This window comes from Crotalus tigris, unplaced genomic scaffold (genome assembly GCF_016545835.1).
Source record: "Crotalus tigris isolate CLP2741 ecotype Arizona unplaced genomic scaffold, ASM1654583v1 scf7180000019154.1569036, whole genome shotgun sequence".
Lineage (NCBI taxonomy): Eukaryota > Metazoa > Chordata > Lepidosauria > Squamata > Viperidae > Crotalus > Crotalus tigris.
The window spans coordinates 685390-754467 of NW_024097404.1; the positions used below are offsets into that span (position 1 = coordinate 685390).

Here is a 69078-nt window from a genome sequence, read left to right on the forward strand (position 1 = left end):
GCTCTGCCTTCATTCTTCTTATCAGTATGGCTACTAAAAACCAAAGTGTACTGGCCTTGTCTTGACTTCAAAAGCTAAAGAGGATCTCATCTAATTAGTATATGAGTGGGAAGTATAAGACTGAGAAGTTGAAATATGTAATAGAATACGCAGTGGCAAATCACTTTGATACTGCCTAGTACAGTAAGACAGGGACATCTCCATGAAGTCACCAGAAGCTGAATTTGATTTAGTGGAGACGTTTCATTAAATATGCCACTCAAATCTTAATTATTGTTGCCATCCAAAGGTGCCATCCAAAGCATTCCACATTGAGTAAAGTGGCTGCATTGGCAAATAATGCAACTTATAATAATGACTTATAGCGTTAGCTGATTTTTTAGAGATTGCATAGCACACTGAACCAAAAATTTGCCATATAGTTTGTGTGTCTGTGATTTGTGGTTCTGTGACTCAGGAATGCAAATTGAGCCAACAAGGCATTTGAGTCAATACCCCTAGAACTGTACTGACTTGCATGAAAAACAGGGTATTTCAATTATTACAAAAACTGGCTGCCAGATTTTTAACTGGCTTAGTCACAGGTGGAGTCATACTTCTTTATACTGGCTGCAGATTTGCTTCCAAGCTCAAGTTCAGGCATTTGCACTACATTTAAAATGCAGATGATCCAATGTTTGCTTGTGGTTTTGCCTCAATACATTCTTGTGTTTGGAAGAGTTGGAAGAAATTCTAAGAAAGTGGCCATCAAATCTTCATTCCCTTTTATTGTCTCAACCATTGTTCCCAAGCTGAGAAGATTAATTAAATATTTAAACCCCAAGACAACTTTAGCATCTGACTATTGACCTATTTTTAGGATGGGTCAACATTGCTTCAGATAAAGATTTAGTATCTATTTCTATGTGGATTGGGCAGCTGAAACTAACTCAGCAGCATTGTTTAGTATTTTTACTATGAATGAATGCTAGAGTATAAAAAAACCCTAATCTCTCACATTTATTAATAGCAGCCATCTGAAGGATATATGTTTTCCAGAAAATTGTAGTAAGAAACAAATACTTTGGTCAAGAGTTAGTGCCCTTCCCCGTACAATTTTATTTTATTTTTTTATTTTATTTTATTCCCTGCTTTTGTAGTTTTCACATATTTTATCATTTTTCTCTGTTTTATTGTTATAAACTGCCCAGAATAGCCTTAGATTGAGATGGGTGGCAAATAAATTTAACAAATGAATAAATAATAAATAACTTTCTTACACCTTTGTCTTTGCCTAATCCTGGTTCTTCTGTCCTGGTTCTTCTGTCCTGTAAATGTTTCAACTAATCCTTTAAATACAATCATATTTTCTTCATTGTTGTACTTTTATATTAGAGAAATTCTGTGCCCACTGCATTTCTGTAGCAACAGTTAACATACAGGTGTACTAGTTTCATATAAGAAAGGGGTGTGACTCAAGATGTTCATAATTCACTCTTAATCAATCAGATTAATCTTATTTATTGACAAGAAGAAAGCCAGTTTTGGTTTAGTGGTTAAGGTATGAGGCTAGAAACCAGGAGATTTATGAATCTAGTCCCTTCTGGGGCATGAAGCTAATGGGGTGAGCTTGGGCTAGCTAGTCAGTCATTGTCAGCCCTAGGAAGCAAGCAGTGGCAAACTACTGAAATTTTGCCAAGAAAACTGCATGGACTAATCCAGGTAGTCATCAGGAGAACATTGACTCAAAGGTGTGAACCCCCCCCCCTATTTCAGATGGGATTGAAGAGTAGAGGAAGATCCAGTTGGTTATTCAATAATACATTTTTCTGAAAGCAGTATGCTCAATATTAACTTTTTCTCTTGGACATAAGTTCACACAAGGTTCTATAAAGTATAGCCTAGGCTCAGGAATTCTGGGAGTTGAAGTCCATGAGTCATAAAAGAGCCGAGGTTGCCTACCCCTGGCCTAGGTGCTATTGAGTTAAACAAGTCATTAGCTCCCAAGGTACTTTCTTCAGGCTGGACTTAAAGCCATCATTTCATTTTTCCTCCTGTGTTTCAAATAGGTATTTAACCCATAGCTTTCTCTGGAACAAAGCTCACAGCTGGCATGATTTGCTAGCTGAGAAGGATACAGAAATATCGTCATGGAATATCTATTGCAGTGTTTTGGGAAGGTGAGATCCACACATCTTAAAGCTGCTGAGATTGAGAAAGTGATCTAGAAACCTTGAATGAGTTCAAATATGCAGGTTCAGGAATTTGATAACAGTCTGGCACAGCCTTTATATATTGTTTGAGCAATCCTGCAAAACAGTTGAACTGAAGGAAGTGAAATCCACAAAAAAAAAGAAAGAAAGAAAAAAGGAGAAAGAATGATTCAGAAATCTATAGATGAGCCAGGTGGACATTGGCACTTGGAAAGATTCTAGAGATGATTATAAAGTGATGAACTATTGATCACTTTGAAAATAATGGCATAATTAATACAAGTCAGCCATAGGTTTGTCAAGAATAATTCCTGTAAGACTGATTTTATTTCATTTTTTTTTGAATGGACAGTTTCCTCAAGAGATTAGGGGACTACTGAAGCATAATATATGCCATGTTTGTGAAGTGAAGGGTCAGGAACTAGAAAAGATTGTTTTTCCAGCACGAGTCTTGTAGTCCCTTCAGAAGCTAAAGTGTTCCTACTTAGTGGTAGCCTTCCAGAATGCAGTAAAAACTGTAGTCTTTAGGAAGATCTTTGAGGAGTGGATTTAATTTGTTAATTAATTGACATTTTTAATATACAGTATTTTATTTTTATTTGCTGGTACTGTGTTATTGTAAGCTTCTATCAGTTGATTATGTCATGGTACATGTAAGTCTAACAATCTTGACTTCAACAAAATATTCAACAAAATATGGCATTCTGATTAATAAACTATAATCTTATGGGCTGGGTGGCATATTCTCAGAGATATATTTTGGATTTAAAAGGAGGAAAATATTTCAAAGTGCCTACAGTTATATGTGTAACAGCAGTCAGCAACTTCTTCCACAAAATACATTTTCCCTGGATTATGCTGGATATTTACCTGAAAATGATACACCTGGTTTAACAAGTATGTAGTGCTTACTGTGAGAGGAGAAATTTTATGCAAGGTTTGGGCCTAGGTGGCAAAGTATTGAACCAAAGTTTGTGCTGTAGCCAATTTCACAATTCAAAGGAAATATTTGCAATCTAAGCTGTAACTATCTTTTATTCAATATGCCTTTGCAGTGTTGCCTGTTTTATGTGCAGTGCTTTTTTTGTAAAAAAAAAAAAAAAAAAAAGGTGCTGGAACTCAGGCACAGCTCCAGTGGACTGGCAGAAACTTCTAGCATGCAGCATCTGGCTCCAGTCAAAAGCCCTTTACGGGGGGGGGGGGACTGCTTTAGGGAGTTCCAAGGTGCAGATCACATGAGGAACATCAGCTGACGGACACCATTGCTGCGGCTTTTGAGAGGGCTCTTGTTCGGAGCTGGGATGTCTTCTGCCGCCTTGTCCTCCTCCACATCTGATGACACAGAGGCTTCCTCCAGAACCAGAGTGACCAAGGTGGTGGCAGCGCTGCTGCTTTGGGAGCGCCCCTGGTCCCTCGAAGAGATTTGCTCCAGGAGCCAGTCCTGGGCCCTGGCATCCAACACGGGAGTCAGGACAGGTGGTGGCAGCGGGGGGAACCCCGTGAACCAAGGCAGAGAAGAGGGTCTGCTTTCAGAGCCGTGGAAGTATGTCTGCGTCTACCTTTGTTGCCCCTGATTCCCTGGGCAGCTTCCTTTCACCGAACCAGAGCTTGACTCGCACTGGTAGCTTAGAAGGAGCTGGTTCTTCCCTTCAAAAAAAGGTGCCAGAACATTGTTCCAGTGCGTTCTATGACAAAAAAGCATTGTTTATGTGTATAGTTAGAATATACATGGTGAATTTGTGGGAAATAGGGAAGTGATGCTATCAGATGCGAATTTTAGATGTACACGGGTATGTGGAAAGTAGTGATCAGCAGAAAAGTACAAGGAACTGATTCCTTGATATTGCGAGATTAGCAGCCATCTATGGTTTTAAGAAGAGTTAAGGTATAAAAGATTGAGTCTGGACAGAACTCGGGGCCACTTGGCCACTAGCCGTCACTGTTATGACTGCTAGTCCAAAGCTGGTCTTCATTGCAATGAGTTGAAATGTAAGTACTGAATTTGTGTGTTAAATTTAAATAAATCTCTGGATCCTAAAGTGAGACTATTATTGTGTGTTGTCTGTTGTTTCATCTGAACAAGTTTTCCCCTGACACATAACACTCGCATGAGTTCCAGAGGACTTTTCATATGTCCAACTCAGTGAAATCTTTGAAATAAATTCTCTAAAGGAGTTGGGACTTGGGTTGCTTGCAAGCAGCATAGCTCGGTAAACAGAATAGAACAAGACCAAAACTGATGGGAGGAGGAGAAGCCAACAAAGAAAGATCAGGTATAATATGGGCAGTATTCTGGCAAGTCATTGTGAAGCAAAAAAAATCTAGGAAAAAAAAATCCTCAGTGTGTTCTTTTGGAAGGGGAAGTTAGCCAGGAGCTTGGACTGCTGCTAAATGTTTCATTCTTAAGTCTGCTTCTTTTCTACTCACATGGCACAAAACAACTCTACTGTTAAGAGGTTGGAAGGATTCCAGAAATAAGGTGTCTGTGTGTTTTCTGTATCTCATTTGCTTTCACATTTGTTACAGATTCCTAATATCCATAAAATGTGTCCATAGCCAACCTGAACATCAATTCAAAAGTCCTCATCAACAGTCTCTATCAAGCTGGAGTAAGGCATTTGCTGTGGTGCTGCTGCAGGCAATTGGGCAGTTAAAGGAGTGGAAGAAATATCAAATTTGAAAGAAATAAATGTAAAGCCAATATTGAAGTAAAATTCAAAATAATATTGATAGAATATATAAGTAGGCCTAATTAACAGAAATTTAACAGAGATATGTTTTTTTTATTTCATAATTCTTGGAAAAACCTGGCATGATAATAGTGTCTGAAAAAGATGATGGAATTTCAAAATCAGTCAAAAACTGAATATTTCTCAGCCATGTAATGGGACTGCTAAAAGTACTGCTGTAGTGCTGTCTGTAACAACAGAAGTATTATTTTCAATCATGGGAAAAGTTCCCCCATATTCTACGGTCAACAGAATAGGTCAAATCCTATTTAAACTACTAATTCTAATTCTAGGACTCACAGATTCAAAGAGAATAAAATGGGAACAAAGATAGAAGAAGATCAAAAAAAGAAAACAAAGTCTTGAACAGAATTGGGCATATCTAGCCTTGGTAAAAGGTGACTGAAAGGAGAAAATGATAACACTTTCTAAGTATTTAAAGGGGAGTCACACAGAAGGAAGTCAGTGTCCTTAGCTACCATCCCACATGGAAACAGAGAAGTCTTAGTTACAGATTCCAGTTGAATGTTAACCAAAACTTTCTAAATTTAGGATTGACTCAACAGTAAAATGAGGCACCAAAGATGATGATGAGCTTCCTTTTGTTATATTATGTTGATATGTTGAAATAGAGCTTGGAAACTTTAATTTGGATTCTTGCACTGAATATAATTAGATTAAAAGTTCATTTCCAACTCTGTAACTTTATCAAGTATGACACAGTTCTTAGGTTTATGCTAGGCTATAAAACCATAATTTACAAACTGCAGTGGCAGGGTTCAGACAAAATTTAATCAAAACATATCATATTAAGACTGTTTGCAGAACTTCGTAATCTTTAATTTATGGTTTACAAATAGTGGCTAAACTAGGACCAAATGAGACCACTGCATTACACCTTAATATGATTGATATGGTTTATATAGTTTGGCTTTACATGTTATAGGAGCATAGCCACTGCGCTTTGTTAACCATGGTTTTAATATCTGTGTATGAAATTATGAGAACATATTTGTATGTGCACTTATAGGAGAGGATGGGACAGGATGAAGGTTTTCATTATTGTTTACTTTTCTGAGTGGGTACAGTGTTAAGATATAATGGAAGAAATGCTGGGAAATTAGTCTGGGTCTTCTCTTTAGAGAATATGAGAGAGCTCTCTCCTCCTGTTCCCTAGGAGAGAGAGCTCTCTCCTCCCTGTTCAAAGAAATAGCTTAGTTTATTTCCAGTAGAATGGGAGGGTGGAAATTTCAATTTTAGCAATATTGGAGGCATAGTCCAAGAGATCTTCAGGGACTTATTTAAAAGTGTCTCGTGAGAGTTGGTATGAATGTGAATATTGAACCCATTTGTCAATTTAGGGCAAGTAAACAAAAATGCCATTAAAAGAAATCCTCAGTTATGCACTTTATGACCTGTGGAAATCAAAGAAGTTTATTCTCAGCCTGCTGAACTACAGATCACATCACACTGGAGTGTAGAGATTGTGCATAGTGGTATTTGTGATTTGTGATCCACATACCTGGAATGTACCAGATTAGAAAAGGCTGAAAAATCTGACCTCCCCCATCAGTAAATGTTTTGCTTGTAATTATTTATGGTGCTCATTTGCTTGGAGGAATCTAATTACTCTTGGGATTTGGGGAGAATCAACCTGTGTTCACTTGGGAAAAAGAAAAATATATAACTCTACTTTGCTCAGGATCTTAAAATAGTGTATCCATTATTTTTATTACTACAAATTAGGCCATGGTTCTGATCTCTGTTTATGTCAGAAGAGAAAAGCACAGAAGGGTTATTTAAGCATTGCTTTCCTCTCTGTAATAACCTTGTTGTGCTGGCTTCTTACTCAAATTCTTCAGGTTAATCACACACTGGGGCAAAACACGTTGTTAATAGTTACAGATTAACCACCAAGGTCAGTGGCTACAGGAAACAAGCTGCTGTGGCAAAGCAGAAAATGTTAATGGACCTTGACAGGACATTTTGGAAGCATACCCTTCCCAGCAATGGAATGTGACTATGAAGTATGTGTGTTTTGCTCAGGGCACCAGTGATTCCCATCTCTGCCAGCTTGGTGGAATCTGCCTCACCCTTCTTTAGAGTTGCCATGTGCACACAAATCCTTCTCTTGTTAAAGTCACTATATTTGCTCTAAAGCACCCAGGTAATTACCTAGGCCTTCTGGACAGAACTCAAAAAACCAACCTGTGCCCTGATTCGCCAAAGTAGGTGTAGCAATCAGACAAAGAGAGATCAAAGCCTGGCAGAATTCAGACAGTGGTTCTTATGTCCCTGTTGCACCATATCCCTTATCAAGACTGTCAAAGTGTTTCTGAAAGCTGCTGTTGTGTTAGCATACATATATGGCTTATTTTTTAACTTTTCCCTTTACATTATATTTCCCCTAATTATATTTTAGGAAGTATAGAGAGTAACCAGTGTTGTATACTTCGTTCACTTGCGAATGATGAAGACACATGGCGATGCACACATGCAGTTGCTCATTGAAATGTGCTAAAACAGCATTAGAAGTGAACAAGGCTTTTTTCATGGACTTTAGTCCACTGCCAAGGAGCCTGCTTGTCTAAGAGCCTGTATAATGGCTCTGCTACTGCAGCTTTATGTGGGAGAAATGCATGGTAAAAATTTAATAGCCCCAAGAAGGTTTGCAGCTCACTCTTAGACTTAGGTCTTGGGGCCTGCTGAATAGCTTGCAATTTAGTTTCAGCAGTGTGAATACCTTGAGCATCAATCCTGAATCCTAGGAAGTCAGTAGAAGTGACTCCTATCTTACATTTATCTTTCTTTAGTTTAAGGCCTGCTTTTCGAAAACGAAGCAAGACAGCCCTTAGCTTTTCTGCTAAATTTTGAGATGACTCCCCAGCAATGAGGACATCATCAAAATAGGGACAGACCCCCGGAATACCTCGAAGTGTGCTCTCCATGACACTCTGGAATATGCCAGGGGCTACATTTATCTCAAATTTCAGTCTTTTGACCTTGAAGGCCCCCCTGTGAGTTACAATAGTCTGGGCCTCTGCAGCTGCCTCATCAACAGGTAGCTGTTGATAGGCCTGTGTCAGGTCAAGCTTCGCAAAGATGTGCTCTCCTTTGAGGGAAACCAGAATGTGACTTACCACAGGCACTGGATAAGCGTGCTATTGCAGCGCCTTATTCAGTGTGCATTTGTAGTCTGCACATATACGTATGTCCCCATTAGCCTTTAGAGTGTTACTATGGGGGTTTCCCATGGACTTGAATCCACAGCTTCTAGAATGTCTTGCTGGAGCAATTTGTCCAGCTCAGCATCAATCTTACCTTTGAGGGCAAAAGGTACCCTCCTAGGTTTAACCCTGATGGGCGTGATAGTTGGGTCTAACCATAGCAAAATGGGAGGCCCCTTGTAGGATCCTAGCTCTGAACTAAACACATTTGCAAACTCCTTGCAGACTTCTGCAAGGCTCAACATTTGCAAATGGTGCAGCTCAGTTACCTGGATTCCCAGAGCCTTGAACCAATTGAGTCCAATAAGATTCATATGTTCACCCCCAAAAACCCACCACATGTAGGGGACCTTCAAAATCCTTATGTTGTACTCTAAGGGTGGCCTCCCCTTTAACACACACCATGGAATTCTGAAAATCTGTAAATATTAGATTTGATGGCCTGAGTTTAACTCGAAGGCCACTGCTGCTACATATCCTTTTGAATGTGTTAATAGAAATAATGGAGAGAGCAGACCCAGTGTCCAACTCCATTGATAAGGGAACCCCTTGCAGCCTTACGTTAAGGGAAAGCTTCTTTTTAAGGGGCTTATGTGTCCCTGTCCTCAAAATAGTCCTGTGTGATGCTCAGAAACCCACCCTATGTTGGCTGGGGATGCAATTCTTCACGAGGTTGGACATTCTGGCAACCCAAACAGATGGATGCAATGTGGCCTTGACTGCCACATGCTCTGCAAATGGCGGAGCAGAATCTGCATTCAGCTCACTTGTGGCATCCTCCGCACCCTTCTGCCTCCTTTCAGCTGGCTGGTGAAGTCTATCCACCTCTTCTTCAGGATCCGCTTCCGATCCTTCTCGAGTGTTCTCTTGATGGACTGTAGCTGTCTCTGGATGGCTTCTGGTGGGCCATTAAGGCCTTCACAGCCCAGCCAGCCACTTCCTCAGCTGTCACCTTTCGTAGCGCATCTTGGAAAGAGACATCTTCTTTAGCAAAAATCTTCTGCTGTAAGTCTCTGTTCCTTAAACTGCATACGAAGCAATCTCGCAGCCTCTCTTCCAGATCCTTGAACTCACAAGGTCTGGCTGCTCGCCTTAAGGCTGCAATAAAATCTGTAGCAGATTCACCCGGCCTCTGGTCTCTCTGCTCGAACACGTGCCTCCAAGCAATAACAGATAACTTTGGTTGGAAATGTTCCTTCAGCAGTTTCTTCAAGTCAGTATATGTTACTGACTCCAGAGATGCAGAGGCCACCAAATTCTCTGCAATTTCAAAAGCTTCCTGTCCACAGACACACAAAAGAGTTGCAGCCTTCAAGCCATCTTCTCTGACCTGATTTACTCTGAAGTAATTCTCAACCCTTGCTACGTAGGAATTCCATCTCTCTGGGTGTGAGACATCAAAATCAGACAAACAGCCAATCTTTGCCATCATACTATTACGACCTTCATCACTCACTCCTCTGCAGCTGCTGTTGGAGAAAGGGTCCTTTAGCCAAGCTCACCTTCCAGCGATGCTATACTGGCAGGCTGGGACGCTGATTCAGATGCCATCTTCCCTCTTCAGGACTTCCTGGGTAAGTCCTTAAAACTTTCTCTTCAGCTTGCAAAGGATCCCATCTTCATCGCCAGTGTTATATACTTCATTTGCTTGCGAATGATGAAAACACATGGCGATGCTGAACAAACTCTTTATTTCCTCTTCTATACTACCGAGCAAAAATAAAAGGCAAGCAGGCCTCTTTATATGGCCAGAAACCTGGACAATGTCAGCCAATGCGAACAGAGCATTTTCGCACCTTGCACATGCACACAAGGCTGGCGCCGCTCTGTCTGGTCCCGGGCAGCTTTTGGAATGCCCGGGGCCAATGCAACATCCAGAGCCTGCTTTTGCAGGCTCGGGACACAACAACCAGCATGGCATGATTGTTCACACCAGAATTAAAGGCAGCCTTCTGGATTTGTATTTTATTGTACTTCTTGCTAGGTTTGTTATTCTAAAACACAGAAATCTAAGTACATCTTTCTTTGAGCTGTGTTATTTAAAATTATAGGACACTGTTTTGACCAAAAAAAATCTGCCTCACAAATAAAGTGCTTTGAAAAAGCAACAGTTAAAAATAGCTGTATTAATTTCAGTTATATTATTTTTCCCAACAGATCTTTTTAAAATTATAAACTTTATAAAAAAATACTGAACATGGATGTTTTAAATAGCTGTACATTTCTTCCAGATCACATCTGTACCCATAGATATATGTTTCTGTGAGTACGAATATAAAGATAAATGGAGACATGTATGTATACTCTTAAAGCAGACACCAGCCAGAGCATAGAAAAACTCAAAGAAATACTACAAGATTGGAAGATGTGGAGAGACCCGGCCCATAAAATGGCCAAGAGTCAGAAATGTCTGGATGGATAACATCACCACCACCACCACCATCACCACCATCATCACTACCACCCCCACCACCATCATCATCTATGGTCTTAAGTTTCTCAATTTGCTTTTTTTAATTCTGTGTTTTTGGTTTTTGATTTGTAGGTTTGTTTATTCATTAAAAATGAATAATACATGTAATATTAATCAGAACAAAAAAAGAAAATAGAATGAAGCATATCAAATATAAATATATATGAAATTGAATTTTCAAACATTGGTGGGTCTTGTTTCATGTTCTGGTAATTTTGACTTATATAGTGTGCTCAGCTACAATCTGGACTGTGTCTTTTTGACTTAACAAGTTTTGTGAACTAATTGTGATACAGTTAATCAATGAGGGTTAAGTATACTATGGAGAAGAGCAATATAAAAAAATCCAACTTTGTCCAGTATTTCATGTTCCAGGCAATCTTCAATAAGGAAAGAATGAAATCATAGTTCAGCAAATGTTGCATTAATGGTTTTCTAATCTATTATTTAGATATGCTGATTGCTTCAAAGGTTCACTTGCTCCCCTGCAGTTTTTTTAGAATAAACATTTAGCATTACAGCTGTTATTAACAATTAATACATTATTGTGTAAAACTATGATAGAACCTATGACAAGACTGACAAATAGAATTAGGTGAACCTATTACATTATTATGTTATCTATGATATCAAAAATAATGACTAGTTGAGCAGGTGAAGTCCAACAAGTATGGAAAAGAAAGTGGTTCACCCTATTACCTGTAAAGTCTACCTTCTTAACGTAGTAACTTCCAGATGTGTTAGGCTAGCTGCATTCAAAAATTCCCATCTGGCTGAGTGATATCTGGAGAACTGGAAATTGGGGATGTAGCCTTGTGTTGAAGAAAACGTAAAAGACACAGCAGAACCAATACAGCAATAAGACCAATGTCTTTAGCATACCTGGTAATTCTATCCCAGAGATCTTGAAACTGGTTAATGCTACTTTATATGAGACAGTTCATAAAATCTTGCAGTGAGTCAATATATTGACAATGATGACATAATCCTAGAACTTAGTATGTACCTGTTCCACTTAGAAAATGCAGAAATAAGCTGATGGGAAAAATCCAGTGGTATGCTGGGATTATCCATAGAGTCATTAAGACTCTTGCCCAATGAAATGATTAGGAGATTGGAGGAATATTTATTCCAGTAGTGTATCTTTAATCTGACTGTTTAATGGTATGCTGCTCAAGTTGATGTTGACTCTTATCAGCCACATAGATTTTTTCTTACAGCTACCTAATTTATTCTATCTTTTTTCCTAGCACAATCATAGAAAGTTCCCATACATCTTCCAACATTCCAGCCTTGTACACCTTTTGTTATGATAGTGCCATGTTTGATTTTCTGAGTAGTCACACTAGACCACTTTACATTTTTTTCCTTAACCAGCAAGGCAAAGGCTCCATCCATACAGGGAACAAGAGAACCAATCCCATGCTTCCCAAAGTCACTTGATAAGGGAGTAGCTACTGAGAAATAAAGAGAAAATATTTGTGCGAAACAGGAAGTCTCCAGATGCATATAACAATTTTTAAAAAGCCCCAAGGAAGCAAAATCCCAAAGCAACACTCAGGTCTGAACAAGCACAACAGCTGTTGAAAAATAAAGCTTGGAAAGTAGAATTTGGGGTAAGGGATAGGCAGACTATGATGCCATCTGAACATCTGACAGTTTTTCCCAGTCTGAAGTCCTCAGATGCTCTTGCATGATCCTAAATTTTAGACTTAATGGAACTGCACTGAGCATATGTGAATATCATCAGATTGTGAAGCTCTCTATCTTATTAGAGTCTCTGCAGAGAAACAGGATGGATTCACTGGCTGACTCAGGGCTATGAAAACATTCAGGCAAAGACCAGTCTTAACTAGGAGATGCTAATGCCTTTCAACATTTCTTGCCTATTTTAGCTTTGAGCACTCTTTAGTCATTTTTGCATTACAATGATCTCTTATTCTGGTCTGTATCACATTAAATGATACATTAAATGCCCTCTCCCATAATCAGAGGCATATTGTTATTTATTTTTATTTTCTATTGCCTTTCTATTGCCTTTATTTTCTATTGCCTTTCTAAATGCCTTTCAACATTTTCTTGCCTATTTTAGCTTTGAGCACTCTTTAGTCATTCTTGCATTACAATGATCTCTTATTCTGGTCTGTATCACATTAAATGATACATTAAATGCCCTCTCCCATAATCAGAGGTATATTGTTATTTATTTTTATTTTCTATTTTCTTAAATTGGACTCTGTGAGTGTGTGTGTGTGGCTTTGAGTCATTATTGACTCCTGTAGACTATCATTGACAGCTTCCTAGGGCTGAGTGACTGGCCCTAAGGTGGAATCAGAACTGGCCCTCTCCCAGTTTCCAACTGGTGCCTTAATCATTACACCAAATTAGTGCAAAAATTGCACTTGTTCATCTTAACAATTTGTTTAGTTTAGCATTAAATAAGCGATGTTTCATTAGATTCCTGAAGTATAGCTCTATGATACCTCCTAAAGATGTTACTGAATTGTAACTTAATAGAAAGAAGGATAAAATGATTAAATAAAGGATTAGAGGATAATAATATGATTATCTATATTAATTATTTCAATTCTGTTCCAATGTAAATAAATTGGAATCTAAGTTTTGTCTGAGGTCCACCTATTATTTTTGGTGCAATGCAATCAAACATCAAGTGTCAGTCTTGAAAATTAAAGCCTTAGTTCCAAATCAGAGATCTGCTGTTCCTTTTTTTCCCTCCTCTATAATAATATGGAGGAAACTGAAGTAATCATTTATGATGACATCTGAAATAAGAACTGTGATTAATTCAGCTATAGTGTTCTTCCCTGTTTGATATCTTTTATATCTTGGACTATAACTTTTCTAAGCAGCAGCAGAAGGGGACTAGCTGAAGATTTTTAAAAACTAAATGTAATTGCTTTGGTTCCATATAAAAACCACAAGATGCAATTGTCTTAAAACAACAGAAGAGAGGCTTGTGTAACAGTAATTGATATGTTTGCATTATATAATCTCCTGCCCCCCCCCAAGTAATTTATTTTTTATTCTTCAAACAAGTAGACTATTGCTCATAAGTACAATTTCCAGAAGCTGTCAAGTGCAAAAGCCTTAATCATACTTAATCATAAGTGAGAATAAATATTTTAAAATGTGATTCCACAATGCACATTTGAGCCTAATAGGTGTCCCTCTTTAAGTGATATATGAAGGTGCTGTTGGTAAATAAATCAGATAGGTTTTACATTTCTATCAGTGATGAACTCAAGAAATGTCAGTTAGATACATGAAAATAGATATTTTTTAGGAAGTCACCTCATTTAAAAGATACTTTAATATTTTTCTTAATCCATATTATTGGAAGTACTTTCATCAGCCTTGCTACTGGTGTCTGTAACCAGCATACTTCTTTTCTTCAAGTATCTTCCCACCCCACCTCATTCCCAAACATGCACAGACACAGAGTAATATTGTGAATGTTTAAAAAGGAAGTCATGTAAAAGCATATTACGTGATAACTGATGCAGTATGTAAACTCTCATGCTGACTAATATCATATAGTATGTTAACAAATATTTCTTTCCTCCCAAAATTTTCCAGAGTTTGGAGTTAGTGCCAGACATTTGAAGCTTAAAATCATTTTAATCTTACCAATTGCATTATAATAATAAACTGTTACATCATCTTCAATTCATTCAATTTTCAAATACTAATACTAACATATAATATCTTTATCCCACTTTGGAACAGGATTACATTATTTTTACATATTTTCTGAGAAAATAAATTAAAATGAAAAATAATAATTTAAAGGTTGTATTTTCCCCACATATACTGTTCAAGGGCAGAATCCTTTTATTCATTCAGACTTCTTTTTACAAGTTAAATTAAATCTATTAAATTAAATCTATATTTTCTGTCAATTGAAATCCCTTATGCTTTTGACACGATTTTCATCCTCTTGTGATAGCTCTTTCTCTAATACTTTCTCTAGTAGTGGAGTATTTAATAACTACAGCTACACTTATTTTCTTATTTAAGACATAAGAAGGAAAAGGAGCAGGAGGAAGAGGAGGAGTTGGATCAGATGAAAAACATCCTCAAGCACAGGTTCCATTTACCTTTAGATAATTCAAGGGAATCCATACAGCTCATCCTTTTGCTTAATTTTGATTCTAGAACCCATTCTGCTATTGGTTATGGCCCCCTGCGGTATTTCATCCATTATAGCTGTTAATAGAGTTGTCATCAGTGAGCTTTTCTATACTTTCTACAAATTACCCAAACCATGGCCTTTATTGCAAGATACTTTATTGCAAGATAGCAAATTAATCCTTTCATTAAAGTACTATATAAAGGAGTTCTATTTTTTTTCCACTCTGCAATTTGTTTTGTTTGCAGTAATCCATTAACCTTTTTGACTTACCTTTTCTTTTTAACCTAAAAAATGAATGGGTGTTGTTCCAAACACACATTCTTTGAGATGCTCTATTAAAAGCCTTTCCTGGAACAAAGCAAGGCTATATATCATCATACATCAAATGGCACAGGATAATGGCAGCATAAGTAAGGGTTGTGAAGGAAATGCACATTTTGGATATCAATCTGTCCCAATGTAGGTTGATAATGACAAGTGATGTTCAACACATCCGGAAGACAAAGAATTTAGGGTGCTGAAACCCCAATATTTTCTGCCCTTTTTAAATGTTTCTGTTCCCCCAATTAAACTTTGTCCTGTACTGGTTATCTTGTCTAGCTGCCCATTTACAGGGGTTCTTAAAGGTTTGTGAATCAATCTGAATTTTCAAAATTGCTGTATAAATATGATCTAAAATATGATCCAAATTCTGAAACCAGTTAAATAGAACCTTATTAAATGAGTAAAAAATATACTTGTTCACTTGTCAAGGAAAATGATATAAAATACGTTATCACATGTTAAGTGATATTTTAGGCAGAAATATTGAACATTCAGAAGGGTTCACGAAACACCAGTGTATCTTCAGACAGGACAATCCGTGCTAATGAATGACAAGTATTTTTCTAGTGCTGTTTTGAAAACTTCCACTAAACTATAATTGTATAACCAATATTTAAACTTTAAACTGAAAAGGTGATTTTCTGTCTCAAATGTAAGTAAAATTTATATTTCTGGTGTTTGAGTTAATTTTTCTTATTACAGTCCCTAAAATGAAATCAAAATTACTGAGGACTCATGATTACATTAAGACTTGGAATGAAGGACCTTTGTCAAAATGTATGTATGGCTCACATCCCTACCAGGCCTGGATTCCCATAAGGTGTGTAGACAGGGGCAACAAGTAATCCAGAACCTATCATTTTAAATTTTTCACATAGCTTTTGGTTGTCTGAGATGGTACTAGTGACATTAGGCTGACTGAAGTACTAGCACTGTTCAAGAGTGTTGAATAGTTATGCTGAGTCTGCATAAGGCCAGCCAGAATTCCAGCTAATGCCACCAGTTGGGACTCTCTCTAGAATTTTGGTGTTTTCAATGATGCAGTAGGAATTTTAAATAGAAAGTGTACAGATGTGCAACTTGCATTGTCTGTTAGTACCAAGGATGAGATGTACAGAATATCAAACCTCTAACTCCTGGAGTTTGCATAAAAATCACCAGTCTTCATTTTTAAAGATTTGCCAATGTGTTATAAGAAATAGTCTCTTATTTTAATCTCATTTGACTAAGATTATTCAGGAAGTAACAGCTATCCCTGGTAGTTACTTTTTCTCAGAGTAAATGGGCAAATATCCCCCTACTCCCACAGAACACACAATTTCTAATGGAAAATGTGGATAAGGTTTTGAAGACTATAAAGAAGCCTTGATACGCAAGGTTGCTATAAATGAACTGGAAAACAGTTACAGGTAGTCCACAACTAACAACAATTGAGCCTAGAACTTTCGTTGTAAGTTGTTGAGGTCACTAAATGGGCCACATGTGACCTAATGTGATCTATGGTCACCAGGCTATCATCATGGTGGTTAAGCAAACCATGTGGTCAAATCCAGGATATCCGAGGGAAGGTTTCTGCTGGAAAAGAGCAAAAAGAAAACCTTGCAAATTGTGGTCACGTGACTTGGGACACAACAATCAGTGAGTGAGTTGCCAAGTGCCTGAAATGAAGTCATTTTGACCACAGAAGGTGTTTGTATGCAGTCGTAATTTACTTATACTATTTATGAGGACGGATTGTAAACTTTGAGTACAACTTTGAATGGTAGCTATATGACCGATTGTTAGCTTGTCAATAGGTAAGAGTATCAAGAGCAAACATCAGATGGGAAAGGGCTGCACCTTAGGGGTAATAATCATAATAACCATTTATTAAACCTGTATGTACAAGTGTTTCAACAGGGGTAATTTCAAGACAAACCCACCCCAATTGCTTTTGGGTACTTTAGCATCCTTGCATCCTCCATTCACAAATGTGCATTGCATAGTAAAACATAGTCTCAGTCTTATTAAACAATACTTTTATTAAAATATTGTTATACCAAGTGGAATGCTACAGCAATCTCGGTATAGGGCGGCATAAGGAACAGTCAGGTTTACATTTAAATATTTAAGATAACTTAAAATGCACCAAAAACAAAACAAAAACACCCCTCACTGTCTGGCAGGAAAAAAAAGTTCACAGCACAAAAATATTTTAAAAGGAATACCAAATATTAATATGAAATATATTAAGCTGTGCTTCTCTCTCATAACTCTTTGTTTGCTGTTTTTCACTTTGTAAACAACACACAATAGCCACATACCGTTTTTACACATTTATGGAGGGATTTTTTTTTCTTTTTTTCAATGCAGTTGTCCAGCAAATGCATATGTTTAAGTAGGAAGCAGAGGAGGGGATGAAAGTGTATGATGGTGAAATCAAACAAAAGGTTTGACGGAGTTAAGTAATGCACTCATTTGAGAGTTGACTACTGTCAGAAGCCAGCTGTCAGTAGGTAGGAGAGAGCAAAGAAGGCTGAATGCAGATTTTGGAGTGATTCCAAAGAAAAGAAAGGATGTGCCTTTAACAAATATTTTCTCCAGATTCTTTTGAAAAACACAAATTTGGGACACAACGTTGTTTTCCATCCCCATGTTCAAACACACATCATTCCCACAAATGCCATTTAATTAATTATAAAATTATCGCTGTCAGCCACTTCAAAACATCACCAATTTAACCCAAACCTCTGCACTCATACTCCGCCTTGTCTCTCAATGCAGTTTTGATTCACTTTTCCATTTTTTTACAAATAGAATAACATCCATTCTTATTACTAAGAGATCCAATTGTAATCTTGCTTTAGACCCAGATGGAATTCTCCATCAAAGCCCTTCATCCCCCATACAGCTGTGCTGATCTACACCACACAGAGATGTATCCAGCTTAGAAGAGGATAATTTGGCAATGGCAAGATAGAAACAGAAACAACTGGTTCCTGGCTGCCGCTCAAACAAAGACTAGGGAAATTCCAGTCTAAAGCATCATGGGAAATGGCTTCAAAGGAAAGGGAATCTGAAGGACTGCAAAGGCGGATATTTAACTCACGACAAACAGGATATGAAATTGGAAGAAAAAGGGGGGGGAAGCAAATATTGAAGAAATCTGACAACAAAACAAAATAGTTCTGTGATATAAGCAGATCTACTGCAAATATTAGAACAGAACAGAAAGAGCCACAACAGAGGGACTGTGGCTTATAGAAGATATTTACAAAATAGCGGCATTGTTTTGTTATCTCCCTTCCCCTCAAGATCTATGATAGGTCGTTTTCCAGATCATCACTTGGACTTCCCAATATTTGCAGCAGTTCCTCTGCTTCTGAACTGAACAGTGGACTGAGTTGGGGGAAGAGTACGGCAAATAGAGTCTAGCCATACCAGCACCAGACACCCCTGCTTTTAGTTTATACTTCAGGTTTGGGCATCTGCCAAAAGCCTTGTGTATTATGTATATCACCTCTTCCAGTGCCAAACTTCAACATGCCACCACATCTAGGGCCTTACCCAGGCAGCATAAAAATCCCACTTGACTTCCCAGTTGTATTCCCATCTTTTGGGAAAAACCAGCAGCAGAGGAAAAAGTGGAACAGCTGCCTTGATGTAAGCATTAACCTCAATTCATAGCCCCTGAGTTGTTGTTCGGGTACTGCAGAACAATTTTCCTAGAAGGCACTATCCAAACTTGGGTATCTCCCACAGTTGGAGATTCTCACCCTCAAATCAACTATCTGGTTGCTGATCTCTTCCAGCTCGTCTTGTAAAGTCTTTAGTACTGCTTTCCACAGAGCATCCTAATTGGTGAAGGGCTCCTCAGGCTTCGTGCGCTTAGTCCGCTACTGTCTCCTGAGAAGGCAGAAATCCACTAAGGCAGAAAAGAGCACCTGGGTCTGGTCCATAGAGGAGCTCCTGCACCTCAGATGAGAATCTCCACCATGTCTGACAGGTCGAAAATTTTAGCAGCTGGCATCTCTGCAAAGAAAAACAGGCCATGTTACTACAGACATTTGGAGGAAATACAAAGCTGCAAGCTACATTTGGCTTAGGTGCAAGACAAACCACTTGTAGCCCTAGTGTTTGTCATAGCAAAACTTTTCATTTTGGTGCCACAAGCTAAACTTAAATCAGTCTTACAGACAAGATTTGAAAAGTAGATTTTGTAGCTGTAACAATCCCAAAGGCTGCAGTTATAAACTGGATTAAAGTATGTTGCTTATCCATGAATACCAAATTCATATATCCTAAACCAGAATTCATGACCTGCAAATCAGTGTTGGGTGTTCAGACATTACACTAATCAAAACCTGAATTGGTTGAAAGATAGGCGGCTATATAAATGTTTTTAATAAAAAATAAAACCAAGAAAATCTTTGTGTTCTGCCTAATATGAAGCAGACATATGGGAAATACATCCAAACTTGATTGAAAACTCCTTGATCACTGATAAAATATGCAGAATATTAATCAATTCCCAAGACTACGTTATTTATTAGGGACATGGGTTGGAGAAGGCTGATCAAATCTAGTTCTCTGTATAAATTCTGAATATAATTTTATGCTTATAAGAAACTCCTCTTAGGGTCATGGCTTTGGTTTAAACTAAGGTTCAGCCCTGGTAATCACTATAAGCAATTGCTGTTTTAAACAGTGGGTAAATAGACACTTCTGGAATTTACCGTTGAAGAAAATATGACAGTGAATACAGAGAATTTAAACACCCATTTATTATTTAATGTCTGTCTCTTGCTCTTCCTACATCAGCCCCACCTACTCCTCCAGGATAAGCCTATGCTGCATTGCATGAAACTCATGATTAGTCACTATGAGAAGAATCTTAGTCCTGGTATTTGGCCTGCTGCGGCAGCACTGTGTTCACCTCTTAGTTATGTAAACCCTCACAGGCATCTCTGGCAGAGAAGGCAGGTCACTGGGTATACTATGAATATGGCTACTAGGAAGTCTAAAAAAGAAGGCCAAGCTCCGTAAGTTCACTCATCAACTGGTCCTTACCTAGGGAACTTGCTGCACCACTGTTTTTTTCAACATGGAACCTGGACTCGTCACATGAAACGTTTGTGGGAAGACCTTCAGTCTGTGTACTTCCATCTTTGCTGCCATGTTTGGTGTGGAAGGGGATACAAGTTGATGGGACAGTTGCTTCTGCTGAAGCCTTGAGTGCTGAAGAACCAAAAAAAAATAATAATTCTAGATCAGTATATCAAATTAATATTGTTAAGGGTTCACATATTGCAAACTATGGTTTGCCTACTTTCTGAACAGAATAACTAATACTCTTGTCATAAACCATGCAAGCCACATCCATACAAACCATTTAAGATTATGTATAATGTATGAACTCAGCCATCAAGTAATCAGTAATATTTACAGATAGCCCTTAATTATCAACAGGAAAATTGCACTCTTTTATATTTTCTCCTATTTATTTCTAACATGAACATCTACAAGAAATAATTAAAAAGATATCCTGCTAAACCATCCTAAATATGTATTCAGCCTCTCGAAGTAGGCTACATGGATGGAAATTCCACAGTGAGGCTTCTTAATGACCAAGAGAAGGCAAAGAATTGTAGATAACCAATTTATGATTCTAATTAGTGGCCAATGGCCTCAGAGAATAACACAAACTAGAAGGCTAGGAATGTGACATTTGGAATACTCTTGCAAGGAACTTTCCTAAAACCAGTTTGCCTTCACTATACTGTTTTACTGGATCTGCCAATCGTAGTTTGCCCTAACTCTATTGGTCTGATAGCATGTTACATTTTTATTATCTCACACAGTTTCACTTCCCTGATCTTGTCAACCACAGATTTGGAAAATCTGAAGTGAGCCAAAATCACTTGGTAAAAGCGTAAGGGTATGGGAATGGAAAAACAACACAAATACTGTAAATATAAAACCAGCATGTTTCTTAAAAGGCCTAAGTGGAATCATTGAACATGCAATCTAAATACATGTAACTATAGAATCCTACCCTTGTTCTCTGGATTGCTCTGGGAATCACTTTCACTGACAGAGTTTCCTGGCCAACATTGCATGCCAGAAGCTGCAAACACTGATGGCACTGATTTTGCAGGTCGTAGGGAGCCCTGATGAGCCTTGTTGGGGTCCTTCCGAGAGCGCTGTTGCAGCACCTTGATGACTGCATCCTTCTCAAGGATTTGGGCATGAAGTTCTTTTAACCTGGGAAAGAAAACGAATAATAAGGAAACCACCAGCACCACATCACAATTTGTAGGAAGCACCCAACAGAATGTTAAAGTCTAGCAGTTCAATAAAGCCTTTCTTCCAAGCACCCCTTAACCCGTGCCCTCCTGTTGCATTTTGCAAAAAAGAAGCTGCTGTTGATCTGCTCTCTTTGCCATGTTTTGAATGTTGTTTGGTAAGAAAGCCATTTTTTAAAAAAATCAGTGCAGGATAAAAAGGATAAATGTCTTTCTATCTGCTGGGCCTAAGCCTCTCGGAACTTTCTCTAACAAGACAAACCTGTTTTCCATCTCCTGATGCTTGTGGTTTGCAAGCAAAAGGTCTTCGTCAAAGCTGCTGTTGGGAGAATGGCGTGGGGAGTGATTGATAATGGTGGTGTCCCGTTGTGCAGCAGCTGTGGCAGCAGCATCCATAGCAAACTGTCGCATAGTACGCTCCTCCAGGTACTTTTGCTCCCATTTGGTCATGTCAGCCTCCAGGGCCAAGATTTTCTCTTCCCTTTCTCTCAGCTGTTCAGAGAGTATGTGGGCATTCAACTCAGAGGATCCTCCACCTGGGGCTCCCATTTGCCTCTGGAGTAGCAAAGCAAAAGATAAAGATAGAGATATATATAGAGAGAGATTGAGATTCATTTAATATGTGTTTGGTGCTTCTACAAAAGCAGTCCATTCCAGCATTTAACATAGTAGGCCCAGACCAAGATGAGGCACATGTTTATGGCATCTCCCTTGTATTCCACTATAGCTTACCAGTAAAAATCAGGCTTAAAAAATTTGGTCTAATGGTGTTTCCACATAGCAAATTACTTCTGCCTAATTCAAAGCTTTTCTTTCCAGAAGTAAAATTGACTAGAATCAACCACAGATCTGCTAGATCAAAAATTGCCTTCTGCTCCACCTTGCCCAAGGATATAGAGCTAGAATGGAAGTAGTTTTGGAACTCCAGATTAAAAGAAATATGCAAGAATTAAGCATATGGTCCAGGGAGTTTTTCTCCAGGAGATTCAGTATATACCTTATATTTCCCATCACAGTTTGAAGGGACTCAACTTTTTCCTGATTGGCTCACATTTGGATCATCTGAATCTAGTAAAAAGTTGCTTATCTAAAAAGTGTTTTAATTTTTTTAAAAAAATACAGATTTGATTTTACACCCAGTCACTGTTTTCATTTAATTTCCTGCTCAAATAGGTGTTATTCTTGATAATATGCATGATTTCCTTTTATAAAATCTTAACATTTTATGATTAACAAAATTTCAATAAATGCTAATTAAAAAGATCAACTGATAAACAGATTGCTAACTATTGCCAAATAAATTATTCAACTTCCACTTGTAGAGTACCGTAATAGCCTTGGTATACTTGAATCCACAAATTCTTAGATCATTACTTTGATTAGTTGTGTAAAAAGACAGAAGAGGAAGTGTATCTTCCATAATGTTGTTTAGACTTGTTCCACAAACATTCTTCTATTATTGGGCTTGAGATAATACTACTTGAGCATTCTAGAGAAACATTCTTCCTAAGTTAATGGACAGTAAAATCATTGGGTCTTTAGAAAGGAGATCAAATAGGACAAAAATCCATCAGTTTTGTGGTTACTCCAAACTTTCAAAACTGCTTTCCAAACTTAGTAACCAGAATATTCTTTATCCTTTTTTGCCATTATTACTTGGTTCTTCTCTTACCTGCTGAGCCCGCAGTATCTTCAGCTCCTGCTCTAAGCGGGTCCGGAGACGCAGTTCCAGTTGCTCACGCTTTTCACATGCAGCCTGGAGCTGGCCCAGGGCCTGTTGCAACCGTTCTACTTTCTCTACGTATGCTCGTTTCTTCTGTAGCTCATCTTCCATTTTAACAGTGCGGGCTTGAGCACTGCTCAGAGCCTGCTCTAACAGTTCAGCCCGCCGACGTTGATCTTCATTAGTGCCATGTAAACATGCAATTTCCCGCTGTAACTTTTCCCTTTCTTGCTGATATTCATAGTCTGAAGACAAAACAAAGAGGAAGTTTGGCATAAATCACAGCTATGTACTCTTTGTAGTCAAGGGAAAGCCATATTTCTGACAGAGTATCCTTAAAGATAATTTTAACTGTAACACACTAAGTCCAGTTCCCAAGTTTTTAGATGAGAAATGGGTATTGCCTTCATTTTCTATAATCTATTGATTATTTAAATAATTCCACGACAGGGTTATACAGGGCTCACACTTAGGAAACTATCAGACTTGAGGAAAAATCACCGTTGTGCCATAGTATTTTGATCTTACACAACGTTCCTATTATTTTTTTAGCTCATGCTTCATGCCATGGTTTTCCATGATGTGATCATAGCTGGGGCCCAACAAGGTAAGATGAAGAATTTGTGGGAAGTTGAAAACCATGCTTATGTAGAACAGATACAAGAATTCTGTACCTTTCCAGATGATATTGGATTATGATTTGCATCATCCTGAATCATTGGTCATATTGGCTAGCAATAACAGGTATTGGAATATGGCAATATATGAAAGCCACAGATTCTCTGCCATTGTTATAGAGGAATATATTTTATGCCCTACATATCTGGAAATCTATGTCATTTCCTTCCTCTTACCCTATCCTACACCAAAAGTTAGGGAAGCATGACTATCTCTAGTAGTTTCATTCATGACTCTGCAGAGGGCACCAAACAGCTTAACCCCAGTCTCAGAAAGACTCTAGCATTATTTGTAAGTTTTCCTTATCTTAAAAGAGACCAAAGTGTGGTGGCCAAACTGCCACAATAATTATATGTGGAAACTAAATGATAAGGACATGATGCATACTCTACCACTTAGTCATGATTTGCTGAAACGATCAAGAGGTAGAGCCATTCTAATGAAGCAGACAGAAAAGTCATAACCCTTCAAATAATAAATGGAGATTCTAATTCTAAACAACAGGATGGCTGCCTAAGTGAAAAGCAGAGTTTTTTTGAGTAATTATGCAAAGGATTACTGTTTCCCACTGCTGTATTTATAAGGCCAGGAAAAGAGCTACTTCTTGCAAGGAAGCAGGGCTAATTTTCTGGAAGGAGAGAGGTGGTTTCTTAAACTGGCTGGGCAAAAGTTGAGTGTAAAGTACATTCCCTGCCAACTTCAACCCCCATCACCAGGCCAATTTTCATCCTTTGGCAACAAACCCTCTTTTCAAAAATCCAGAACAGCAGCAAGAAACATCTTGGACCTCAGACTTTGAGAGGAGGGAGTATAGCTTGTGTGTTGGAACAGCCAGAACAGCCATTGGAATGCAAAGAATCCAGGTCACACTGATGGTTGCTGTGATTAATGGCTCTAGTTGAAGTGCCAAGAATAACTTGGCCCCCTGGGGGGAACTGCAAAAAGCTTCCAAAGGAGGATCCGCCTCCTTTTCAATCTTAAAGGGACCACAGACTTATCTTCTTCCCAGCTTGTTTGAAGCACAGATACAAGGAATAGAACACTGCTATACAAATGAAGAACTAGAGATTATGCAGCAGTATACTATCAGAAGGGCACACGTGGAGTAGAAATACAGTTGAAATAGCAAAAGGTTTTCAAGAGGCTTACTTTGAGCAACAAGTTTTGCCATAGTTCCTTGATTTCCGTTTTGGTTTTCCTGTGCTCGGTTGGCCATTTGTTTGTTTGCAGACTCTAATCGCTCTATAACAAATGGAAAGAAAAGACAAGATTAGAACATATTTCAATGTTCAAATATTCATGGATTTCTAGAAGGGCACAGACAGTTATTTATCGCTTGCCAAAGGTGCTATTGTGCTAACATAGTTGGGGGGCACAGCTGCTAATAATGGCACAAATATTGCTTTAGAAATAAATGCTTTATTTCTTAGAAATTTAAATAAGAACAATATTTCTCTGGATTCCAAGAGCTTTATAAGATTTACAGCCTGAAAAATAACTAGATAACTTTTTGGAACCTTTCAAGCTAAATGATTCAGTTCAAAAGTGATTCTGAAAAACTATCAACAAGCCATGAAGGTGTCCTGCTCCCCTCATCTCTTGGTCACAATCTGCCTTTTAATTCCGATCACCATTAACCATTGTGCCAGCGGGCAGTGATGGTCAACTCTTTTCCTCCAATGCATAAGCACAATCTTACCACTAAAGAGGAAGAAAAGCCACCTGCAACAGCAGATGCACCAATCTGAGTCTCAGTGGCTATTGAATCAATGGCTGTAGCGATATGAACCTGAATACTTCCTAGCCGGATTGTGTTAAATGGTATATAGGGTGGTTGCAAAGTATCTGACCAGAAATTTCAAACACAACACACACCACCCAAATTTAGAATTTGACCTTTCCAAATTGCCTTACCTTTGAGATCCCGATTGAAGTCTTGCAACCTCCTCATTTCCCCATCCTTTTTGTTTCTCATGGTTTTCTCCAAGGCTTCTCGTTTTAATGATGCTTTCATTAGATTTTCATAATCTTCTGAAATTTGTTGAATTTCGCTTTCTAACTAAGTATGAAAACCAGAACATTTGGGTTAAAATATATCTGCATAATAAAATCCATAAATTACAGGTAGTCCTTGACTTACAATAGTTCATTTATTGACCATTCAAAGTTACAACGGCACTGAAAAAAGTGACTTATGACCATTTCTCACATTTACGACTGCTGCAGTGTCCTGGGATCACGCGATCCCCTTTTGCGACCTTCTGACAAGCAAAGGCAATGGGGAAGCCAGGTTCACTTAACAATCAGGTTACTAACTTAATAACTGCAGTGATTCACTTAACAGCTGTGGCAAGAAAGGTCGTACAATGGGGCAAAAATCAGTTAACAAATGTTTCACTTAGCAACGGAAATTTTGGGCTCAATTGTGGTCGTAAGCCAACGACTACCTGTATAATAATGAGTATTTCTTCAACAACTGAATTTCAAAATTGCACTGGAATACAAATTAAACATTTCGTAATAATCAAAACTCATTATCTGAACATGAAATCGAATGCAGTAATCTTCAGTTCAAGAACCAAATATGCATGAGTTAGGAAAGCCAGCTTCTCACAACACATAACTGTACTAGACGTTTCTTGATGTTATCACTCTCTCAAGCCATTGTTTTCGTATTTAAGTTCTATCTAAATAGTTTATTCAGTCAGTCATCATTTCCAACATTTTCTATTACTAGACCAAAACACCTAGGCTGTGTACTGATGCTAAAATATTACTATAATGATTTTTTATTAAAAATAGTATTTTATAAATATAGTATTCTTATTACATGTTGTGTGTATATATACAGTATATACAACACACAAGTGGTTATGAGGAAATGTATAAAACTGTCATAAAAACCTTAGTGAGAAAACACATTAGTATTTAAAGCAATTTAAAAGCTTTAAGGAGGATTAAAATAACCATACAAAGGCTAAGTCAGCATCACTGCCACCTCCTTCAAGATAATTTAAATAAGCCAATTATGTTATTCTGGTTTCTCAAATTCCAGTGTATCGTTGCTCTTTTTTTCATTTTACACCATTTACTATATTTCTCAGCCTGTTTTGAGTTGGGGTTGACACCTGCTGGATAACAGCAACAATATTCATTACAAAAACTATAAACAAGCAATGGCGGTTGCATCTTTTTGCTATTCAAAGAAGTTGATAATATAACTGGGCCCAAATGATCCTAAAGTTGTGAAGCAGTAGACAGTAAAATCATCACATTAGGTGTTTACAATTTATGAGTGAGAGGTCTTCAACCTTTTGGGCACCAGGGACCAGTTCCATGGAGAGGGGTTTTTCTGAGGACTGGAGGGTGTGTGGTTTTGGGTGCTGCCTGCATCTCATGGATGGGGCTTTGCTTGTTTATGCGGACTGGTTGCTGGCATGCTGTGGCTTGCTACTGGTCCACGGACCGGGAGTTGGGGACCCCTGACCTAGATCATATTACACTGTTCTATTACAATACTTCAGGATATGCTGTGGGGCTTTTTTTTACTCTCTTTTTTTCCACACATCTGCCCTATTCTTCCTTAGTTCCAACTGGCGTGCAGTTTCATATTCCATTGTTACCACTTTGCTACTTTGCAGGCCTGGCATATTCCCTCTGCAGACCCTCCCCCAAATAACTCAATGGCTTCAAGAAGAGTATTCTCGCCCTTGGCTGAAGCTAGGCTGCCACAGCCTCTCTCTCTGTGTTTCTGCACAAAAGCTTCTGTGTCTTGCCCACCAAGAGCCCAGGAGGGAGGGCCAGATAACAAGAGAGCACAACTGTTAGCAGAGGAGGTGAATAGACTCTTTTCTCTTTCCACTCAACAACTGCTTCAGCTTAAGATCAGTTGGGTCCTGTTAGCTTGTGCTCCACAGCTGTTTAAAAGGGAGGGGGAGTAATTGAAAAGTATTAAAGGAGATGGTTTTCAGGACAGCTGTTTCTGGGAAACGAAAGGCAAAAAGGAGAGCATCTGGGGAAATGTTACTGAAAGCAAAGCTCTATGAAGCACTATGATGAGCCCTCTGCTCTTCCAGTGAAATCATGATTGTTCCAAACATAATGGCTGGATTCACAGGTAACTCCAAGCCCAAACAAATCATAGAGTAATAGAACAGGACAGAGGTAAGCAATCTTTTCAGTTTCCCTAGATCTCACAAAAGCTCTTACATGATAGTTGTATGCAAGAAAGTACAACAAAGAACAATCTCACAAGATTGTTTGAGGCAAGATTTTGGAAGATCTCAGCACTATTTTAATTATAGGGAAACAGTGGTGCTGGGGGGAGGGGGTTTAGTGGCTGTCAAGTTGCTGATCCATAATTTTGTGCTGTCAATTCAAGCTTATCTGAATTACCATGCCAGAACTTTATTTTGCTTTGCTTAGCAGAATGAGTGAACCCAGTTATTGGGATTTGTAAAGCATGATTTATGGCTAAGTGTCACACTTGAACAAAGTTACAGTGGCTTCTTCAATAAACTATGGAAACCGTAACTTAGTGTAACTTGTGAATTGCTATTTCAAAATGGACTTGATATGCTTTTTTTAAAAAAAATCAGGCAGATAATTATTAAAATTATCATACTTGACGACTTCAAGTAGCAGAAAATGCTGCGTATGTTTTTTTTATTTAATGGCCCTCACTACTGGAATGGAAAATCCTACCACACATAACATGAGTACTTATTTGGGACACATGAATCAACTTTCACCACTGACCTTGCATGCCTTCATTGAAGTAAATAATATACTGTGATTAAAAAGACCAATTATTGGTCCTGATAAAATACTGTTTTTTATGTGCCATTTCTGGTTTCTGAACTCCAAAAGGCCTGCTTTGTGTGCAATGAACAATTATAACTGTTGTATAACACAAACTTATAATAAGCAATTCCATCTAAATGGTGTGGGAATGTAACACCAATCAAACTTTAAAAATGGAAACTGACATAATATAAAGCACTATATTATTTCTAGCATTTTCTTTATTTCCAAATAGGCATTCTGCAACAAAGGCCCCATAAAGATTCTTAGAAGACAAAAATGGTGGATGGCTATTTCCAAATTCAGTGTTTTGTAATTATGCCAATCTGTTCAGAATACAAAAATCCAAAAGAAAATGGTGATGGTAATGAACATGCTGCTGCATCACATGAAAATTATTGTGAAATATTCTGCAATATGCTCTCAAAATTCCAAACATGCTTATTAACCTGAAAAGACCTGCTTTGGCCCATCAACCAAGTTTTCCTACAGTTGGATAACTTAAAACCAGATTCTCCACTCTTGCTGCCAAGATAGATGAGAGACAGTTAACAGATATCCTTTTCTCACACTGAATAAGGATTTAAATTTTATAAAATTTAATTATGACTATGACTTTGTCCTTGACTACAATAGTTTCATTTTCCATGACAAAATCTGTATTAGTCTGCATATATTTTGATTAGATAGATTGGCTAAAGTAGAGCTATGCTTGGTCTTTACCTTTTGAATGCGGTTGGCCTTTTCATTGTAGCTCTCCAGTTCCCTCCGTAACAACTCATTTTCTCTTTGCAATGTCTCATTCTCTCTTAACAACTTCTTATTCTCCATCAACACAGCTTCTATTTGGGACAAGTGATTACTAGTAGAAGCAGCCTGAGTTGCCATCAAAGTTGCCATGCCAGCTGAAGTGAGTGATCCCAGATGGTTATGGCAGAGAGCAGCCTGTTGTGGCAAGAAAGCTTGGGACACTGGAGTTTGCATCATCCTAAAAAATTAAAAGATGAAGAAATTAAAGATACATACTTTCTAAAAGGAAGGCCCCAGCCCTATATGTAGCAAAGCTCAAGTATTTGGGTCAGCCATATGGACAACTTAAATACCCTGGGCTTTAAAAACTCTACACCAGTGATGGCGAACCTTCTAGAGACTGAGTGCCCAAACTGCAACCCAAAACCCACTTATGCATTGTCGAGTGCTGGGTGGGCGTGGTCCGCTGGATGGGCGTGGCTGCGGTGGTAACAGCAGACTGGGTGGGACTAAAAAGTTCAATCAATCAATTCCAACTTTGCAAAATCTTTTTTTTCCCCGTGAGAAGTTGAAATTGACTGATTGAACCTTTTTTTTTTTGCACACGGCAGCAGAGACCTAAAGTGAAATGGTTTTATAAAACCCAGCTGAAGGCCTAAGACTGGGATGACGGCGCGCATGTCCACAGAGAGGGCTCTGAGTGCCGCCTCTGGCACCCGTGCCATAGGTTCGCCACCACTGCTCTACACCTTTAATATTTGTTAGCTGAACATTGTTAGCTAACTAAACTAGGAGAGTTTTAGAACATAGAAGATTGGATTAAGATTTCCACATCTGATGCAAAAGTCTGGACAACCACTAGATGGTAATTGGGATTTCTCTTTGCTACTCTTTGGTGTCATCCACATTTTTTCAGTCCTAGATATGGTAGCCTAGAGTGGGTAAACCATTCAAGACTGCTTTAAATTCCAGTTATCCACTAATAAGATTGGCAGTGCAGCATTTTTGATTACTATTTGCATAAAGGCTCCTGATAAACCTATAAATGAAACCTATAAATCTGGTTTCATAAAGCATGGATTCCATAGTACAACCAATGCTATCCAGTTTATTATTTGCACTTTAATCCTTAATTCAGTGTTTTGTTCAACACTGCTATGCCATGCTTTCATTTTTTCCATTTTTTTTAAAAAAAACCCACCTCTGATTAGTCACGTTATGCTAAGCTATAAACCCACATTTATAAGCCACAATGAGGTTTTTACATTGCATTAAGTCAAAACCATATCAAACATATGTCTTTGTGTATTCTGTGAACCCTTTCTTTATTCAGTTTTCTATTGATTGCTATAACTCCACAGTAAAGTTTCATAAATATTTAATCAAAATTAACGGCTACCATGATCCCACTTGACTAACTCCAAGATCCATTAAATTCTAGAATGTTCAAATGTATAAACAAACAAGTTAGGTTTAGAGTTCTCTCTCCTCCTGCTCTTATGATTAAACTGCTATGCAGGTAGCAGCAAATTGAAATTCGTAGAATTCAACATGGATGCCATTCTTATGCACAAAGGGGAAAGTAGTTCCTGAGAAGACATAGCCTCATCTAACTAAGGCTCCTTTGATGCAGAGTTATTCAGACATTCTTGTGAAGTGATCCTAGAGCAAATAAGAATATATACATCTTCCTTTTAGCACACAACTGCCCCCCACCTTCTTTTGTTCCTAGGAAAGAACCAATTTCCTGCCTCCAGCATTATCTCTTCCTGCCAGTATTCGCTAGAGGTTGTCTCCAGCCAGAAAATATGTTTCAATTCCCCCTCCATTCTCAGTAAGTCACAATGGTGAGTGGCAGTTGTAAATGCCACTCAAAACCAGCTGTAAAACTCTGATATTCTAAGCAAATAGGAATGTTCTTTATGGGCCAATTTCAAAAAACAAGCAATGTCCAAGCGTGGCCCTCAGCATTCTCAGCCATTGGTTGCTGCACAATTCATGAACTTAGGAAAAGAATTACATGCTAAAGAGATAGGATGTTCAGATAAGCTTCCTAAGTTACACAAGAGGTTTAACTCTGATTCTTCCTCTACCATTTTTATAAGAGTGAACTGGATGATGAAATGGAATCCTGAACTATCCCCTCCCAAAGCAGAATCAAATGGCCTTTGTGCCTCTTTTATAAAGCTTGGAAGAATAAGGCATGTCTGCTATAATTCCTTTACATTTTCCCATACTATCTGAACTAGTTGCTTCTTTATCTTTGGACAACAGTGGATGCCAATTCTTTCTCACATTGTTCATGGAAGTTGTGTGCCCAATCTGCCCTAAAATTAACAGAATCTCTCTACAAAGCCAAAAGAAACAAACACAAATCAAATACAAATCTTCTTCCACAAGGAAAAGTAAAGTTGAGGGAAGAGGAGGAGCTAAAATTGAAACAAGATACAAAAGTTTAATTCCACACATCTCCACTTAGGGTAATAACCATCCATGGTAATTTCTCTTTGGAAAAAAAGGTGCTTTTTGCCAAGATGGAAGGGATTAGGTTTAAGTCAAATTAATGACTAACTAGAACACAATCCTTTGAAAAGTATCCTGTGAAATTGCAGCTTTCAGCATAAGCAAAGTAATATAAAGCTAATACAAAGTTACCTGACTTCAGGATGTTGAAATCCTGGACCTTCTCTGTAGTGCTGCCTGGGGTCAGAAAGGTAACTTTCTGGTGCCTCCTGTGAAGGGATTATATAAGGATATTCTGGAGGAGGACCACGGGACTCTGATGCTTCAGAGGACTTTCCTCTAGAGAGACAGAGTTGGTGGTGTCTGGAAAGTTGAGGGTAACTGTGAGAGGAACTCATGTGGTTCTGTGCTTGAGTCCCATTCCTTTCCAGGGACACCTGCAGGAGCTGCTCACTGAGTGACCGTACATGACCGTGTGTCAGCTCTTTCAGTGACTCATCCTGTGGTTTGCTGTTAATGTCAGAAGCATAAGTCCTGCGCTGTCCTCCTTCTATAGGTGCTCCAGACAAGGTGGCCCCAACATGTTGTCCTGTGGCATAATACTGAGACTGAGCTTTGGCCTCCTCATAGGTGGGAAGCTCTTCTCCCTTATGCTGAGGATGGTAGAACCGGTACATGTTATTCTCCAGGTAGAGGTGGTCAACATGGTGCTCCTGGCCCTGGGGTTCTTGTCGCGTTGATTGCTGAACCATTTGGCTCTCATCCTGTGTGAGACTCTCAAGGGAGGACTGTGGGCTCCCACTGCTACCTCCTCCTCGTAAGGCCTGCTGCTGTATGGCTAGGAGTGTACGATTCTCAGTAAGATTGCCATACCTCAGCTGCTCTTGGATCAGGCGGTGAAGGACAGTTCCAGAGGACTCCTCAGCTGTCCTCATTCTCAGCTAACTGGTTTGTTCTTAGTGCTTTCTGAATGCACCAAAACAGCAAACAAACAAAATCTGTTTCTGGAAACTAACAGCCACTGTCCAGCCAAATGACCCTGCAGAGGGAGAAAAAAAAAAAGTCATGAGGTTGCATAGTGCAATAAATTCATTGAACAAGACCACTACATTCCTATTATGTATATTTTTGAACAGTCTTTTGCAATGTGGTGTTTTCCAGACATCCTTGACCATAATTTGCATCACTCCCAGCCAATATGGACAACACTCAATGCAGCTGATTGGATCTGTAGCCCAATAAATGTGGAAGGGCCAGACTAGGGGAGGCAATCTGTAGAACAATTGCTTTAGAGAAAGACCCAATGTAGAAGTTTCTCAAAGGCTTTCTAGCTTATGGCCACAAGGATATAATGAGAAAATATATTAACATGTGTTCATTTGTTGGATTTTATTCAATTCATTCATTTAGATTTGCTGTAAGCCTGTCCAAAGGCTTACATTGAAAATAAAGTGCACATTTAAGTGGAGCCTACTTTCAGGGATTCTTATACATTCTCTCTATATAAGGTCTGCTCCCTGTGTTTTTGATTCAGAAGCACATCTTTCTAATTTTAATTTTAATAAAGTGTCCTGCTCAGGCAGGAAACCCTATACCATTTCAGACACATGGCTGTCCAGTCTCTTCTTAAAAATTTCCAGTGTTGGAGCATTCACAGCATCTGGAGGCATTTTGTGGAAGTGTGAAACAAAAATTAATTGGATTTCACAGTGCATGTGGAAGTGCTCTTTTAAAATGTTGTTTTTCCATGCAACAATCATATGAAATAGGCTGTGGGTGATTAGGCCTATAAACACCATCAGGAACTGAAGCCCCACTTCCTCAACCTTCATCATATCCAATATTTTGCCCAATAAAATCAGTTGCACTAAATCTGAAACAATACTTAACTATAAAAAATGGAGCTTGCTGACATTCTCCAGGAATGTCTCAGAGGTTATCTAGATAGCCCTATTAAAACAAGATACAACTCAAGTAGTAAAATTCTTGGTGAGTGCTAGTTAGCTTTGGAAAACCTTCCTCAGTTTTCATAAGGGCTATTTAATCTCAGTCCAGTAAATAGCTAAAATCCTTTTCTTTGCATATGATTTTATTCTAATCCAAGATGAAAAGCAAAACAAAAACTGTATAATGTTCATAGCCTTTAAATAAAAGATGCCAAAAATAAGACAATATTGATGTTGCACAGTGGCCAAAGTTGATTTCTACAAGAGAACCACAGCTGAAAATTAACCCTAATCTCCGATTTGAAGCCCTGCCTTTGGGGGGAATTAGGGAAAGGAACTCTGGCTAAAGGCACTGTCTTTAGCCAGATTTTATACTCTGCAATGCTGGTGCTAAAGAATAAGGGGACCATACAAAAGGCAAAATAGGTAACTATAATTAAACTATTTGGAAACAGCGCTATTCTGGGGAAACAAATAGGAGTCAACGAATTGGAGTGAGGCTGAACTCTTCATTTTATAAAATTATGATGCTATAGAACTATCATCTTGTTTAAAAAGGATTTTTGAAAGAAATGGACTGTCTGATCAGCATTTCTTTTGCAGATTTATTAATCATTACTCTTCAGAAAAGAGATTTTAAATGTAGAGCGTTCTGAAACAAGAAACATTTCTGCAAAGCTTCCCAGAAAAATATCTGACACGAGTTCTATTAAAGCAACACATTCCTGAGAAATATTTGCAGCAAGCCAAGGAGAAAAAATTAAATGCTCCGTGAATCTTCATAACGCACGCACTAACAGCCCAAAGAAAGGAAAGTTCCGACTCATCACCCTGCAAATAGGCTGATGATCCAAGGAGCAGACCCGTAACTTCAGTCTTAGGTTGCAATCCCAAGTATGCTTTCCTCAACACCTCGCTTTTCCCTCCTCAAAAGCTTCTTATTCACCCATCCCTGAACCCTCTGCCAATTTCCCTAGAAATGGCTAAGTGGAGGAAATGGCGAAGGTTTGGCTTCTACCTCTCCTCCCTCCCAGTCCAAACGCAACGGAGAGAGAGCGCTCACTCGCCGCGCACTCAGCAGATTGCCATCTGCGCCGTCTTTCGAGTTTCCCTGCCCGCTCTTTGTTTTCCAAATAGTTCTGCGCTGACATCACAGGGGTTTGGATTGCAATTAACATTCCTGCTAAGTGAGAACGCGAAGCATCGGGCAGCGGCAGGCAAGACAAAGCCAAGGCTACCGCTCGCGGGCTATAACTCTCCCAGCACCTGCATTGCCAGCAAACCGCTCCTACCCACCCGACCCCACCCCGTCGCAAAGAACAGCAGCTTATACTGCTACGCTCCCCACCAAAGAAGATTTCGAAACGTTAGTATTGTCATTTTGCAAGCCAGTGGAGCAACTGCACAGGGAACGGAGGGCCATGTAATAAAGTTGCAGGGAAAGCGAACGGGCAAAAGATGCCTAAGGGAGAATTTTAGGCCGCGAGATAAAGAAATAAAAAAAGCAATAACCAACGCTTTGGGCTCGCCGCTCTGCTCCGGCCACCAATTCCCTGAATGAGCAAAACGGCCATAATTCCTAAAAGGGGTGTCCGACCTGGAAGGGGCATCGCTTTACCCGACGCTCCAGGGAGAAAAGGCTCCCTGCTTGTAGCCGCTCTCCTTCAAGCCGCGCGGCATATGTCACGAGCGTCTCTTGCCCCCTCCGGACCAAGCCTCCAACGGCGTGAAACTTACCCAACCATAGCAGTCGGAGTGGCTCGGTGACTCTGCCGCACGATTTGGTATCTTTTCTGGCTGCGGAGCGGCGAAGAAAAAGGTCCGTTTGAGCCCGGCCAGCGCAGTCGCTCGTGCTGCTGTCCCGGGCAACTGAGGGAATGTAAGTCTCTCTCTCTCTCTGTATGTGTGTGTGTACGTGCGTGCATGGAAGCCTAGCTTCCTTGCCCAGAAGTGCCTGCCTGTGTCCGCCCCTGCTGGAAGGAAGGCGACTGCGCGCCGCGCCTGCCTCCTCCAGCTGCAAGTAGAGCCGAGCAGAAAGAGGCTGGGCTGCGCAAGAGGCTGATGCTATGTCAGGAATGCGAGAGTTTTCAGGTTCCCCACTGGGATCAAAGTAGGCAGTTCGTTTTAAAGAGCTTTGCCGTTGCAGTTGTGTTCGGAGCCAAAGGCCGGAAGAGGGCGTGCTCCAATTTCCCCAAGTCTCACAATACAGGCGCTGCCTAAATTCAGCAGCTCGATTTAAGGCTGCCTCGATCTTTGGCTTCCATTTATTAGAGGCGCTTTCCTAAGCCCCAATGGCTCGGCAGTGGAGAGTTGCTGCTTTGAAGGGCACCGAAAAACCTAATTTGGCTAAAATGGAAAAAAGGCAAGAATGGACCTTGGGGATTTAAGGAGGGTCGCACATCATCAGCTTTCCCATAAATAAAAGCTGCTGTATTAGGTTATATAAAAAAAGGGCTCAGCTATTTTCCTTCCTACCGGTATGTGTCCTGAAATGAGATGAGTCTGTTTGGAATTTATTCTTAAACGTATCAGGTCAGAACTGGGCTCCAGGCAAGTGCTTCCCCAGTCTCAGCCACTCTTCCCCATATAAAATATGGGTGCAGGGACTTTCCAAGGAAAGGCCAAGACTCATTCAACAGAATGAGCAGGAAAATTCTACAGTGAAACAAAGGTGATTTCCTAGAAACTGAAATAAGTAAATGATATACAATGTAACTTAAATTTCTTCCTCCACCTAAAGGCTAATGAGACCAGAGTGTAAAAGCACCTATCTGTAACATCAGTTGCACACTCAGTGTGACAACCCTGAATTTCTCACGGTGTGTTAGTGTGGTTTTAGAGTTGGTAGTTGGGAGGTTTAGCTCAGACAGACACATCTATGAATCCAGGTAGCTTGTTGCATTTTGCAGTTTGCTTGGCAAGCCTTGTCTTAATCCCAAATACATTTGTCATAATCCCAAAGGAGAAGGAAGTTATATTCTTAATAATGAAGTTCTTGGCCAAAGAACTTTGGGATCACTGGCAGTTCAGGAATCAAATGGAAATAGCTTGACTATTCAGGACCTTCTGACTGTGAAGACATGCAAAATATTTGGCAACTCCACTTACATGCGGCACAGACATGTGATGCCATTATTAAAATGATTTCTGTATAGTTAAAAGAGAATTAAGGACATGGGAAAAGAAAATATACATGGTTCCAATCATATAAACTTTACATTGTTAAGTACATAAGTAACTGGGTTGCTAGATATAGTCTGGTTAGTAAGCAGGCTTCATTCCACAGCTCTATAATAAATTAAGAATAGCTAGTTTGAATAGCTGTTTTGATGGTACTTTTGGAAAGTGAGTGCAGGCTCACTTTTTTAAGCCATTGATGGGCTCTGAATCACATTTTGTGTTTGACTCTAACTAATGGACTGTACAGTTCTAAGAAAAATCACATACCCATTAAAGGATACTTGTCCCTAATCTATTGTGCTGATGATTTCCCACTCAAACATTGCATCTGTCCTTCTCTTTGTTAAGTCACTTTCTTCTCCCTCCAGTGAAGCATGCTCCTGGTTAGTTTAAAGCTGGACCAAGAAAAAAACAGTACATGCCAACAGTACTCATTCTTTGGGATAACCAACTTCTTGGATCCTGGCATGGAATAGTCTGATCCAATTGCTTTTATGCCAGTGAGGCATGCATCTGCAAATGCTTGCTTCTGGAATCATAACTTTGGGAATACATCAGGGCTTCTCAGACTGATGGCCATTAATTATTGAACAAAATAAGCAGGGGTTTAGGGCACCAAGGAAAGGAGACACCACAAAGTTCCCCCCCCCATTCTTGTGTCCTTAATTCTTTCACCACCATGATCTACTTTAGTGGATTATTTTTTTCATAATTGTCCTTTTCTGCCATGTTTGACTTTGATCTGCTTTGATTGTTAAAAATGTTTGCTTTGACATGTTGAATGACTAAAATTTGAAAGTTTAATAGTCAGGCGTTAACATTTATTTTGTTTTTGTCAAGGGGACCACTGTTGGGTTGTGCTTAGGGCATCAGTTGGCCTTTATCCAGTCCTGGTCATGACCTGTAAGGAGATCATAAGCATTTTAGGAGAGGGGGGGTGTCAAAATTTTCTTCAGGCCTGGGGATGCCTGTTTAGTCAAAGTGGGAGCTTGGACAGAACGCACTTCAGGCTTCTTGGGGGGGGGGGCTTCCATTTGTAACAGAAGGACAGTCAAAACTTCCATTAATTTGCCACTGTTGACTTTGAGAACTGCTAGGGTTCTCAACTGTTACAGATTAAATATTTTTTGTTTGTTTAATTATTCAAGATAAACAACATAACATACCTAGGGTAAACAGAAATAAAATATCCTTAAAGAAATAATAATCTCCCATCATAACCAGCAACTAATAAAAAATCCAAAGAGTAGCGATTCACTGCACACAAAATCTTTGGAAGAGTTCCACTGACAGCATCTTCTGAATGGTTAAAAGCACAAGATTTATTTTTTGTCCAATGGAATCATTAGTTTTATTCATGGGGGGAGGTCACATAAATTCATTTTAGGAGAAAGGTACCCCATTATTTCAAGGACATCTGTTTTGCATTAGGGATATATCTGATGAAAGCAGCCAATAGAGGGAGGCAGTTACAACTTGCTTTCTTAAATTTGTCCGCATATCAGTATTTTGCCTTTGGCTCTAGTTCCAACAGAGAAGGCTGACAGTTGTACTTAAGTGGAAGTTAACATGACTGAATGCTAATTTCTTCATGCCCCCACCCTCCAGAAAGAAAGCTAGCAGCTCCTAAAGCTTCTCTGTGTCATGCTGCATACTACACCATGGCAAAAACAGTTTCTGGATTTAAATAATATATTAAGCCAAAATTAAACACATCAACTGTAGCGACTAGTTTCATAACATTAGAGACGGGTTATTGGGAGGGACCACCTCTCCCTGATTATATCTGTCTGCCCCATCAGGAGTGGGAGAAGGCATGCTAAGGGTCCCATCTGATAGGAAATTACATTTGGTGGGTCCCAGGAGGCGGCTTTTTTTGCCATGTCACACCTGTCTTGTGGCATCTTCTCCCACTTCCCCGGGAAGTAAGATTAGCTCCATCTCTATCAATATTCTGCAAGTCCCTCAACACCTGGTTATGTTGTCAGGTCTGGAGGTCCAAGGGGAGGGGGGAGGAATTTTGTAATAGCTTTGTGCCTGCAATTAATATCATCCTCTCTTGTTTTGTGTGCCTTTTTTGAGGTTATTTTTAATTGTGACTTTATGTATTTATTGTTTTTAATTGCTTTATGCTGCCCAGAATCTCTTTCATGTGAGATGGACAGCTATATAAATGTTATAAATAAATAAATAAAACTACTGCCTATTAGATGCTATCATGCTACTCAAAATAACTGACAATTACCTTGCAACGTTAAAAACATGATTCCCAAAACAACACATTGAACAATATTACAAACATTAATGCTGAGCAAAGGATTACCCTTACATGAAAAACAATCACACTGAGAATATATATTTTTTCAAAACAAGGCCTGACTTTTTCAAGTGACTGAGATCAAATGAAAAGGAGATAGAATGCCTGTTAAGTTATCATTTGGGTGGGGATCGCTGAGAATACTTTTTTGGAAGTTGTGATTGGTTATGTGGCTTTAGGGACAGAAAAGAGCATTGTTGCAAATTGTGCTGATGGATTTGTGCAAGGGTGCCTGAAGCAACTGTCAGCAGGTTGTGGCTGAGGGGGCAGTTATTGGCAGGGGATCAGCCTGCTGCCTGCCAGCTGCCTATGGAAATAAATCTCCTTTAATCAAAGCTAGGAGAAGATCTGTTGTCTTCAATGCCAAACAAGCCTGATTAAAAAAGAAAGAGCCCGCCTTTGCCATCTGCTCTTCCACCCTCATGCCTCACAATGCGGCGTCTCTCTCCCCCCTCTCCTGTCGGCCCCTAATTGACAGGTGACGCCTGCTTGGAACTCACAAAGAAAGCATCATATCCTTTGACTTGCAGGTATATTCCAAAGGGAAGTCTGGGAATTCCTTCTATCTTTCCAGGGCCTTTGGATGACGTTTCCAAAGTATTTCCTGCTACACCCAAAGGATGTATAATGAACTGGTGACTGAGGATCTGGCTGAAGACATACTTTTCTAAGATATGAGCGCTGAGGCTTTATTTGAATAAAGTTGAGGATAATTGTATTAATTAACCTTTAAATTTAGTATCGGGAAGTACCTGAGGCAGTTTTTCCCAATCTGGTAACTTCCAGAATATCCCAGACATATTGGGAATGTAACTTCCAGAATTCCCAGCTCTGGAATATTAAATAAATCCCAAGAAACAAAACCATAAAAGTCATAATATGTCCCAGTTCAGTGTTTTCCAACCTGGGCAACTTCAGCTAGCTGGAGAATTCTGGAAATTGAAGTCCACACATCTTAAATTTGCCAAAGTTGAAAAACATAGTTATAGCTATAGGCAGGCAAAGGCAGTATATTCTGCTCCTGGTTAACTATTCATAAGTAGAGTCAGAAATATTGAAGGAACCATTTTCCAATCCGCAAAGATGAAATGAAAGGATATTTATTAAAATAGCTTCATTGTTGCAGAAAAAGAAAGCCCGGTACTTTTGCACATATAAAATAGGTAGGTTTGAATAGTTGGATGCAATGAAGTAAACCAGTCACAAATATATGAAAAATCATGAGGACTAGGTGCAACAACTGAAAATGAAAGTGTATTTATGGCATGGAAAGATGACTGTGCAGACGAATCCATATGCTCATTCAAGGCTGGGAATATTAAAAAGGGACTAATTAACATAGAGATACAAGAAACAACAATTTGTTGGATTAGTTGTACTTAATCTGGATTTATTCATTTTAATAGGCCTGATGTAAGCATGAAAATGACTGGATCCAACTCCAAAAGTATATCCCCAAACTAATCCTAATTATTGAAAATGGCATGTTTTAAATCTTGCATAACATCTGGAAATTGCCTTGTGCATGATTCTTGGCAGATTTAAATAAGGATAGAAGTGAACAATTGAGAAGCAAAAACAGAAGATGTGTCTTTCACTCTGCTAATCTGATATATAGAGATCCTAAAATATTTGCATCTATAAGTATTTTTTTTAATTTTTGAAATGATTAGGGCAGGCTCTATAAACAAATTCTCAGAATACTATATAAAGTGTTTCAAGTGGTATAAATACAATGAAAATCAGATATATAAAGAATCATAGTTACAGTATAAAAGAAAAGTATGGGAGCTGGCATATTAAGGATAAATGTTAAGGCCATAGAAGTAACTCAAGATAAAGTCAAACTTCAGGAATTAATTGTTTTTTAGATATTTTCAAGAAGACACACTCCAAATACAATACAATATTTAGGCATTCAATAGTTTAATTCAAAGACAGTAAAAATCACCACCTGTAACCATAATATAAAAGAACTGTATAAAAAAGTTTTAGCATGGTCTTGGAAAGTCTATTATATAGGTATCAGAATGTCTAGGAAGGGCATTCTAAAGAGGATGGGTTACAAGTTACCAACCTTGGCAACTTTAAGATGTGTGAACTTTAACTCCAAGAATTCTCCAGGCAGCATTTAGGACAAAAGAACAATATAAGCAGTGGTTATAAAATTCATGCAGGTACTCAAGAAGGAAGGAAACACAAGAAAGGGTGTGATTGGACTAGATTCTGAATCCATTCTAATGGAAACCCAGTTTTGAAACTGTTAACTCTATTGTGCAGTTTAAAAATAGAAGTACTGCTTGCCCATCAGTCATTAGAAGTTAATGTTTCCAGATATAAATATAAAAATGTGAAGAATGTTGTGACACTAGTATCTTTGGATTTCATGTAACATGAATATATGTAATGAACTAATGATCTGGATTTTTTTTTCTTGTACAGTACTGTGGCAAGGAACTATAAAGTTTATGTGTGTATATGTACATGAGAGAAAGAGGAATTGAGAGAAAATGAAAGAGGGAAGAAAATGAGAAAGATCCTATTGTATTTCCAAAGATCATGGTACTGTTTAAATTTCATTTATCAAAAGGTTAGTATTTTGAATTGTCTCAGTGCAACATTGTCTGACTTTTACCACTGTTTTGAGATAGAGAAACTATATCCCTTGGAAGAAAATTTCTGTGATTCATGCTCAAGGTATGTCAATTAAGTTTTAGTTTATATTCATTCATTATACTATGAGGTCTATTGTATGGTCTAGGTGAAAATTGTGATACCTCACCAGAAGTCATAAGTTTGTTGTTGTTGTTTGGTCTCTAAGTCGTGTCTGACTCTTCACAACCCCAGGGATCATAGCATGCCAGACCCCCTGTCCTTCACTCTCTCCAGGAGTTTGCCCAAGTTCATGTTTATTGCATCAATGTCACTAATTAACCATCTCATCTTCTGCCATCCCTTTCTCTTTTTGCCTTAAATCTTTCCCAACATCAAGATCTTTTCCAACGAGGTGGCCAAAGTATTTGAGCTTCAGTTTCAGTATCTGTCTCAAAGGTGTTTTTTTTTCAAAAGACAACTGGACTCTTTTTTCCCTGAGGAAGAAGATGTTTCACTTTTCATCCAAGAAGCTTCATCACTCCGGCCAACATGCCATTGCACATGTTATGCAGAAGAAAATGGGGGAAAAAAGTATACTCAATGAGCACAGAATATCCACCGATTGAAAAACCAGGGACAAAAATTGGAAAAGACATAATGGAATGGTACATTCCATAAAAAGGGATCTGCAATAGAAGCAATTCACAGTTTAAGGTGTTTTTGCAAGTGCTGAAAACAATGCACACAAAATATATCAAGAATAATAATTCTATAACTTGTCATTGCTTGTTAATCTCCTCAGATAATAACTTTGTATGTTGTTTTGTAGGACTAAGCCTGCAGACACATCATACAGAACTCTTGTATCACTTTGTTAAAATTCACTACAGTGCTGTATCTTAATTGTCCTACTTTTTCCAAGCATTTATACCTCACAATTATGGTCTTATTTCATGAACCATCTAAAACATATGAAATACTATGCACTTTCTGAGGAAACTACAATTAATTGACAATCTGCCAGGCTTTCCTTGGTTGGCAAAACAAAATTTCAAGAACACAAATGCTCTTTTAAGTAGGCTTTATTACAGAAAAGCTTTGAAGCCATTATGAAAGAATTCCAGTGACTGCCCTATGTCAAATACAAGTTCTGTTTCTAGTTAAACCAATGTTCAGATGATTGTACCTCTTGTTCCCACCAGTGCAATGCAAAAGATAAGGAATCACTCTCTGCTGGGTGAAATATACAGATTCCATCTTTTTTTTTAATTTACTAATGGAATTATCTGCTCTTAGTCTGTTCATTTCCTTTATATTTCAGACTACATTATTCTATTCATTATAAGTCCCTTTAATATTCCTTACAAAGGTATCACTATGGACCATCACTACTCATTGTGTGATGACTTAGCTGGAAATTCACAATTGGTCAGCTTGAAGAGAACATCTACCTTTAGACTCAGAGAGAAAGTGAGAATGGGTTCAAGACTTGAGTGCCATGCAATGGGGTAAGCTCTCGTTCCTCCCACTTAGCAGTTCAAAAGCATGCAAATGCGAGTAGATTAATAAGTACCACTTTGGTAGGAAGATAACACAGTTCCATGTCCCTTTGGCATATAGCCATGCTGGTCACATTACCATGGAAAATACTTTTGGGCAATGCTGGTTCCCTCAGAGTTGAGCATCCTTACCTTTTAACTAGAAGAGAAAAAGATTCTAAGTTTAAATCCCCCAGAGTTTCAATAATTTTGAGCCACTACTACTTTGAGCCTAAAACTTTCCATGTTGCTATGCTATCTGATAAATGAGGTACAAATTTTCACCATGGTGGCTTCTGAAAGATCTACCAGCCTATGTGCTTCTTTTGCTGTTAAAATATGATGGATCTCCTTTAAAAAGTATAATTTAGATTTCATTGTAATGTTTACATTAATACCAAATCTAGTTCTATGAATATGCAGCTTAATTTTGTAGCTTCATTAAGAAATCCCTTTTTTAATGCTAGAGGTGGGATTCTTGGGTAAGGAGACAAGGATTCCTTTGTATAAAGTCACACATGCCCAAACCTCCCTCCCCTCCCCTTTCCCTCCTCTGTTTACATTGACATGGTAATGTCTGGAATGCAGCTATTTCCTCTTCTGTTCCCAATACAATGCAAAGGGACAAAAGCCAGCAATTTGCTCACCTCGGGTCAAAGACTAGCTCCTTTGCTTTTCCTTGAACACCAGGATTCCCTGCTGTATATTTCTTCTTCCTAACCCATTATCTCAGCAGGGGTTGGAGAGCCCCATGCCTTCCTAACAGGAGGCCTGCTCCTACATCAGCCCCAATGGAAAGGAAAAATCTTAACACAGAGACTCAGCCTTCCCCGGTCTTCTGTGACTTGTCTTTCTATAAAGTAAAACTGATGTGATGTCGGTTACTGATGGACAACACTCTGAGCTTTGAATAGCTGATGCTCTATATTATGACATATGGCTGAAATAGTCTCAGACTTTTTAATAATAAATTTGATTGCATGTGAGAAAAATGGGAAATTCTACATGTGTTTGACTGGTGAAAAATGGTCTTCAAAGCTTATTTGGATAAGTATTTTTCCAAACGTATAGGTTATTAGTGTAGGATCCAATCTGAGTTGGTTACCAGGACCAGAGGTTTAGTCTTCTGAGTTTTTTGGACTTGTGCTGGAGCTCATCCTCAGGGAACTTCTGTCTAGCACATTCTGCAACTTTATCCTGGGACATGTATATTTGCCTTCATTCATAAATTATTAGTGTTTTAAACTTGGTTTATTTCATAGTTCAGTAAACAGACCTTGATATGTGAATAAGGGATAATATAATAACTACATTATCTATCACTATAAAGATCATACCATCTGATTGCCTAGCCCCACAACATAAGATGCTTCTTGCTGATAAGAAGATTAGCTTATATAGAAATGGTAGTGGCAGGAGAAAGGGTTCTAGAGAAAATTAAGTGGTGGAAGCTATGCAACCACAAGGCAGCTTTCATCAACCGTATTACGTCTCCTCTGATCACTGAAAGCTTGATTGGTGTCACATGGACTGCTACTTTTTGAGAGTCTGTTATCACTGCTGCAAGAATGACTCTGGGCACTATAAGACCAGGCCTTCATCGAACTGTCAAGAAACCATGGCTTTGGACTGCACAAGGACAGCAAAAAGTACAGGAAAAGAAGGTGGCCTATAAGAATTGGTATACAAATAAGACTAAAGAAAACTGGCAAAATTACATCACTGAGACAAGAGTGGCAAGAAAAATATTCAGAGGTCAGAGCTGAACACTATTGCGACTTAGAGAAACAACTGAACAAGAAGGAAGGCAAGAAAAACATCTACAGATTACTAAAACCGTATGCCAAGGAATGACAAGACATTGAGCACTATGTATGTATGAAAGATGAGAGACGAGTGCAGGACAAACACAAAATTCTGTAATGTTGGCAGCAGTAATTCAATGACTAATATCAAATATCAAAGGCCCTGAGGACCTACAAGCAGACATTTGGAAGATGGAAGAACTTAGTGGCAAAGGAAGCAATTGGCTAACATATTTCTTCAACACCATTGTGTATTTTGGATACATGCCTGTTGATTGGGCTTCAAGCACCACAGTTCCCCTCTTCAAGAATAAAGGTGACGCAGCAGATTGCTCTATCAACCAATTTGAATTTGCCTCTTAACATAGACATTGAAAATCTTTGAGCGGATCTCCAACCAATGCCTACATGACCTTGTGAAAATCAGTATGTGACTTTATCAAAGGTTCTAACACTGACGCCATCTTTGCAGCTCACATATTCATGGAGGAACTCCAAAAAAAAAGGGGGGGAAGCTATGCACTTGGTTTTCCTTGCAATAGAATTGCCCAGTTGGACCTGATGCTGCATTTGATCATGCATGATGGTGTTCATCAATCCAAACAGCGGACCTTGCATCTGTGGGAATAGCTCTAGGAAATGGTGATTATCATTATATAGTATATTTATAAATCAGTTTAAAGTAGTTAACACTAATCAAAAGTGTTTGCAGATCCAGATTTGCCTGCCATGCTTAAGCACAGGAAAGGCATTAATGCCAATTAAAAGTCACATAGATTGGGAGAAAAACAGTGCTTTAGCCTTCATGTAATAGGAGACAAGCCAATAATTTTAATTGGCTATGATGTTATAATTGTCTTTATTATATAAATGCATATTTGCAAATGAATGTCTCGTTCACCAGCATACATCTTATATGTATCTGCTGTTTCCATGCTTTTATGTTCCCATGAATAGATTATCAGTTAAATCACTGTACTGAATTATGAATTAATGGTGTCTGCAATGAGCCGTGATAATATGCAAACAGGGACTTATATATTGTCATATCATCATGCAAATTCCACAATGTTTGTACTTGTAACAGATATTTGGATGCAAATAAGTAAGGGCAGGATTGGTTTGATGATGTCACTGAATGTGTGTCATACATTCCACATTTTCTTGTTTTACTACCAATTCCAATGATTCACATTAATCAGATAAAATAGTTTATTGGATTTATTGCACCTAGTCATAACAATAAAATGGGAACAGTAGATTCATAGAAGGCCATCTGCTCTGTAGTTTTGATTAGTATAATTAAAAATACAGGTCTAAAATAATAGACAGCATGGAGATTGTTTTTTCTTTCAGCTGGAGTGAAAGAAGGAAATTTAATTTAGCCCAATCCACATGCAATAAACCCAGTCTGGACTGCAGTCTTCATAGGGACTCTCATGAGGCTGAATCTTCAGTATACTTCTTAATGCATTTTCTGAAGAAAAATGCTGCATCCAGCTTTGGCCTCCACACTATGAAAAAGATGTTGAAACTGTAGAAAGAATGCAAAGAAGAGTAACAAAGATGATTAGGGGACTGGAGGCTAAAACATATGAAGAACAATTACAGGAACTAGACATGGCTAGTCTAGTGAAGAGAAGGACCAGGGGAGATATGATAGCAATGTTCCAATATTTGAGGGGCTGTCATAGAGAGAAGGGGGTCAATCTATTTTCCAAAGCATCTGAAGGCCAGATAACAAATAACAGATGGAAACTGATCAAGGAGAAATTCAACCTAGAAGTCTATGGAGATTCTCAGTCATCCAGGTCATAGTTATCCAAAGATGTTTTTTCGTGAGGCAACTGGACTTTCTTGGTTTTCTCTCTCTCTCTTCTTTGAAGACGTTTCAGTTTTTAATCCAAGAAGCTTCAAGTCCAGTTGCTTCGTGAAAAAAAGCATCTTTGGGATTCAACCTAGAAATAAGGAGAAATTTTGCCTTTTATTCTAAATATAATGGAATGTACAGTATTGGAATTACTACTATAGTAGATGTAAACAAGGTAAATATCTTATTTATGCTTTTGCTTGAAGACTTTTTTTAAAACTAATAAAACATTAGTTGGAGTAAAACCCAATCAATTTCAATCTTATTTGCTTCCATAATAATGTGAAAATTGGGCTTTAAATTCTATAAAGTTGCTTCCTTGTTTTTGAAGGAAAGTGATTGGCAAAATGGTTCAGGACTAACAAAAGATCCTGTATGTTGTGAATAGTTATCACCTCATAATAGCAGCCAAGAAACGGCTCAGATTACTTTTCAGGACATTAAAAGCCTCTGGGCAAAGCATAGAAGAATGTGGCTGGCAAATCCCCTCTGTTTTCAAGGACACTGACAGCAGAAGCTGAAATAAACTCCTTCTTGTATTCTAACTGTTCTCCCAGAGACACATGTATCCATAGAACTCCTGTCCCAGATGCAGAGCTGCTGCTGTCTGGATGGCTTTGAGAGAGCAGATGGCCAGAAGGATGTCCATGTGTGGCAGTGGAAGAGAGAGACAGGGCAGGTGCAGACAAAATTGCTAATTAGGCATGGAACATTAAACATGCATTCTATAAAGCTGGTATTCAGTATCTTTAAAAAAATAGAGCAAACACCTGCAGCAATCTTGGGTTTTCCTGGCAGCTCCACAATAATCCAAGTTCTCCTGAAAAGACTAAAGGATCCCCAAGCAAGAAGCAGAAACATTTGTTTAGGTGGCAGGGGAAAGCAATGAGAAGTTTTATCCTTGACAAACCAGCTTGAGTTCTTTTATTTTTGAGCTATAGAAAAAAGTTTCAGGAGAATAACCAGGAAAAAAATGTCTCTCCCAGTTATTTGTTAGGCTCTTGTTGCAATAGTATATTTTATTAATAACTGAGGGAAAGCCAAAATAGTGTCGTCGTCATCATCATCATCATCATCCACACAATTATTAGGTTTGAGTGTTTGATGATAAGGTGTCCAGAATATCATACAATCAATGTAAGGTTGCTTTATGGTTAATTGGTCATAAGCAAACCATTTATAACCAGTAGAGCTCAGTTTCCAGATGATGAAGGTGAGATACTTTCAGTTTCAGAATGTAGAGATCCAGATGATGACTGGATGGGACAAAGGGGTTATGATATCTCTTTGCTGATTTTAATGATGTACACACACACACACACACACACACACACACACACTTCAAATCTGATAGCCCTACTTTTTGTGCTGCTCCCCTTCAGCATTTGTAAAACTGGCTTCATTAAAATATTTAAGCTGTATTTTTTGGTGGAATGTGAGTTATGATAGCAACTTCACATTTCATAGCAAATGAATTTCAGAAGCTTACACAGCTACTTTTAGTTCATTACAGTTTGCTGGGTTAGCATAAACTCAGAAATTGAATAAAATGAAAAAGGATGATTGTTTAATTATTTCATTCTCATTTTGTAGTAAATGATATGTCTTAACCTGAATGAGTTTTGTTATCTTCTTTGATAACAGATTATTTGTATAGTATTGCATTTCCAAATTGAATCTATGAGCAGAATCTAAAATGAGGTAGGAGTCAGATTTATCTTTATGCATGAACAAATTTATAGGCTGCTGTTTCCAAACATCTATAATCTAACAAGTTTACTAGATTTTTCCAACATGGTGTCCTCTAGATTTATTGAAGTACAACTCTTGTAATTCCCAGTCAGTTGCATAAATCTGGAATAATTCCAATGTTTACTTGCTTTCTTTATGTTTTTGACTATTATTTCCATGTAATCATTCTCATAAATCTATGCAGATCTTTTAGTCATCCATATAATCAAGAAAACATTATATAATAAGCAAAGATTAGGAATTTATCCAGGAGATCTAACATAAAACTAAAGAGAAATTTCCTGACAATGAGAACAATTAATCAATGGAATGGCTTGCCTCTAGATCAGACATGTCAAACACAAGGCCCAGGGGCCAGATGCGGCCCACGAAGCCATCCTGGAAACAGTGAGGGAATGGCCCCCGCTACCTTGGCCCTGGCCCAGGCTGGCTGGGAGCCAATGTAAAATTTTGTGGTGGCCATCTATGTTGAAATGCATTCAGTCTTAGCTCCACAAGGCCACCTAGAAACAGCGAGGAACCAGCCCCTGCTGCGTTGTCTCTGCCCCCTGGGTGCATGCTGGGGAAGTGTCACCTTTGGTGAGGAATGAAGAAATGGACCATGCCTTGGCGCTTGCCCCATCCCACCCCCTTCACCAGAGACCCTCAGATCTGCCTCACTCCTATCCAGGCCCTCACAGGCACTCTTGACGCTGGCCATGCCCACCCAGTAGGCCACACCCACTCCATCCATGCCTACCCAGTAGGCCGCACCCACCCTGTCCACACCCACCTGGCCCCCTGAGGGCAACTGCAATACTGATGCGGCCCTCAATGAAATTGAGTTTGATACCCCTGCTTTAGATGGTGTGGGTGGTCTATCACTGAAAATTTTAAAGAAAAAAATGGGCAGTTATTTGTTTGGAATGGTATAGGGTTTCCTGTTTGAGCAGTGAGTTGGAGTAGAAGACATCCAAGGTCCCTTCCAATTCTGTTATACTATTGCTGTTACTATTTTTGCTTTGCTTTTTTCAAATGCCATTTATAGCATTCAAAGTTGGTGTAAGCAGCCCTAGCTTCTAAGCCAGCGAATAGTGAGAAATTGAACAGCTTGGCAGTGCGTGTGCCTCTGTATGTGTCTGCATGTCTATGTGTGTAATATGTGTCACAGGATACCTTTAATGCAAACTGCTTCTTTCTTTTCCCTCTGAATAAAAATGTTTTGGTTTCGAAAACAACAACCTAGGTTTGAAATTTCCCATACTGCTTGCTGTATTTCCACTCTATTGTCAATCTTCCATTTTCTATTTAGAAGGAATGAGGAACTTCTCACGTCTATTTCTTATATTGGATTTATTTGGGGAACAATGTTTAAACCTTAGCCAAGTTGCTATTGATTGTCTTCAACTGTAGCTAGTTTGAGAAAAGTAGCCTGCCTCAAAAACAAAAACTACCAAATAAACAACCCTAATAGCCTGAAGCAATTTTGTCTCCATACCTAACTAAGCTAGCTAACCCAATAAGTTTGCCAGTTGAATCCAGGAAGAAGAGACAAGGAAGAGAGAAGAGTGATTACAAAAACTGGTTTCTGAAAAAAGGGAAGATAAATATATAGGAATCACGACTTCAACTTGCAATATATTGGATGTTTTAGGTAATTTTATTGCTTTAAAAATAACAACAGAAAAAGAATTAAATGTACAAAGACAAACACAAAAATACATTATAAACAGAATACATAATAAGTGAAAAAATACAAGAAAAAAATAAAAAATAAAAATGTAGAGTACAATATATCATTTAACAGTAAACAGTTACAATTCTGCATGTAATTATGTAACTAAAATTATGCAATATGACTGTGCAGTTATATTTATATAACTAATATTTTGTGACATGAATGTCTTCCTACAGAAAATGAATTTGACATATATTGTGTAACTAGACTGAATAAATTACATACTATAACAAAAGGTGTAAAAAGGAAAACAATCAAATAAAGGAAGAAGGCCAACCAACAAAAGATAACCAGAAGCAAACATTCAGAAGATATTTTGCAGTCCTGGAACTGAGAAAGAGCTTTTAGGCCCTTGCACAAGAAATAAGCTTCAAGCTTTCAGGAGAATTAAAAAAGATCCTGGGGAACAGGAAATTGGATGATGCATCTGAGAAGAGCAGAGAGGATGCAACTGCATCTATGAAAAAATAAGAGTTCTGGTGGTCAATGTCTCTTATGATGGACCAAAACAAAAATATGCTGACTTGACTTGTGAAGTGTGCTGATTGTCTAGGAGAAGGATATTTCAAAACAAGTTCCAAAATGGAGCAAGTTCACAGATAATCCACATTGGAATAAATATTTTGCAAAATATGTATTGATATTTATTGAAATTGAAATCAGCATGGACTGTGAAGTCCTGGAAATCCAAGTCTAGGATATGGAGATGTAAATAAAAGGAGATCAGAGAGGATTCAGTAAGATAATACAGGACAGAAAAAGAAAAGAACCCAGCTCCCTTCCTCCTAGACTTCTTTACAGAGATTTTCTTAGCTTTATGCATCTGTGTGTATGGTGGGGGAAGGAAGGAACAAAGCAGCAAAGTAGACATTACTTTAACAAGATTGTAGCTTCAGCTCTGATCACTGACACAGTCTAATAAACCTTGAGATAAGATTCCTATCTTATTATAGCTGAAACCTATAAAGCAGACATGTCAAACTCGCGACGTCATGTGATGTCGCGTGACATATTGGAGCTTTTTCGCCATTGCCGGCAATGGGGTGGGCGCGGCTCTGGTATGATGAAACCGGCCCGTGGGCCGGCAATTTGACACCCCTGCTATAAAGCATAGGTTCTTTTCTGGTAATGGACATGGATTGATGAAGAGGGAAAGTGAAACCAGTCTAGTATTTGGCATGTTGAATAATCTGAGGAAGTTGAAAGGCAAGTGCAAGGAGTCTGTGGAACATATAGGAATATATGACCCAGTATCTATGCGTATCACTTTAGGAAACTTCTTTTTCTATTTAATGTCAAATCATCTTCTATTTCATTTCTAATGCTGCCACTTTCTGTGTTGTTATTAGAGCATCATTTCCCTAGAGGTTTAGTGTGGCTGCTATGCCACATACAAGTTATTTTCCTATCTAGACCAGAAGAATCAGAAAGTCTGTGATCACCTACTTAGCTGGAAAATACAGGAGAATATTCAGGGAGTGTAATTTAATTAATATAATACTTGAGTCTGCGTTTTTTTAAAGGGAGAATAATAGTTGCTTTATAGATTTTAAACTAGTCAGATGTTAAACCATTTAAGGAATTAGTTTGTCAGAACAGAAACCAAAGCAGATTGCAAAATATGGAACTCATGACCTCCTTTTGTGACACATAGCTTAGCCATTCAAGTCAGTTTTCCTTGTCAGCTTTGATCTGGCTAGACTTTGGGACAAATCTGAAAGAGAAATCAGCAATATTCAAGAAGTGAACTGACCCTTAATCTTGAACATTTTCTGAAAAAGTTGTGCTTAAATAAATGAACTTTCCCTTACACATAGTCACATCCTAAAATAAAATGGAGCTATATCTATAATTGTATTTATTTGATTTGATTCTGTGCCATCCTCCTCTCTCTCTCTCTCTCTCTCTCTCTCTCTCTCTCTTGTTTTTTTTCTTTTTCTTTTTCTCTCTTTTACTTCTTCAAGCATAAATGAGACTTTTTAACTGCAGCTTGTTGGAGAGGTGAAATGCATGTTCACTAGTAGAATTAGTGTTTGACTTCATGTCTGTAATAAACATTTTTTGTGGTTTAGAAACAATTCAGTGATGCTATCCTGTGAAAAAGATACCACAAGCCAATGAAGTCATAAGGGGCTTTCAGAAGGAATTTTTATAGCAGATTCATTCCATGATTTAATTTTTCCTACAAGCTTTGGCATATTACACTACAAAATGGTCAAAGGCAGAAAAAATGTAAGACTTAAATGCATTTGGTGGAAATTTATATTCTGGTCCATGGCCTATTTAAGCCAAAGTATGTGATTATATGCTGTGTATTGCCTGTTTCTATTCACTATTTCCACTAAAATGATGCCTTTAAATGTGTTGTATTTCCACTCCCAGACTCTTCCAGAATGTAAACTGTTACTCAAAAAGATCCAAACTTCTACCATGAAACATATTTTCTGGTAGTTAACCATACTGTCTTGATTGTAAGTTTTAACCCCAACATTTCAATATAGTGATATATTTATTGAGCTTTTCGGTTAGTTAAATAACTAGAATTTCGTGGGTAACATAGAATTAAACTAAAAGATGAAATGGTGATAAAACCAGTGCAAAGTCATTTAAGATAAAAATAGCAACAAAGATATATTGAATTATAATTGAGAGCCACAACATAATCTTGCAAAACCCTAAATGCACAACACAGTTACATTTTTGTTGAGAGGGCTGTTTGGCATAATGGTGAAAGCATTAAGCTAGAAAACAGAAAATCCTAATTTCTAGTCTTGAAGCCAGTTGGATGATTCTGGGTCAGCTCGAGAAAGAAGGCAATGGCAAATAACTTCTGCAGTAGTGCAAGAAAACTACAGGACCTACCCATATAGTTGCCAAAGGTCAAGATAGACTTGAAGACAATAATACTAATAACAATAATAATTACATCACAACAATTCAAAAATTATGAAATGAATCAAATAATAATAAATGCTATTAAGATAATTTTGACACACCTTATATGATTATGAAATCCATAGCATCTAATAATACCAACGCAGCCAGATTCATCTCAAATTTAAGTATGACTTCCATTCTTGGCTTAGTTCTTATTTTGAGAAAGTACATCTATAAAATGATATTTGAATATGATATATTAATATGTTGCCTTGAAAAAAGCTAAATAAAGGTTTGCAAACTTTCTAAATCAATATTTTGAATTGATTATAAGGAACCAGTACTGTATGATTTTATCAATTAATCAAGGAATAATTTATCCACTTAATTATGCATTGATTGAAATTTTCAACATGTTTTCAAAAGCAGTTGCACATATGTGTAATATCATAACTTAGAGGTTACAAGAATAGAATAATGACAGCCAGATTGGTGTAGTGGCTAAGGCATCAGGCAAGAAACCAGGAGAATTTGAGTTCTAGTCCCATCTTAGACTAGAAAACCTGTTGAGTGACCTTAGCCCTTTCTCTTAGCCCTAGGAAAAAGATAATGGTAAGCCACTTCTTAAATCTTGCTAAGAAAAGTGCAGGGACTTGCCCAGGTAATCACCAGGAGTCAACACTGACTCAAAGGCACAGTGCTTTTAGTGATAATGATGAATCCAAGAATAGTCCCAAAGAGGGAACCTGATGTTTTAGGGTTCACATGATGAAGGATCACATCATATACATAGAAATAGCTAGGATTTTCTGTTGGTGTCATAAAACAACAAAAATATTTTGCTTTTTGGCAATTATACTATGTAAAGGAATATAAAGCAGGCCTTGGAGAAGCTATTAAGGGGCTGTTGAGAAGGGCTAGAATGAAGGAACTGTTAAGAAAGACATGAAGAAAAGATTATACAGTCTTGATAAAAAAGAAGGCACAAGAAAGAAATACAAAATAACTCTGCCTTGATTTTGTTTAATATAAAATGGGATAAAAAGAAACCTGGATAGTCTTTCAAGATTCTGTTATTCTATCTTGTTCTAGTAAGGAACATTCCTGCAATCCCTGTCATATGTATGTCTTGTGACGTGGTCTAACCTAAAGGCTAATAGACTACCAACATTTAATTGGAGGAATTTTGGAAGTTCAAGAATGGTTGATTGGGAGCTGTATGTGATTATTGGCTATCTATTCCTGGCTTAAAGAACAAGAGTGTACTCTTCCAAACAGATTAAGGGCATCTCCAGATCACTAAAGATTTCACACTCCCTAAGGGAATGCAACTTTTTAAAAAGTGAGTGAGCACTACTCACAATAGCTGAACAAAGAAACCCATCACAACCAGACTTGTCTGGTTGGTCTTAATTTATTTGCCTATTGCCCACCTTTAGATCTGGTTGCATAGTAGATGGAAAGGAAAACTAAAGTGGAGTAGCATTTGCATATTGATGACAGCCTAAATCCCTAGAAAACCTTCTGTATGAGTTTCACATAGAGGTTAAAAAGTCTAAGGAAAAATGAATGCAGAATCAAAAGCAAAAACACAATGAATCTCATAATATATTGTGTAGGAATGTCAACTGTCTTGCAAGATTTTAGAATTTTTGTGTGATATTGCAGGATATTTTGGATATACATATACATACATACATACACACATAATATTTGTGGGAAAGCTGCAGATTTCATCTCATCCATGGGCACTAAATTGCAGCCTCTGAGTAAACGTTTTAAAAAAGCCTGACATGGCATTACTAATGAATTTAGCATGTATAAGCTTTCAAGAACTCTTTGATAATAGACAAAGTAGGAAGATGGGGTAAAGAAAGTGATTGTTGTTAAAACTATGTAGTCCATTATGGAGTCCACTCTTTTAGCTTTTCATCTAAATCTTGATCTTGTGCCAGAACCCACAAACGCAGATGTTTTTCAGAAGGTTTATGATGTAGGATATAATACATAGGCAAGTTTTTTTTCTTTGTGCTTGTGTCTACCCTGCAACATATTTCATCAAAGACCACATCAAATGGCAGCATATCAGAAGTCTGATAATTCTAGTACAGTAAAGAAAAGCCAGACAATACTGACAACATTTCTTTGTGTGTGCACAAGAAAGGGAAAAGAGAAATAAGTTACTTGTCTCAACATGACTACAGTTATAGTTGCAGATGTAGGTTAAGATTATGTGATTTGTGATTGTGCATCAATATACAATTTAAATTGCCTGTCATTTTGTAATATGTAAATATAAGGTTCTGCTTCATTCATCTGGATAAGCTAGAGAACAAAATTATCTAGTACATATCAACTAGTGACTTTTTTGTTTTTTTATCAAGTGGATAGAGTCAAATTTCTGTTTGCCCATGACATAAAAACTTGGCTAATTAAATTATAGATTGGGGAACCATCAGTAGAGGCAATGGAGGTGTTATCATTTAATGTAACATGTGAACTAGCCCAGAATGTGTTTATCACAGACAATTCTGATAACCTTTGATCATATTTATCAGAACTCCTAATTATAGTCAAGTCACTGTGCTTTAAGCATTTTTATAATCCCTGCAGTTTGTTTGGGTTTGCCTTAGCACCATATTTGAATCCAACTGTTGTGCTCTCTAGATATCAGTTTATGATAAGTATGTGCAATTCCATCAGCTTGAGAGTTGTATCTGCTTTTGTGCAAAAACAGACCCTAGAACTGAGTGGAACCAGGAGCCAAAATATACAAACTGTCACGATTCTGATAGATGAGACCAATTAAATCAGAATTCTGAAGCTTGAGTATTCCTCTAAGAACATATTTATAGGTTATAAAGTATCGGCACAGTCAAAAGTGAAACCAAAATTAAAGTTCCCTCCAAAAAGTAACAGTATTACAACGTTAAACTTCCTACCCCCATAGCTTAAACATTCCCAAGCACTCCTTGTTGCCGATGTCCACTCTGCTCTCTGAGTTCATGTACACTAATCCTAACCCTAAGTGGAATTTTCCCAAATAGCATTTTCCCATCTATTTTACCAGAAAACATAGATTGGACAGCCTAGAAAGGTCAGTGCTCTCCTAACCATTCCCAAACATCCCGGGTTTTTTGCCAATCTCCATTTTGCTCTCCAGGTTCATGGTGACCTAACCTTAACCCTAACTGGAATTTTCCCAAATAGCATTTTCCCATGTACTTTACTAGGAAAGAAAGGTATAACACTGTAGAAAAGTCAGTGCCCTCCTAACCATTCCCAAGCGCTCCGTGTTTGTTGACGATGTCCATTTTGCAATCCAAGTTCATGGTGACCTAACCCTAAGTGGAATTTTCCCAAATAGCATTTTCCCATGTATTTTACCAGGAAACATAGATAGGACACCATAGAAAAGTCAGTGTCCTCCTAACCATTCCCAAGCACCCCGAATATGTTGTCAATGTCCATTTTCTTTTCCGACTTCATGCTGACCTAACCCTAACCGTAAGTGGAATTTTGCCAAATAGCATTTTCCCATGTATTTTACCAGGAATCATAGATGTGGCAGGCTAGAAAAGTCAGTGCCCTCCATACCATTCCCAAGCACCCCAAATTTGTTTGTGAAGTCCATTTTGGTCTCCAGGTTCATGGTCACCTAACCCTAACCCTAAGTGGAATTTTCCCAAATAGCATTTTCTCATGTATTTTACCAGGAAACATAGACAGGGTAGGGTAGAAAAGTCAGTGCCCTCCTTACCATTCCCAAGCAACCCAAATATGTTGCCGATGTCCTTTTTGCAATCCGATTTCATGGTGATCTAACCATAACCCTAAGTGGAATTTTCCCAAATAGGATTTTCCTGTATATTTTACCAGGAAACATAAATAGAGTAGACTAGAAAAGTCACAGCCCTTCTAACCATTCCCAAGCACTCCACATTTCTTGGCAATGTCCATTTTCTTCTCCGAGTTCATGGTGACTTAACCCTAAACCTTATTGGAATTTTCCCAAATAGTATTTTTCCATCTATTTTTGCAAGAAACATCGATAGGGCAGCCTAGAAAAGTCAGTGCCCTCCTAACCATTCCCAAGCACTGTGAGCTTGTTGCCAATGTCCATTTTACTATCCAATGTCAGGGTGACTTAACCCTAACCCTAAGTGAAATTTTTCCAAATCGCATTTTCCCATGTATTTTAACAGGAAACAAAGATAGGGCGGGCTAGAAAAGTCTGTGCCTTCCTAAGCATACCCAAGCATTCCGAGTTTGTAGGCAATATCCATTTTGCTCTCTGAGTTCCTGGTGACCTAACCCTAACGCTAAGTGGAATTTTCCTCCAATGAGATTTTCCCGTGGATTTTACCAGGAAACATGGATAGGGCAGCCTAGAAAAGTAAGTACCCTCCTAATAATATCCAAGCACTCCGAATTTGTTGCCAATGCACGTTTTCCTCTATGTGTTCATGGTGACGTAATCCTAACCCTAAGTGGAATTTTCCCAAATAAGATTTTCCCATCTATTTTAACAGGAAAGATAGATAGGACACCATAGAAAACTCAATGCCATCCTAACCGTTCCCAAGCAGTGCGTGTTTCTTGGTGATGTCTATTTTGCTCTCCCAATTCATGCTATCTAACCCTAACCCTAAGTGGAATTTTCCCAAATAGGATTTCCCCATTTATCTTACCAGGAAACAAAGATAAAGCAGGCTAGAAAAGTCAATGCCTTCCTAATAATATCCAAGCACTCCGAATTTGTTGCCAATGCACGTTTTCCTCTATGTGTTCATGGTGACCTAATCCTAACCCTAATTGGAATTTTTCCAAATAGAATTTTTCCATGTATTTTACTAGGAAACATAAGGCAGCCTAGAAAAGTCAATGTACTCCTAACCATTCCCAAGCACTCAGGGCTTATTGCCAATGTCCATTTTGCTCTGCAAGTTCATGGTCACCTAACCCTAACCCTAAGTGGAATTTTCCCAAATATCATTTCCATATGTATTTTACCAGGAAAGAAAGATAAAGCAGGCTAGAAAAGTCAATGCCTTCCTAACCATACCCAAGCATTCCAAGTCTATTCGCAATGTCCATTTTCCTCCCTGGTTCATGGTGACTTAACCCTAACCCTAATTGGAATTTTCCCAAATAAGATTTTCTCATGTATTTTAGCAGGAAAAATAGATAGGACACCATAGAAAGGTCAGTGCCCTCCTAACCATTCCTAAACACTCTGGGTTTATTGCTGATATCCATTTTGCTCTCCGAGGTCATGCTGACCTAACCCTAACCCTATGTGGAATTTTCCCAAATACGATTTTCCCATGTATTTTACCAGGAAACAAAGATAGGGCAGGCTGGAAAAGTCAGTGCTTTCCTAACCATACCCAAGCATTCCGAGTTTGTTGGCAGTATCCATTTTGGTCTCTGAGTTCAGGGTGACCTAACTCTAAGTGGAATTTTCCCACATAGGAGTTTTCCATGTATTTTAATAGGAAACATACATAGGAAAGCCTCAAAAAGTCAGTGGCCTCCTAACCATTCCCAAGCCCTCCGAGTTTGTTTGTAAAGTTCATTTTCTCTCTGAATTCATGCTGACCTAACCCTAACCCAAAGTGGAATTTTCCCAAATAGGATTTTTCCATGTATTTTACCAGGAAGCATAGATGTGGCAGCCTAGAAAAGTTAGTGCCCTCCTTCCCATTCCCAAGCACCCCGAATATGGTGCCGATCTCCATTTTGCAATCTATGTTTCCTGATAAAATACATGGGAAAATGCTATTTGGGAAAATTTCACTTAGGGTTAGGGTTAGGTCAGCATGAATTTGGAGAGCAAAATGGACATCAGCAACAAACTCAGAGTGCTTGGGAATGGTTAGGAGGCCACTGACGTTTTGAGGCTTTCCTATATATGTTTCTTGTTAAAATACATGGAAAAATTGTATTTGGGAAAATTCCACTTAGGGTTAGGGTTAGGTCACAATGAATTCAGAGACCAAAATGGACATCAGCAACAAATCCGGAGTGCTTGGGAGTGCTTAGGAGGCCATTGACATTTCTAGGCTGCCCTATATATGTTTCCTGGTAAAATAGGGAAAATCCTATTTGGGAAAATTCCACTTAGGGTTAGGGTTAGGTGACCATGAACTTGTAGAGCAAAATGGGCATTGGCAACAAACTCAGAGTGCTTGAGTATGGTTAGGAGGGCACTGACTTTTCTAGGCTGCCCTGTCTATGTTTCCTGGTGAAATACATGGGAAAATCCTATTTGGGAAAATTCCACTTAGGGTTAGGGTTAGGTGTCCATGAACTCGCAGAGCAAAACGGACTTTGCAAACAAATTTGGAGTGTTTGCAAGTGGTTAGGAAGGCCCAGGGTTTTGTTGTCAGCCCTATCTATGTTTCCTGGCAAAATAGGGAAAATCCTATTTGGGAAAATTCCACTTAGGGTTAGGGTTAGGGTTAGGTCAGTATGAACAAAGAGAGCAAACAAACCCGGAATGCTTGGGAATGGTTAATAGGGTACTGACTTTTCTAGGCTGCCCTATCTATGTTTCCTGGTAAAATACATGGGAAATTCATATTTTGGAAAATTCCACTTAGGGTTAGGGTTAAGTCACCATGAACTCGGAGATCAAAATGGTCATCGGCAACAAACTTGGAGTGTTTGGGAATGGTTAGGAGGACATTGACTTTTCTAGGCTGCCTTATGTTTCCTGGTAAAATATATCAGAAAATGCTATTTGGGAAAATTCCACTTAGGGTTAGGGTTAGGCTAGCATGAATTCAGAGAGTAAAATGGACACTAACAACAAACTCGGAGTGCTTTGAATGGTTAGGAGGCTACTGACTTTTCTAGGCTTTCTTATCTATGTTTCCTGGTAAAATAGATGGGAAAATCCTATTTGGGAAAATTCCACTTAGGGTTAGGGTTAGGTCATCATGAACTCGGAGATCAAAATGGACATCGGCAACAAACGTGGAGTGATTGGGAATGGTTAGGAGGACATTGACTTTTCTAGGCTGCCCTATGTTTCCTGGTAAAATACATGGGAAAATGCTATTTGGAAAAATTTCAATTAGGGTTAGGGTTAGGTCACCATGAAGTCGGAGAAGAAAATGGACATTGACAACATATTTGTGGTGCTTGAGAATGGTTAGGAGGACATTGACGTTTCTCCAGTGTCCTATCTATGTTTCCTGGTAAAATGCATTTCCTATGTGTGAAAATTCCACTTAGGGTTAGGGTTAGGTCACCATGAACCCGTGGAGCAAAATGGACATTGCCAACAAACTTGAAGTGGTTGGGAATGGTTAGGACGACACTGACTTTTCTAGGCTTTCCCACCGATGTTTCCTGTTAAAATACATAGAAAAATCCTATTTGGGAAAATTCCACTTAGGGTTAAGGTTAGGTCACAATGAACTAGGAGAGCAAAATGGATATTGTCAACAAACTCGGAATGCTATAGTATGGTTAGGAAGGCCCAGGCTTTTTTAGTCTGCCTTATCTATGTTTCCTGGTAAAATACATGGGAAAATCCTATTTGGGAAAATTCAGCTAAAGGTTAGGGTTACGTAAGCACGAACTCAGAGAGGAAAATGGACATTGGCAACAAACTCGGAGTTCTTGGGAATGGTTAGGAGGACACTGACTTTTCTGTGGTGTCCCATCTATGTTTCCTGGTAAAATACATAGGAAAATCCTATTTGGGAAAATTCCACTTAGGGTTCGAGTTAGGTCGCCATTAACTTGGAGATCAAAATGGACATCAGAAACAAACCTGGAGTGCTTCAGAATCGTAAGGAGTGCACTGACTTTTCTAGGCTTTCCTTTCCATGTTTCCTGGTAAAATACATGGGAAAATGTTATTTGGCAAAATTCCACTTACGGTTAGGGTTAGGTCAGCATGAAGTCGGAGAAGAAATTGGAGATTGGCAAGAAACCCATAGTGTTTGGGAATGGTTAGGAGGGCACTGACTTTTCTACAGTGTCCTATCTATGTTTCCTGGTAAAATACATGGAAAAATCCTATTTGTGAAAATTCCAATTAGGATTAGGGTTAGGTCACCATGAACATGGAAAGCAAAATGGGCATTGCCAAAATACTCGGAGTGCTTGGGAATGGTTAGGGGGGCACTGACTTTTCTAGGCTTTCCTGTCTATGTTTCCTGTTAAAATACATGGAAAAATCCTATTTGGGAAAATTCCACTTAACTTCATTTCCAAATAGAATAGTTTGGTCAGCTTTGTAACATTAGGTTCAGCCCCCTCCCCAGATGAAGGAACAGAAATGATCTTGGTTCCCACGGGATGGAAAATTGTTTTGGCTAGCATAAAATTTCCCATTCCTTCCCCAATCTTGCGGCAACCAAAAATGTGCAAAATGGCTGCAGCCAGATTCATTATAGAGTTGATAGTTGGATCCCCGTAAAGAAAATTCAGATCCTGTAGAAAAATAAAAGGTGACATTAGGAATCTCCCCAAGGTTTTTGAGGATGTTTATCATAAAATTTCTTTATCAATCTTTCTGCCTTGATGTCTGTACTTTTCATCCAAGTGGCCTCTGACAAAGGATATCCCTTCCACTGCACTAGGTACTGTAATTTCTCTTTGTATAACTAGAATCAAAGATTCACTTAACTTCATAATGAGTTTCCCCTTCAACCAAAAGAAGTCCAAGTGTTTCTTTAGGAATTGGTCTCAATGATGACTCTCTAAAAGGTTTTAGCAAACTGCAATGGAAAACAGGGTGAATTTTACCCAGTAAACAAGGAAGTTTCAACTCAAATGTCACAGGATTTATAATTCTAACTTATAGGAAAAGGTCCGAGAAACTTCAGTCCCAATTTCCTACTGGGTAATTTGAATCTTAAGTATTTAGTTGAGAGACAGACCTTTTTCCCTATCTGAAACAGTCTCTGAGAGGACTGCTTCTTATTGGCTTGTTCCTTGTAAGATTTAATGCCTTGTGTTAGATCTTTTTTTACATTAGTCCAAACCAGTGGTGGCTAACCTATGGCACGGGTGCCAGAGGCGGCACTCAGAGCCCTCTCTGTGGCCATGCGTGCCATCGCCCCAGTCCTAGGCCTTCAGCTGGGTTTTATAAAACCTTTTTGCTTTAGGCCTCTGCCGCCATGTGCAAAAAAAAAAAAAAGGTTCAATCAGTCAATTTCAACTTCTTGCGGGAAAAAAAAGATCTTGCAAAGTTGGAATTGATTGATTGAACTTTTTAGTCCCACCCAGTCTGCTGTTACCATCGCGGCCATGCCGACCCAGTGGGCCATGCCCACCTGGCACTCGATGATGCATAAGTGGGTTTTGGGTTGCAGTTTGGGCACTCAGTCTCTAAAAGGTTCGCCATCACTGGTCCAAACATTTTGCCATGATGTTACCCACTGATCTAATGTTTGTGAGGCCAGTGGTTCTTGGAGGTATTCAGGTGAAGGAACAAACTCTCGGCCGGTGGCTATTTAAAATGGAGTAAGTCCAGTACTGCTGTGCATAGTATTGTTGTAAGCTACTTCAGTAAAAGATAGGAAGTCAGTCCAGTTACTGTTGATAATTAACATAGCATCTGATATATTGTTCCACCATTGCATTAGCTCATTCAGCTGATCCATTCATGCTTGGATGAAAAGCCAGCGAAAGTAGATTTGAGTAGATCCAATCAGCTTGAGAAAGTCTGTCCAAAAATTAGCCATAAATTGAACTCCTGTATGTGATATAATCTTCTTTTGGGCACCATGGAGGTGGTATATATGCTTCAGAAACATCTTAGCTAACTTCTTTACAGAAGGGAGCTTACTGTCAGGGCCCACTTCAAAACCTCATCCCAAGAAAGCAGGAAACTTTTGGAACAGTTTCATTCCAAAAGAAATGGAGAAGCTGAGCGGTTTCTCGCTCAGATCTATAGGTTAAAAGAGTCCCAAGTAAATCCCATCCCAATAGTTCATCCAGTCAGTTTGAATGGGCCAATCCTCAGGTGTTAAGCCCACTATGGGAAAGGAGCTGATAACAGGGTCCATTCCCATGCTTGTTATGACGTTGTTGGGTCTTCACACCTTCCCTTTATTAGCAAGAGATAAGCCAGATGGCCAGAGGCACATTCCTTTCTCAACCCAACTGTCTCAAGGGAGAGACAGTTCAAAGAGCAAGTAGGTAGAAACCGCAGAAAAGATACATTGTAGCAGAGCAGAGAAACATCCACAGAGCCTTCCCCCCTCCTCCACAGGAGAATGATAGAACCCTCAGAAAAAAATGAAATATGTCCTGAAATATGTCCCCCCCCCCCAGGAAAGAATGGGTTTTGATACTTACAACAATACTGTGCACAGCAGTACTGAATTTACTCCATTTAAATGTTTAATGTCATAGATGAGAGCAATTAAAATAGAACTCCGAGGCTTGAATTTTCCTCTAAGAACATGTTCATTGGTTACAAAGTATTGGCATGTTCAGGTGAAACCAAGACTAAAGTTTCCTCCAAAAAGTAACAGTATTACAACATTAAACTTCTCACCCCATAGCCTATGGGATCAACTACATTTCCAAATAGAATAGTTTGGTGGGCTTTCTAACGTTAAGGTTTAACCCCCCCAGATGAAGGAATAGAAATGATCTTAGTTCCCACAGGACAGAGAATTGTTTAAGCTAACATAAAAGTTCCCATTCCTCCCTCCAATCTTGTGGCAACTGAAAACAAGCAAGATGGCTTCAGCCAGGTTCGTTGTAGAGTTGATACTAGGCTAATTTGTTCTTTAATTTTTTAAATTAGTTTTAAATTATTTAAATTTTTCTACAAATTGATAAAAATAATCTAAAATTGCTATTATACTATTACTTTCTACTATTTTCAGACTGGAAATATATGGAAAATTATCAAATAAACCCTCATAACACGTCCATTCACCCAAATCTGAAGAAAACCTATTCTTGCCTCTGTGTGATACAGCCCTGTCTATTTTGCATAAGAGTTAAGTATGGCCCCCAGTCCCCCAAAGATGTCTATTTGTACATCCATAGGGAAGCCAATAACATAATTAAAGAAATCTACATTTTTCTCTCTCCCACACATATGCAGTTGTAAAATTAAGCTTCTAATTTAAGGGGTATAAGGCTATTTTTATTAATAAATTTATATCTTATTTAAAAATCATTTTCCATTCAGAATGCCACTCTACCCTTATTTCATGCACTATGTCAGATGTGTTTTGTGATTCCTTTGCCAAACGATAGACATGAACTCTCTGAATTTTTTTGCAGAGCCAACTGCACATTCCAGTTGTAATGCTGGCAATATAAGTAATGTTCTGTAGTTGTCAAAAATGCCACTTCTGCAAAACTTACATAGCTGCAAGATGAGACAGAGACCAACAGAGACAAGATCTTAATTGTACTTGGTGTAATATTACAGTATATTTTTTCTTTTTAGATGCAGGAATGTAGCCACAGCAGAATGGTTGATTTGTGGGATACCTTAAGTTTCACATATACAATGAGGTAGTGTTTTTTATAGCTCCATCATCATGGAAGTCAGGCATAAAAGTATGACTGGAACTTGGAAACTGAAATTCAGCTGAACTTCTGTTTCTTTCCAGTGCTACAATTTGTGATTCTGCAGCAATGTCCACTTTTGCTTTTTGAAGCAGGTATTCACAAGAACATTAATGAGGTTCCTCTCTCCAAAAATTAAAGATGAATAAAAAGAATGGTAAGGAATTAAAACAGATGTACAATTTAAGAAATGGTTACTTATCCCAAAGACTTCCAAATGTTGTTACCAAAACGTAATATTTAATGTGATGTATCGTGAAAGATAAATGTATGGCATCATTATATTACGTTTAAACAAGTGTAGCTATAAACAAAAGTAAACCAAATTTAGTTTTTGCCCTGTCTTGCACATTCAGAGCCCTACCTGTTGCTTAAGGCCCAAATGCAGCTTTCACCTCCTAAAATCATATGCCAGTTAGCTTCAGGAACTGCAAATCAGAACAAATTTATTTTGAACATACATTACTATTGTTCATCTCACAGAATTTTATTTTCTAAGGTGCTCTATGTGATTCATCTCATTACTCAAGTTTTAGTGATAATAAGCAGGAGGTAAAGACAAAAAAAGCACACTTATAGTTGTTTACACAGGCCATGTGTATACCTGGAGCTCAGGGATCCAGCCTATGCATATCAACAGTACACTCCAGAGTACTTCCCCCACCTTCTGTGACCCTGCAGAAGAATCTTATTTCATTCCAGACATGTTCTTAGTTTAATCCTATTTTATCCTGTTATGAAGGCAATGCCCAAATAACTTCTATGACCTCATTTCTCAGAGGACATAGTGATATTTGGAGTTTCTCCAACTGTCTAAGTGGAAGAATGGAGGGGCTTATAGAAAACATATCTCAATGGAAATCACATATCTTCAAAGATCCACCCAGAGAAAGGTGCTTGTTATCCCAGCATGATTAGGAAGGGTAAAGAAGTTGACAAAGAGGAGAAAATTATCTTAGATGAGGATAAAAAACTAAAAAGATGGAAGGAATATATTGAAGAACTTTTTGAGGACACTAGGGATGATATAGATATGGGAAGTATAACAACTGGACCAAATATCACTATGGAAGAGGTTGAACATGCAATAAAAATAGCAAAAACAAGAAAAGCCACACGACCTGATGATATCCCAGTAGAAATTTTAAAATTGCTGGAAGACAATGGGAAGAATTTTTTACTGCAGCTCTTCAATCAGATATATGAAACAGGAAAGATACCAAATCATTGGCTAAAATCAATCTTGTGACAATCCCCCCAAAAATAAATGAAAAGAAGTGTACTGAATACAGGCAATAAGCTTAATGAGTCATGCCCTGAAAATATTCCTGAGAATAATTCACACAAGAATATACAACAAAATTGAAGAGCATCTAGGTAACACACAATTTGGTTTCAGAAACAATCTTGGTACACAAGATGCACTGTTCAGCATTCAGGTTCTTGTACAGCGTTGTAGAGATGTGAATCACAGTGTTTACATGTGCTTCATTGATTTTGAAAAGGTTTTTGATAAAATAAGATACAGCAAACTATTAGAAATCCTGAAACAAGGGGGACTAGATGACAAAGACATCCAAATAATAAATAATCTGTATTGGCATCAGGTAGCAAATGTGAGACTAGGCCAAAAATACTCAGGTGATGCAGAAATAAGAAGAGGGGTCAGACAGGGATGTATTCTCTCTCCACTGTTGTTCAATATCTACTCTGAGTCAATCTTCAACAAGGCACTGGAGAACATCGATGCTGACATCAAAGTAAACAGTGTTTGGATCAACAACTTAAGATATGCTGACGATACAGTTTTGCTTGCCAGTAAGCATGAAGACCTTCATCTCCTCATCAACAGAGTCACAGAAATATCTGAAAAATACATCTTGAAGCTTAACACTTCAAAAACCAAGATCATGGTCATCAGCAAACAACCCGTTAATTTACCACCAATAAATTCAGAAGGAATACCACTAGAAAAAATTGAAAGGATCATACGCCTCTGTTCCAATTTACATGGAAGCTGGGACATGACCACTGAAATAAAGTCAAGGATAGAAAAAGCTCAAACAGCATTCTTCAAAATGAAAAAGGTCTTCTGCAGTCATGACATAAGCCTAAGACTGAAAATCAGGCTTGTCAGATGCTATATTTTTCCTATTCTGCTCTATGGAGTAGAGAGTTGGTCTCTGACAGAAGGCCACCTGAAGAGACTAGAAACATTTGAAATGTGGATTTTCAGGCAGCTGTTACGTATAAGCTGGGTTGACAAGATCAGAAATGAAGAAATGGGAAAGCCAAGAGAAATCATCAAAACAATTAAAAAATGAAAATTAGAATATTTTGGACATGTGATGCGATACCCAGAAAAATACAGCATACTCCATTTAATCCTCCAGGGAAAGATTGAAGGCAAATGAGGTCCAGGCAGAAAAAGAACATCATGGCTTCAAAATCTAAGGAACTGGTTTGGACAAAACTCAGCAGCACTTTTTTGTGCGGCTGCTGATAAAAACAGGATTGCCAACATGATCGCCAATGTCCGATAACGGATATGGCACAAGAAGAAGAAGAAAGAAGCAGGGAATCCACCAGTCAGGAAGATGTGAATCGCTCTCCTAATAATATTGCCAACAGTACTACATAACAATATAACAATAACAATATGCAAAGAGTGATTGAAATCCAGACAGTAATTTCTTAAAGTAGCTTCTTTTCCAGCTGGTTTCATCATGGGAAGCATGCAGCTTAGGTTGCCATATGAAAGAGCTCATACCTTAAATGGGAAAAGTATCGAATGCTCTGTTGAATGACTGGGCAAAATGGGTCTACTTTCATTTGTCTATTTTCTTTTCCTTTTTCCTTCACCAAGTTTTTTTTTTTCTTTTTGAAAGTTAACTAGTTCCTTCAAAAAACTAAATATATCTTAGTACAATAATTCTTATCTAGTACACAGCAACTATTTCTTTCTTCTTTCTCAATTAGTTCTTTTTCATAATAGAATAAACATAATCTTATACAGAACTGTTCTGAATCATAACTATCAAAGAAAAAAATCATATCTATAGAATCATATATATCAAAGAAAAACTGGTGGGGAAACATTAAAATAAATTCTCTAAACTGTATGAAAATCATAGCTTTGGTTGACTAAACGTATCTGTATGACTTTCTATGTTCACATAAATGTATCTCTTGACTTTCTAACTTGCACAGAGTATGGTCAGTCTCCTGGAATGTGTAATAGATGTTTTGCAGTCAACGCTGCTACTTTCCTAGGTATGGTCCAACATTCTGTTCTGAGAAGAGCATCTCGGGACAATGGATGCGTGGTGCACATTTCTCAAATTCAAACACTAAGGAGGGAGTTTCCTCTGCAGGATTCCAGACAGGACATACCTTATTATATCCTGCAGCTGGTTGCTGGTCATCTGATAGGAACAAAGATACTTGTAAGCATGATCTGGGACTGTGAAGAAACTCTATTATCCCAGTTCATGTTTTTGAAATAAAATGTTTTGCTACTAATGATTTATTTCTTAAAGGATGGGTGGAGAAGCAACCAGTTTCTTGCTCTTGCAAGTGATAAGTCTCTCTGAATTGGAATATTCAACACATACCTTTTTTCAGAGGTACATAGGAAAAACATGCCTCTCCTAGTTTTCTCAAATCTTTATGTAAAATCTTTTCTCAAGGAGTAGACTTCTAATGACAGGTTTTCATTAATTTCTCTGTTGCAGCACATGACAGTTTTTTCCCCTTTGTTATATCTATAGGGTTACAAAACTAACTCTTGCCCCAGAGAAAATTCCTGGGGGAAATTTACATGCATGCCTGTTGTTCTTGCTCATATTTTTGTTGTCAAGCATGATTTATGGAAACTTGTAACTTGGAATATAAGAGGAGTAAATGGTATTCTTTAGACCAGGGGTAGGCAACCTTGGCTCTTTTATGACTCGTGGACTTCAACTCCCAGAATTCCTGAGCACAGCAATTGAAGTCCACGAGTCATAAAAGAGCCAAGGTTGCCTACCCCTGCTTTAAACTAACAAGAAGTGTGAAAAAAATGATGGTTGGTGGAATAATGTAGTGCAGAGGCTGTGGATGAGAAAAAAATAACATATATGTA

The 69078-nt window shown here is 38.4% G+C and overlaps 1 protein-coding gene across 1 annotated transcript; it reads right to left on the bottom strand.

Annotated features, from left to right (window-relative positions):
• Nucleotides 1-17099: 17099 nt before the first annotated feature.
• On the bottom strand, nucleotides 17100-35816 carry AMOTL2 (angiomotin like 2). Its single transcript, XM_039360094.1, has 10 exons — nucleotides 35483-35816; nucleotides 31992-32838; nucleotides 29310-29574; nucleotides 25698-25842; nucleotides 24933-25025; nucleotides 23055-23350; nucleotides 21645-21937; nucleotides 21133-21341; nucleotides 20148-20315; nucleotides 17100-19109 (listed from the first exon to the last, which is right to left on the bottom strand). Exons 2-10 carry the CDS (start codon nucleotides 32732-32734, stop codon nucleotides 19054-19056), a joined length of 2268 nt encoding a protein of 755 aa, XP_039216028.1. The 5' UTR covers nucleotides 32735-32838; nucleotides 35483-35816; the 3' UTR covers nucleotides 17100-19053.
• Nucleotides 35817-69078: the final 33262 nt, after the last annotated feature.

What these genes read in the sequence shown, in the direction of transcription:
- AMOTL2 (XM_039360094.1), bottom strand. Translation starts at nt 32,734, where the DNA reads ATGAGGACAGCTGAGGAGTCCTCTGGAACTGTCCTTCACCGCCTGATC. An exon ending in TTTCAACATCCTGAAGTCAG is followed by an intron (nt 29,575 to 31,991) that starts GTAACTTTGTAT and finishes TTAATTTTTTAG; the next exon opens with GATGATGCAAACTCCAGTGT. An exon ending in GAGCAATCCAGAGAACAAGG is followed by an intron (nt 20,316 to 21,132) that starts GTAGGATTCTAT and finishes TTGGTTCTTCAG; the next exon opens with CACTCAAGGCTTCAGCAGAA.